At 38.0% G+C, this 72089-nt stretch overlaps 1 protein-coding gene across 2 annotated transcripts; it reads left to right on the top strand.

Annotated features, from left to right (window-relative positions):
• Positions 1-35371: 35371 nt before the first annotated feature.
• NIM1K (NIM1 serine/threonine protein kinase) lies at positions 35372-71469 on the top strand. Of its 2 annotated transcripts, XM_074207532.1 has the most exons (5): positions 35372-35423; positions 49186-49302; positions 49922-50245; positions 65620-65888; positions 69639-71467. In XM_074207532.1, the coding sequence occupies exons 3-5, from the start codon at positions 49957-49959 to the stop codon at positions 70386-70388; spliced, it is 1308 nt and encodes a 435-aa protein (XP_074063633.1). In that variant the 5' UTR covers positions 35372-35423; positions 49186-49302; positions 49922-49956; the 3' UTR covers positions 70389-71467. The 2 variants fall into 2 exon arrangements, with proteins under 2 accessions (XP_074063633.1, XP_074063634.1); XM_074207533.1 differs by lacking the exons at positions 35372-35423; positions 49186-49302; positions 49922-50245 and adding an exon at positions 57655-58043 and having other exon boundaries at positions 69639-71469.
• The last annotated feature ends 620 nt before the right edge of the window (positions 71470-72089 follow it).

Genomic DNA, 72089 nt, shown 5'->3' with positions numbered 1-72089 from the left:
ATGGTTCTCTCTGTGAATGGGAAAAGTATTCTGGCAGTGTCAAACTCAAATAGAAAACTGGTGCCAGATATTGACTCAGAAAACCACAAATTAATATTGTTTTATTATTTATTTTGTTAAGCATTTCCCAGTTACATTTTAATTTAGTTTGGACTTGGAACCCTCTGCCTACAAGCTTAATACCTCTGGTATATAATAAATTTTTTACATGATACAAACATTGACCACAAAAATGAGTTAGAAAAAGGATAACTTTTTTCTTGTCTAGAGTTTTGGTATCAATGAGATTATGTAGGATGAGTCAAGACTACAAACTCATCATATTGCTTATTTGGGTTTTCTAATGACTGAGTTTAAATTCCTTTCTGTCAGTCTCTTCTTATAAGCCAGAAAAAATTGTTGATGAACAACTGGAAGTATGCATGATTAGAAGAAATATGGTCTCCATCTACTGCCACTTGTCCCTAAGTCACTGACTAACCAGGAATCATAGACTACAAGTTACAACAGACTTCACAGACCTTCTTGTTCAACCTCCCTCACATCCTACCTCGAACCCCTCATCTTACAAATGAGGAAACTATGGACTTAAGGTCACATATTGAAAGACACAACTTCCACTGTCCCATGCTGACTCTTCCCTTCAAAGACCTCTTCTTAGTTCTCATGTTTTTTTCCCTTTAAAATTTTATTTATTAAGGTTTTGGGGTTAAGTGGCTTGTCCAAGGTCACATAGCTAGGCATTTAAGTGTCTGACCTGTTCAGAAATTGTGCTCTATCCACTGTACCACCCACCTGCCTCCTTAGTTCTCCTTTTTAACCTTTCTGCAACATAATTAACACTATCTTTGTTTTTTTTCTTGGACCACATGACACTGCATTTTTCCTCATTCTTTTCCTACCTCTGGTAGATCCTTCTTGCCTTCTTTGTATAGACCCTCTTCCTTCTGCCCCCTTAACGTATAATCCAAGGTTCTCTCCTTAGCCCTCTTCTTTCTTTGTAATTTTTTTCTCTTGGCAGTACCATTAATTCCCATGATTTCACCTATTACTTCCAAACAGTTTGCTGCCCAGGCTCTATACTTTGGTTTTAAATGCCAACTCATGTCACCCCCCCCTTCCCCCCAACCTATCCCACACACACCTGTTCTTCCTTAGAATTTTTCCTTTTTTGTTCATGAAACCACTATTCTCTGAGTCATTCCGACCCAAAGCCTTCTCTTTCATTGCTCCTGTATCTAGTTCTACTTTCAAAATATCTCTCATGCCCACTCATCCCCTCCTCCACAATCCTATCCAATTACTTTAATTTATGCCTTCGTTATCTGTCACCAGAAGATTGCAATTGGCTTCTAAACACCATTCCCCCATCCTTCATCTTTTCAACCCTCTTCTTTTCAACTATTGTACATAGAGCTTCTAGACTTATCTTCTTGAAGCACCCTTCTCCATTTTCATTGTATGATTCCATTGATGAAAGAAGCCCCCCCCCCCAATTAAGGCAGATCAATGCCCCTTCTGCCCCTTGGAGGATTACCAGAGAGCACTGAGAAGTTAAGTGACTTGGCCTTGGTTTACACAGCCAGAATGTGCTTAAATCTAGATTAGACCTTTAATATTCATCAGGTCTGTTATTTTTTAAATTATGACCAAAGCTTTGTGACCCCATTTAGGGTTTTCTTGGCAAAGATCCTGGAGCTGTTTGCTATTTCCTTCTTCACTTCATTTACAAATAAGGTTACTCAGGCAAACAGGGTTTAAGTGACTTGCCCAGGATCACATATCTGAAGTCAGATTTGAATTCAGAAGATGTCTTCCTGATTTCCAAGCTCAGCATTCTATCTGCTGTGTCACCTAGCTGCCTTTTTATTTCTTCACTGCCTAACAAATAAAATACAAATTCTATACTTTATTGGCTCCCTTCTAACCTTTCTTTCTTTTTCAGAATCAAGGGAATTAAGTGACTTGCCCAGGATTGCATAACTAGTAAGTATCTGAGGCAGTATTTGATCTCAGGTCCTTCTGATTCTAGGACCAGTGCTGTATTCACTAAACCACTTAGCTGTCTCTCTTTCTAGCCTAATTTCATATTACTCTCCTTCATATACTATATGTCAGTCAAAGGAGACTACTGAATAAACCTCTAGCATTTTTCCCACTCCCTCCCACCCCCCACCTCAAATCCACACTAATATGTCTGAAAATCCTATCATTTTTGGATTTCAAGGCTAAGGCAGAATACCATCTCCTGTGTGAAGCTGTCCTGGATCCCTCCCAGTCAGAAGCCATTTCTTTGAACTCTTCCAGCATCTATGTTTTACTTCAGACTTGCACACACCATGGGCTATTTTGCATTGCTATTATTTTATTCTCAGTCATACATTTAATGCTGAAAAGGTACCTGAGAAGTCATTCAGTCCATCCCTCTCACTTTTACAAAGAAGAGACCTAGGCTCTACACAGTTAGATGAGTGACCTGAAGTATTAGAACACAAATCCAGTGACTTTCAGAGCCAACACAGTTCCAATGCTACCAACATTGTCTTCTCTGGGATCATACTTTATCTTCCCTGCAGGAGTGTCAGCTTTTTAAGATTGAGGCTTAGGTTTTACTATCTCTGGATCTTTCCTAGATCCTGGCCCAGAACTTTGCTTAGAGGTAGTGTTCAACAAATGTTTGTTAAATGAATAAATTGATACTCGTCCAGTTTGCATAGAAACTGTAGATTATATAGAGCCAAAAGAGACCTTTGAGATCAACCATCTTATTTTACAGATGAGGAAACAGACACCCAAGTAATTAATTGACTTGCTCAGGTTGTACAGGCAGAGTCAGTGTCAGAGCCAGAATTCAAATTCAGATTCTAAATATTCCAAATCTTTAGTCAAATAGTGAGGATAAAATCTATTTCGATGAACATCTAATAATAGAGCAATTTATTCCAGATATCATCTAGGTCATTTGATCTTTCTGTATCTTGAAGTTTCCAAATTCCCAAAGCAGCTATAGGCAAATCTAAGTTCATCATCAAGGACATTTGGGGAATGTCTCTATATGGAGCTTTTCAGATATACACCTCTCAGAAATAAGTATAGCTTTCAAAGCATTGTTCTCTATCCTTCTGTGTATCTCTAACTACAAGGTTCTATACTTTAATAAGAATAAAATGCACTTTGAAGTTTTTCAAAATACTTTATTATCTCCTTAAGGGATAGTGGTAATAATGATAATAACCAACAATTATAACACAGAACTTTAAGGTTTAGCAAGGTTTTACATATATTATGTAATTATGTATGTTTTTAAGGTTTTACATACATTCTTATTTTATCTTCACTATAGTCTTGGGAGGCAAGCTGTTACATTATTATCCTGATTTTAAAAACAAGGAAACAGTTATTAAGAGGTTAATTGGTTTGTCCATGTTTGCAAAAGCCGGAATAGGTTCTGTTGATTCCAAATCTAGCACACTCTCTTTCTCTCTCTCTCTCTCTCTCTCTCTCTCTCTCTCTCTCTCTCTATATATATATATATATATATATATATATATATATATATATATATATATGTCTTTTCATCTATAAATAGTACTGCTTCTCAAATCTGGCTATGGGGGAGTAAGAGATGACTGAGATTCAGCATTGATGTGGCTGAAATATTCCAAAGGAGTGAAATTTTTAAAAAGAATAAATAATGAATAGAATTTTAAAAGTACAAACATCAAGAATTTCCAGGAATGAGATATCATTTTTCACTATACTCTGTCCTCATCAGATCTCAGCTTGAGTATTGTGTTCATTTTTGGGTACCACAGATGAAGGATATGGATAAGCTGGACAGTGCCCAGAGAAGAGAAGCAAGGATGATAATGGGTCTTGAATCTATGTAATGTGAGGATCTGCAGATGTTTAACCTGGGGAAGAGAAGACTCGGGGGTAACTGAATGTATTCAAGTATTGAAAATGCTATTCCTTGGAGGAGGGATTAGGTTTGTTCCATTTAGCCCCATATGACAAAACTAGAAGCAGTAGATGGAAATTGCAAAAAAAAAGGAGAAATTTAAACTTCATGTCAGGACAAAACTTCTATTAGAATCATCCAAAAATGGAAAGGGATGATAGATTCCCTCAACCATGGAGCTCTTCAAGTTGGGGGGGGCTGTATGACCACTTGTTGGGTAGGTCATAGAGTTGATTCCTTTAGGTTGAGCTAGATGGCTGTGCAAAAGCCCCCTTCCAAATTCCAAAGTTGGTGATTCTGAATGATTCAGGTCTCAGCTCTATCTTGACTCCCTATTGTCTACCACATCAAGTGCAATTCCTTTGAATATCTGATTTTCTTGTCCTTCATAACAAACCCCATACTTCCTATTGAATTTTACTTCTGATTCCTCAAACATAGAATTCTTATATTAAACGGGTCTTTTGTGTGTGTGTGTGTGTGTGTGTGTGTGTGTGTGTGTGTGTGTGTGTGTGTGTGTTTGGTGGATGGTATAAGCATCTCTCATATATACTATATAATAGATGCTTCTTGATAGAGAGAAAGCATTATTGGACTGTTTGAGCATGAACAGGAAAAGCTCAGGATTACCACAATGAATAGAGAAGATCCCTTAGCATCAATCCAAGTTCAGTAGAACAGTTCCAAAGATCCAACAAACTGAACCAGGCAAATATAAGGAAATTTCTTTGCTAAGGTTGGGATACTGAGGTGATGAAGGTGTGGTATGAGCATGTGTGCATATATACATGTGTGCTCACTGAGGGATTGGAGGAGGATGGCAGCTGATTAAGAGAAAGGATTCAAAGTCCTGGGGAGGACTTTGGAGTAAGTGCAATGAGACAAGGTGAGCATGACCCACCAAGCCTGGAGCTTTGGGTTTTCCTTAGCCCAGACGATATTCTTTTTTTTAGCTGTAGCCAAATAGAATTTGGCTCTGTTGCTTTTATCTCCTTCCCTGTTGCAGAGGTGAAGAGTCAGATGGGAGGTCTCCAGTCTGTGGGTCCTTCCCCAAGGGTTTAATTGCTTTGATCTCCCACTCATACTTCCTGGGAAGACTTATCTAGGTTGGCTATCTCACAGTGGATAATTGCAAACACTCCCATTTCCTTTTGGACTTTATAGATCATTGGATTTTAAAAGTTAAAAAAAAAAAACCTCTTTAGATCATCTAAACCTTTTCACTTTATAGATGAGGACTGAGATCCAGAGAGGTTAACATGACATGCCCAAAGCTACATAACTAGGTGGTAAATGACTAAGCAGCCAGAATTGGAATTCAGATCTAACTCCAAATTCAAGGCTGTTTCCAATAAATCACCTATCTCTCACATGGATTACAATATTTTAGATGTCATTTAAGTTATTTTAAAACAACTCCTAAGAAAAATGCAGAATTCACTAGGGTGGATTTTTAATAATGGACTCCATTCTGTTTGAGTTGGGTTATATACCCTGATAAAAAGGAAAGTATCTTTTCATGATGTTTAGCTGAATGTCATCTTTTGGATGAAAAAATTCCCAAGTAAGAAAAATACTTCATTTTGATCTAACTTAAGAATTTTTTGAGGAAACCAAATATCAAAATGGTATCTCTTACCATTGAACAACAAAAAGGTTAAGCAACACAAGAAGATATTTTTCTTTTTATTAGGGTATACAACGCAACCCAAACAGAATGGAATCCATTATTAGAAATGCACCCTAATGGATTATGCACTTCCCTCAGGAGGTTTTGTTATTTTTTAAAATAACTTAAACAACATCTAAAATGTTTGCATCATCAAGCAAACAATTGTAGAGCTTATTTTAATTTTCCATGTAATGCCCCTCTTCTAAACACCATATCTCATTTGTTGCAACTTTCACACTTATCCTCATTTTTTAAAATATACAAGTTATAGGATCTCTGATTTTTTCCATGGTATATATTGACCTTTTTTTTTTTTAGGTTTTTGCAAGGCAAATGGGGTTAAGTGGCTTGCCCAAGGCCACACAGCTAGGTAATTATTAAGTGTCTGAGACCGGATTTGAACCCAGGTACTCCTGACTCCAGGGCCGGTGCTCTATCCACTACTTCACCTAGCTGCCCTCTGGTATATATTGATCTAAGTGGAATGTGATGAAAGAGAAATCATATCCTTAAGGAAAAAAATAAAGTATAAGAGATAGCAAATTTACATAATAAGATAACAGTTAAAATTTTTTTAATTAGCATTTTATTTTCTAATTCATACAATAGTAGTATCCTCCTATCTCATCTGTAAATGAGCCAGAGAGAGAAAAATGGCAAACTACATTAGTATCTTTGCCAAGAAAACTCCAAATGGTATCATAGAAAGTCAGACAAGACCAAAAAATGACTTAACAACAGCAAAGTACATCCTTCCACTTTATAGATGAGGATATTGAAGTCAATAAAAAGTAAGTGATTTAGGGGCAGCTAGGTGGTGCAGTGGATAGAGCACCGGCCCTGGAGTCAGGAGTACCTGGGTTCAAATCCGGTCTCAGACACTTAATAATTACCTAGCTGTGTGGCCTTGGGCAAGCCACTTAACCCCAATTGGCCTGCAAAAACCTAAAAAAAAAAAATAAGTGATTTGTCCAAAGTCACACTGGTAGTTAGTAATGAAGGTAAGATTTGAAGGCAGAACTTCTGACACCATCCTAGTGTTCTTTTCATTAGAAACCAATGTTTCTCGAATAAATAAGAATGTGGCTGAGTTTAATGGCATTTAAAATCCCATGTGGTATTCTCCAGTGAAGTTGGAAACAGAAACAAAGGTCAAATTTATTCTGTAGTAGTACTCATTATAGTGGCAAAGACCTAAAGAAAGTGCTCAAGGATTGGGGAATGACTAAAAAAATCCTAAAATAGATTAATATAATGTGATATTATTGGGTAACAAAAAAGGAAGAATCTATTCAGAGAAATGTGAAAAAACACATATGAAGATGCAGATCAAAATAATCAGAACCAAGAGAACAACATATATATTAACTAACCTCGCTGAAAATTTAAAAAATCACCTTAAAGAAAGTTGGATTTTAAAGACTGGAAAAAGCAATGAAGGTTTCACAAAGGAGATACTGAAATATATCTGTTGATGGAGATCTTTTAGAATAGATAATTATATACAACAATCAGATAGTTTCTCTATAGTAAATTGCTAATGTTCAATTATTTTTCTTTGTCACAAGTGAGTCTTCAATCTGGAGGAGAATGTGAGAAATAATTGTGATATAATGACAAAAGGCATTATAAAATATTTTAAAACGCCCCCCCAAATCCCATGTAGATAAATTCATTTAACCAAAGTATCTTGAGAATTATCACAAATGGGCTGCAATGTAAGATTGATTTATTTAGGAAAGATAATATTATTGGTTTCAGACTTTGGGAAAAAAATACTCTGTTTATGCAGTTATCTTAAGAGAACCAGCTTCTGGTGATTTATGAAGTGAACTTTTGTAAACCATTGCTTATTTTCTAAACTTTTCCACATTTTCATTCGTCAGAAGTCTGGTCTTTCATGTTAATTAAATAATTCCATTGAAAGACACAGGGAATAAACACTTTTTAAAAAAATTGATATTTTGTTTTTGCAAATATTATAAAAGTTTTTCAACATTCATCCACATACATATACATGTTTTTAAGTTACATGATTTCCTTCCACCCTCCTTTCCCATCTCCCTCCCCTTGGCTGAGAATAGTAAGTGAATATTCATTTGTGTTTAACATGTTTATAGATCAGTCATTTTTGGAATGAGGAATTAGGATTAAGGAAAAAGAAAGAAAACCATGAGATAGGAAAGAAATACAAGAAAAAATTTTAAAACATGAATGTAGTGTTCATTCAGATTCTGTAGAGATTTTTTTTGTTCTGTTTTGTTTTTCTTCTCCTGGATGGGAATTGCATTGTCCATAGTGGGACTCCTAGGGTTGTCCTAGCTCTCTGAACTGCTGAGAGGAGCTATATCCATCATGCTTGATCAATGCACAATGTTGTTAATATGTACAGTGCTTCCTTCACTCAGCATCAGAGCCTGTAACTCGTTCCATCCTTCTCTAGAGTCCCAGCCATTCATGGTTTCTTATACAACAATAGTACTCCATAACATTCATATATCATAACTTGTTCAGCCATTCCCCAATTTATGGGCATCTCCTCAATGGGAATAAATTCTTACATAATATCTACTATATACTTAACAAATATCATCTCATTTGGGATGTAGTTGTTGATATTATCCCCCTTTTTATAGTTAAGGAAACTAAGGCAAATAAAGTTTAAATGACTTGCCTAGGGTCATATAGCTAGAAAGTATCTGAAGTTGGATTTGAATTCAGTTATTCTTGACTCTAGGTGTGGTACTCTATCCACTATGCCACCTAAGTGGCCTCACTATTCAGACTTTTTAATGATTTCTAACCTTAAAGATTTGAGCGCTCTTTTTTTTTTTAGAAATTAGTTTTTTAAGAAAATACGGAAATTCTTGTGAATTGTGCCAGGAAATCAGAATTGCTTTCATTGATTTGTGATCTTGTTGGGACTTCCTCCTCCTTTATGATCCCAACTCTGTCTATAGCTTGTCATCCCAAGCAGTTCTTGTGCCTGTTCTTTTTTTTTCTTTTTTTTTTTTAGGTTTTTGCAAGGCAAATGGGGTTAAGTGGCTTGCTCAAGGCCACACAGCTAAGTAATTATTAAGTGTCTGAGACTGGATTTGAACCCAGGTACTCCTGACTCCAGGGCCGGTGCTTTATCCACTTGCACCACCTAGCCGCCCCTCTTGTGCCTGTTCTGATATCCCTCAGATGATCCACCCAATGTGCTGGAGGTCCCTAGGTTTTATGCTTGTGATTGCATTTCTCAAAGACTATTGTATGATATTTATAGATGCATGAGAAATTCCTTAGCAAAGGGGAACCTTTGAGGTCATTCACCATATGAATTAAAATGCCTTTTTTTTTCTTTTTTTGGTTATCACAGAATTTTGGGACTGTCATGTAACTATAAAGGTGTGAATATTACTTGTAAATATGTTTTCTTCTCATATTCTCATTGATGATATCCATATCATTCCACAAAGATGTGAAATTATGGCTCAATATTTATTATTTTCTCAGTTGTATTTTTTTTTAGGTTTTTTTGCAAGGCAAATGGGGTTAGGTGGCTTGCCTAAGGCCACACAGCTAGGTAATTATTAGGTGTCTGAGACCGGATTTGAACCCAGTTACTCCTGACTCCAAGGTCGGTGCTTTATCCACTACGCCACCTAGCTGCCCCTCTCAGTTGTATTTTTGAAGTATTTCTTTTGTATGTGATTTTGCCCTCATTCTTTTGGAATGCCTAAGATAGCTTCTAAAGCTAATTCTCAATTATTTCAAGGTTGTGTTTTTTCTAGCTAGGATTTCCTTGATGTACACATGGTTTGGACCAGACATCCTTCCCAACTTGCCATTTCTACTTCTTCGTACAACATTTTGGAGACTACAAAGTTAGAAGCCAAATGTGGTGGTTGCTAGATCATTGATGATGAAAATAGTTCTTATGGAAACCTTGACAAATTTGTTCCATTTTTACATTTATTTCTAATTTCATCTCTGAATGTTTTAGGGATGAAGTGGCTCACTTGGATGTCACCCCACAGTCTCTGAAGACTTTTTTTTTTTGTTTCCACTGCTTTTTTGTGGCTTTATAAGTCAAGGCTTTATAAGAGTCATGATCTTCTACCATCCTCTATAGTGTTTTACAAATTAGTTTTCATTCTAAACAAGTGTTTCCTTGGCTACCATCTCTTAACACTTGGCAGAGAGATCAAATATTCTGTGGTTAAATTGGGTTTTGACCTTTTCTTTGTGTAACTGTTTCTGTTGGTGAAACTTTTGCAAGAAATAATGACAATAAAGGTCAATATCAATTTCCTTTTCCTTTTGCCACCTTTGGGCATTTAATGGCTCATTTGTATGCACTGGATTGAAGCTGCTGCAATTGCTCACATCTCCTTTTTATCTTTAGTTTAATTCCTTCCTGGCTGTCTTCAAGATCCAAATCAAGTACCAATTTCTTTAAGAAACCTTTTCTGATGCTTAAAATTTTTAATCTCTGTCCCTTCAACTCATCCACTCCCTCTATCATGGAGTATTTATTTTGGATGTAAAATGTATTTACTTATCTGTGAACATACTAGATAATCCTAGTTCCTCCCCAAGGGCAGGGACTCTTATGTTTGTAGTTTTATTTGCAATGCCTGACAAGGGGAGGCTTTAAACCAAATATGTGTTGATTTATTGCTAGTCCTGGGGTCTCAGTACACACCATGAGCTAAAGATGGTTGGTTCTTGTGTTTTGTTATCAAAGAAAACCAAAATGACATCACTATGTTTGAGACAAATTACAGTGTGTCTGACTGTGACTGAGCAACCCAATAAGAGCTTGGGGTAGGTACTCTAAACTTATGGATGTCACGTTTCCTTTGATCTGCTTCAATTCTGCCTGTCTCAGAGAAGGCAGTACCCTCATTGATGAGGGCATGCCATGCTGGGCGGATCTGTGCCAGTGTCTCTCATGCTGTACAATCAATTCTAAATTCTTCCATGAGACTCAGGATGTCTCAGTATCGCTTCTTCTGACCGACTTGTGAGCATTTGCCCTGTGTGAGTTCTCTTTAAAATAGTCTTTTTGGCAAGCTTAGGTCTGGCATTCTAACAACATGCCCAGCCCATCGTAGTTGCACTCTCTGTAGCAACGTTTGAAGGCTAGGTAGTTTAACTCGAGAAAGGACCTCAGTGTCTGGTATTGTCTACTGTCAAGGGATCTTCAAAATCTTCCTAACAATTTAAATGGAAGCAATTCAGCTTCCTGACACGGCACTGGCAGACTGTCCAGGTTTCACAGGCATGTAGCAATGAGTTCAGCACAACTGTTCTGTAGACCTTCAGTTTGGTAGGCAGTGGATGATGCTCTCAAGATTCCCAGTCACAAATGGAGTGACAAAAGGATGTGTCCTTGCTCCCATGCTTTTTTTTTTTCAAGTCTGATATTTTCAGAACTAAAGATACAAAGATAAACCATTCCTACCCTCAAGGAGCCCACATTCTATTTGGAAGATGCAGTGTGCACAAAGGTTAAGTAAATACAAAATAATTTGATAGAAGAGAAACTTAACACTTGAGGGACCAAGGAAAGGCTTCTTAGGCAACCATTTGTAGCTCTGAAAAAAAAAGAGCTCACACAGATTATTACAACCACTGTTAACTCTGGTTTTTGTAAAATAAAATAAAACCAAAGAGCTAACAGTAGTTTTAAAGCAAAAGGACTAGACATGGACCACCTCTAAGAGGAGACCTACTTTAGCCAAACCCAGCCTTGATGCATATAGCAGTCCAGTGATCTGGGGAGGGGACAGTTTGGGGTAACAGCAACAAAGAGACAAATTTAATTCATAGCTGGGGACCACCTGGTGCTGGGATTTTACTGCAGCAGACTTCATCCAGGGAATGAGCACCAAGGATTGTTGTCATTGCAAGCTCAGGACAAGGCTTGTTTGCTGTGGCCCTAGCTCTAATAGTAAAAAGAGAGGAGTAGAAAGAGAGGGGTGGTCTTAGCATGGGGATCCTGGGAGATGGGGTCTTCCTTGTAGGAAAAGAGGGAATCAGAAAGATGAGGACAAGGAGATGGTGCTTTCCAGCCAGGGCAGATGTGCAACAAGAGGATGGAAATGTTAAGCTTAGAACACGATTTGGCCAGAACACAGAGGCAGGTGAACAGATTGTGAAGACCCTTACCTGCCATACCAAAGACTTTCTGTTTTATCCTAAGGCAATAAGGAGCCCCTGAGGTTTTTGAAACCAGGTACTAGTAGCATGGGCAGATGGATTAAAGAAAGGAGAAACTGGAAAAAGATAGACCAATTTAGAGGTGATTGTAATAGTACTGGTAATGAGACCCTCAACTAGTGTGGTAGTCATATGACTAGAGATATGCTGATTAAAAAGATGTAGCAGGATCAATAGGATAAAGAGGTGGGATAGTCTGAATCTGGAGGCAGAATTTTGTTGTTCAGTCATATTTAGTTGCATTGACTTGTCATGATCCCACTTGGGGTTTTCTTGGCAAAGACTGGAGTGGTTTGCCATTTCCATCTCCTCAAGATGAGGAAACTGAGGCAAATATGATCAAGTGACTTACCCAGTGTCACATGGCTGGGAAGTATCTGAGGCTAGATTTAACTCAGAAAGATGAGTCCTTCTTACTCTAGGCAAGCCCTATATCCACTGTACCACCCAGCTGCCCTTGGAGTCAGAAAACCTTGTTTCAAATCCTATGCCTGACAATGACAACTTGTAATCTTGGATAAATCATTTAAACCTTTCTTTTCAAAAAGTTAGCATTGACTAGATGGTCCCTGAGATCCCTTCTAGCCTAGAATTGATGATTCTCTAATTGGAGAAATTTAATAGACTTGGCAATTATAATAATTGGTTTTGGGGAATGAAAGGAAAGGGAAAGAACTACTAAGGAAGAACTTCTAGTTATGAACCTGGGGAAATGAAAAGATAGTGGTTTTTTCCAACAGAAATAAGGAAGATTTGAGGAAGAGTGAATTTATTTCAGTTAATAATACAATAAAGTTTCAGGACAGTATAGTTATGAAAGTTTTGTGATTCATTTATAATACTTCCCAAGTTCAACTGAGTATTGATGACCCAAGAATGTTGTTTGCTTAACTTAATAAGTTCAATTTGTTAAATATTTATTAATTGCCTATGATATTCAGAGAATTCCATTAGGTACTAATCAAGATTCAAAGATAAATAGTTGTAATTTACCTTTCTACGCTCCTCAATCTGGGCCATGACATGGAATCTATACCTGCTTTATTTTACTCTGTGCTGGGTCATTCATTCCAGCCTGATTGAGGCCAAGCAGGTCTATGAGTTTTCCCCAGTATGGGGAGTGAGGTGGGAGTCATGGTCTTGACTACCCTTACCATTTGGCTGCCACTCAAAATTCTCTTTTAGGATCCTAGCAATATCCCTTGTGTAGGGGCACTCTCTACTAATATTTTCACTATAGCTCCTGGGCTTCCTATTTATACAAAACCACAAAAAAATTTTACCATTGCACCAATAATTTTTTAAATTGTTAAAAAATGCTGAATGATAAGGCAAAATAAATAAAATTCAAACCATTTATTCTATAAACAGCAAGAGCAGGAATAATCAAAACATATATCTAAAAGACATTCATTCATCAACATTTGAGTTTTCTGTTAAAGAGAATAGTTATGTATTAGAAACTTAGTGGGGGGGGGCTGAATAAAGAGGACTGGAGTTCAAATTTGACCTCTGACACTTAATAATTGCCTAGCTGTGTGACCTTGAGCAAGTCACTTACCCACATTGCCTTAAATAAAGAGAGAAAGAAGGAAACCCAGCAGGGAGGTGCAGGAGTGGGGAAACCCCTGTACCAGGGAAAACCTTGTATGAGGGTTTTCTAATCCTTCCTATTCTATTGAATCCTTTGGAGTTGGGGGGTTCTTAACTTTTTGTGTTATAGATCCTTTTGTAACTGTAATGAAGTCTAAGGATCTTTTCTTTTTATCTCTCAAACTTTTATTTTTTTATTTTTTAAAAAGATTTTTATTTATTTTGAGTTTTACAGTTTTTCTCCTAATCTTACTTCCCTCCACCCAACCTCCCACAGAAGGCAATTTGCCAGTCTTTACATTATTTCCATGGTATGCACTGATCCAAATTGAATGTGATGAGAGAGAAATCACATCCTTAAGGAAGAAACATAAAGTATAAGAGATAGCAAGATCAGACAATAAGATATTTTTTTTTTCTAATTTGAAGGTAATAGTCTTTGGTCTTTGTTCAAACTCCATGGTTCTTTCTCTGGATACAGACGGCATTCTCCATTGCAGACAGCCCCAAATTGTCCCTGATTGTTGCACTGATGGAATGAGCAAGTCCATCAAGGTTGATCATCACCTCCATGTTGCCGTTAGGGTGTACAGTGTTTTTCTGGTTCTGTTCATCTCACTCAGCATCATGTTCATGAAAATCCTTCCAGGCTTCCCTGAATTCCCGTCAATCCTGGCTTCTAATAGAACAATAGTGTTCCATGACATACATATACCACAGTTTGCTAAGCCATTCCCCACTTGAAGGACATTTACTTGATTTCCAATTCTTTCTAAGGATCTTTTTCTTTTTCTTTTTCTTTTAAATTAAAGACTATTATTTTGAATTTTACAAATTTTCCCCCTAATCTTACTTCTCTCCCCCCACCCCCACAGAAGTCAATTCGTCAGTTTTTACATTGTTTCCAGGGTATACATTGAAAGGATCTTTTTCTAAATGATATTTTTAAATGTATAAAATGAAATACATAAGATTATATTGAGATTTGTTGTTCACTTGTTTGTTTTGTCTGACTCTTTTTGATCCCATTTTGGGTGTTCTTGGCAAAGATACTGGAGTAGTTTGCCATTTCCTTTTTTTTAAATTTATTTTTATTAAAGATATTATTTGAGTTTTACAATTTTCTCCCCAATCTTACTTCTCTCCCCCCACCCACCTCACAGAAAGCAATCTGTCAGTCTTTACTTTGTTTCCATGTTGTACCTTGATCCAAATTGGGTGTGATGAAAGAGAAATCATATCCTTAAAGAAGAGACAAGAAGTCTAAGAGGTAACAAGATCAGACAATAAAATATCTGTTTTTTCCTAAATTAAAGGGAATAGTCCTTGAACTTTGTTCGAACTCCACATCTCTTTATCTGGATACAGTTGGCACTCTCCTTTGCAGACAGCCCCAAATTGTTCCCGATTGTTGCACTGATGGAATGAGTGAGTCCTTCAAGGTTGATCATCACCCCCATGTTGCTGTTAGGGTGTAACAGTGTTTTTTTGGTTCTGCTCATCTCACTCAGCATCAGTTCAGTTCAGGCAAATCCCTCCAGGCTTCCCTGAATTCCCATCCCTCCTGGTTTCTAATATAACAGTAGTGTTCCATGACATACATATACCACAGTTTGCTAAGCCATTCCCCAATTGAAGGACATTTACTTGATTTCTAATTCTTTGCCCCCACAAACAGGGCTGCTATAAATATTTTTGTACAAGTAATGTTTTTACCCTTTTTCATCATCTCTTCAGGATATAGACCCAGTAGTGGTATTGCTGGGTCAAAGGGTATGCACATTTTTGTTGCCCTTTGGGCATAGTTCTAAATAGCTCTCTAGAAGAGTTGGAAGAGTTCACTACTCCACCAACAGTGTAATAGTGTCCCAGATTTCCCACATCCCTTCCAACAATGATCATTATCCTTTCTGGTCATATTGGCCAATCTGAGAGGTGTGAGGTAGTACCTCAGAAGCTTTAATTTGTATTTCTCTAATAATTAATGATTTAGAGCATTTTTTCATATGGCTATGAATTGCTTTGATCTCCTCATCTGTAGATTGCATATCCTTTGACCATTTGTCAATTGGGGAATGCCTTTGTGTTTTAAAAATATGACTCAGTTCTCTGTATATTTTAGAAATGAGTCCTTTGTCAGAATGTTGTAAAGATTGTTTCCCAATTTACTATTTTTCTTTTGATCTTGGTTACAGTGGTTTTATCAGTGCAAAAGCTTTTTAATTTAATGTAATCGAAAATATCTAATTGGTTTTTGGTGATGATCTCGAACTCTTCCTTAGTCATAAACTGCTCCCCTTTCCATAGATCTGACAGGTAAACTAGTCCTTGATATTCTAAGTTGCTTATAGTATTGGGTTTTTTTTTATGTCTAAGTCCTGTAGCCATTTGGATCTTATCTTGGTAAAGGGTGTTAGGTGTTAGTCTAATCTAAGTTTCTTCCATACTAACTTCCAATTATCCCAGCAGTTTTTTATCAAAGAGGGAATTTTTATCCCAATGGCTGGACTCTTTGGGTTTATCAAACAGCAGATTACTATGATCATCTCCTGCTTTTACGCCTAGTCTATTCCACTGGTGTACCACTCTATTTCTTTTTTAAAATTTTTTTAATATTTAATATTTATTCTCATTTTGTACAAATAATGTTTTTTATACATTAATAAAATATTCTTGTTTAAGAGTAAACAAAATACCCCCTCCTCCCCCAAAATATAGACTCGTTTGAGCAATAAAGGGGAGAGAAAAAAATTAAAATAAAAATAATAGTAATAATTGTAGGTATGGCCAGGTAGCACAGTGGACGGAGTACCAGCCCTGGAGCCATGAGCTACTGAGCCCACATTCAGCCCCTTACACCCAACAACCACCTAGCCATGTGATATGCAAGCCACCCAAACCCCACTGCCCTGCAAAAACCAAAAAAAGAAAAAAGAAAAAAATGACAAAATAAAATAAAATAAAATAGTAATAATAGTAGGGGTGGATAGGTGGCGGACAGAGCATTGGCCCTTGAGCCAGGAGTACCAGGGTCCAAATCCCACCTCAGACACCCAATGGTCACCCTGCTATGTGGCCCCAGGCAGGCCACCCAGCCCCATTTGTCCTGTACCCCTGCCCCCAAATAATAATAATAAAAAATGTGCTTCAGTTTTTGTTCCAACACCAACAACTCTGTCACAGGTGGATCACATTATTTATGATAAGTCCATCACAAAAGTTACTTCCATATTTTTCCACCGTTGCCAATGCTGATCGCAACTCCCTCCTTTCCTATTTCTCCACTACCATGTACTATATTTTCTCTCTCATTTCCCTCTGACTCTGCTGTAGGGTAGTTGAGTGGCGCAGCAGACAGATCCCTGGCCCTGGGGCCAAGAAGCCCTGAGCCCCCATACCACTCCTTAGACCTAGCATCCACCTGGCCCTATGGTCCTGAACAGGCCTTCTAATCCCAGCCCCTTGCAAGAAGTAAAAAAAGAAAATGTGTTATATCTGACCCCTCTCCCCCCATGGTCCATCCTCTTCTCCATCACTCACATTCCCCCCTTCCCCCTGTCCCCCCTCTCTCCTTCTTACTCCTGGTGTCTATACCCCATTGAGTACATATGCTGTTTCCTCTCCTAACCACCTCTGATGACAGGGAAGATTCCCTCATTCCCCCTTGCCTTCCCCTCTTCCATATCATTGCAATAGCTCATTGTAATAAAGAAAAATATTATATGAAATATCTTGGCCTATTCCCCCTCTCCTTTTTCTTTCTCCCTTTACATTTCCCTTTTTTCTATTGACTCCATTTTTACACCATATTTTATCTTCAAATTCAGCTTTCTCCTGTGCTTCAACTATAAAAGCTCCCTCTACCTGCTCTATTAACTGAGAAGGTTCATGAGTATTATCAGTGTCATTTTTTTTATGCAGGAATACATGCAGTTCATCATCATTAAGTCCCTCATATTTTACCCTTCTCCAATCTCTATGCTTCACCTGAGTCCTGTATTTGAAGATCAAACCTTCTGTACAGCTCTGGCCATTCCAACAGGAACATTTGAAATTCTCCTTGTTCATTAAAAGTCCATCTTTTTCCCTGGAAGAGGACATTTAGTTTTGCTGGGTAGTTGATTCTTGGTTGCATTCTAAGCTCTTTTGCCTTCCAGTATATTATATTCCAAGCCCTATGAGCTTTTAATGTAGTTTCTGCTAAGTCCTGTGTGATCCTGACTGCAGCTCCACGATATTTGAACTGTGTCCTTCTGGCTGCTTGTAATATTTTCTCTTTGACTTGGGAGTTCTGGAATTTGGCTATAATATTCCCACGGGTTGGTTTTTTGGGATATCTTCCTCCGGGGGATCGGTGGATTCTCTCCATTTCTCTTTTGCCCTCTGCTTCTAGGATATCATGGCCATTTTCCTATAGTACTCCTTTGAAAATGATGTCAAGGCTCTTTTCCTGATCATGACTTTCAGGTATTCCAATAATTTTTAAATTATCTTTCTTAAATCTGTTTTCCATATCAGTTGTTTTTTCAATGAGATGTTTCACATTTTCTTCTAATTTTTCATTTTTTTGGTTTTGAAGTATTGAGTCCTGATTTCTCATAAATTCATCAATCTCCCTGAGTTCTATTCTTTGTTTGAAGGATTTGTTCTCCTCAGAGAGTTTTCTTATCTCTTTTTCCATCTGGCCAATTTTGCTTTTTTTTTTAAGTAATTATTTTTATTTTTTAGCTTCTTATTAAAATACTATTTGAGTTTTAGAATCCCCCCCCCCAATCTTACTTCCCTCCCCGCCAAGGAAAGCAATCTGTCAGTCTTTACTTTGTTTTAATGTTGTACCTTGATCCAAATTGGGTGTGATGAGAGAGAAGTCATATCCTTGAGAACAGACAAGAAGTCTAAGGGTAACAAGATCAGACAATAAGATGTGTTTTTTTTCTAAATTAAAGGGACTAGTCCTTCAACTTTGTTCAAACTCCACAACTCCTTATCTGGATACAGATGGCACTCTCCTTTGCAGACAGCTCAAAATTGTTCCCAATTGTTGCACTGATGGAATGAGCAAGTCCTTCAAGGTTGATCATCACTCCCATGTTGCTGTTAGGGTATACAGTGTTTTTCTGGTTCTGCTCATCTCACTCAGCATCAGTTCATGCAAATCCTTCCAGGCTTCCCTGAAATCCCATCCCTCCTGGTTTCTAATAGAACAATAGTGTTCCAGGACATACATATACCACAGTTTGCTCAGCCATTCCCCAATTGAAGGACATTTACTTGATTTCCAATTCTTTGCCACCACAAACAGGGCTGCTTAAATATTTTTGTACAAGTAATGTTTTTACCCTTTTTCATCATCTCTTCAGGATATAGACCCAGTAGTGGTATTGTTGGGTCAAAGGGTATGCACATTTCTGTTGCCCTTTGGGCGTAGTTCCAAATAGCTCTCCAGAAGGGTTGGATGAGTTCACAGCTCCACCAACAGTGTAATAGTGTCCCAGATTTACCACAACCCTTCCAACAATGATCATTATCCTTCCTGGTCATATTGGCCAATCTGAGAGGTGTGAGGTGGTACCTCAGAGAAGCTTTAATTTGCTTTTCTCTAATAATTAATGATTTAGAGCATTTTTTCATATGGCTATGAATTGCTTTGATCTCCTCATCTGTAAATTGCATATCCTTTGACCATTTGTCAATTGGGGAAGGGCTTTTTGTTTTAAAAATATGACTTAATTCTCTGTATATTTTAGAAATGAGTCCTTTGTCAGAATCGTTGTAAAGATTGTTTCCCAATTTACTACATTTCTTTTGATCTTGGTTACAGTGATTTTATCTGTGCAAAAGCTTTCTAATTTAATATAATTGAAATCATCTAATTGGTTTTTGGTGATGTTCTCCATCTCTTCCTTAGTCATAAACTGTTTCACTTTCCATAGATCTGACAGGTAAACTAGTCCTTGATTTTCTAATTTGCTTATAGTATTGTTTTTTTTATGTCTAAGTTCTGTAACCATTTGGATCTTATCTTGGTAAAGGTTGTGAGGTGTTGGTCTAATCTAAGTTTCTTCCATACTAACTTCCAATTATCCCAGCAGTTTTTATCAAAGAGGGAATTTTTATCCCAATGGCTGGACTCTGTGTTTATCAAACAGCAGATTACTATAATCATCTTCTGCTTTTACACCTAGTCTATTCCACTGGTCCACCACTCTATTTCTTAACCAATACCAAACAGTTTTGATGACTGATGATTTATAATATAATTTTAGATCAGGTAGGGCTAAGCCACCTTCTTTTGCACTTTTTTCATTAAGCTCCTGGCAATTCTTGACTTTTTATTTTTCCATATGAATTTACTTACAATTTTTTTCTAGCTCATTAAAGTAATTTTTTGGAATTTTGATTGGTAGGGCACTAAACAGAGTTTAGTTTTGGTAGCATTGTCATTTTTTTTATATTAGCTCTACCTATCCATGAGCAGTTGATATTTGCCCAGATTTAATTTGTGTGAGAAGTGTTTTATAATTATTTTATAATTATTTTCAAAAAGACTCTGAGTCTGCCTTGGCAAATAGACTCCCAAGTATTTTATATTTTCTGAGGTTACTTTGAATGGGATTTCTCTTTCTAGCTCTTCCTTCTGTATCTTGCTAGACATATATAGAAAAGTTGGACATTTATGAGGGTTTATTTTATAACCTGCAACTTTGCTAAAATTGTTAATTGTTTCCCAGTAGTTTTTTGGATGATTTCTTGGGATTCTCTAGGTAGATCATCCTGTCATCTGAAAAGAGTGAGAGTTTTGTTTCTTCCTTCCCAATTCTAATTCCTTCAATTTCTTTTTCTTCTCTAATTCCTGAAGCTAACATTTCTAATACAATATTGAATAGTAGTGGTGATAATGAGCACCCTTGTTTCACCCCTGATCTTATTGGGAATGCCTCTAGCCTCTTCACATTGACTTGTGGTTTCAGATAGATACTGCTAATTATTCTAAAGAACAGTCCATTTATTCCTACACTCTCTAGTGTTTTTTGTAGAAATGGATGCTGTATTTTGTCAAAAGCTTTTTCAGCATCTATTGATATGATCATATAATTTCTGATAGGTTTGTTGTTGATATAATTGAGTAAACTAACAGTTTTCCTAATATTGAACCAACCCTGCATTCCTGGAATAAATCCTACTTGATCATAATGTATTATCCTAGTGTTAACTTGTTGTAATCATTTTGCTACGATTTTATTTAAGATTTTTGCATCTATATTCATCAGGGAAATAGGTTTATAATTTTCTTTCTCTGTTTTAACTCTTCCTGGTTTAGGTAACAGCACCATATTTGTTTCATAGAAAAAGTTAGGTAGAATTCTATCTTTCCCTGTTTTTCCAAAGAGTTTATATAGAATTGGAACCAATTTTTCCTTAAATGTTTGGTAGAATTTGCTTGTGAATCCATCAGGCCCTGGAGATTTTTTCCTTAGGGAGTTCAGTGATGGCTTGTTGAATTTCTTTTTTCTGAGATAGGGTTGTTTAGGTATTTAATCTCTTCTTCATTTAACCTGGGCAACTTATATTTTTGTAAATAGTCATCCATTTCACTTAGATTATCAAATTTGTTGGCATAGTGTTGGGCAAAATAATTTCGAATTATTACTTTAATTTCCTCCTCATTGGTGGTGAGTACACCTTTTTCATTTATGATGCTAGTTTGGTTTTCTTCTTTCTTTTTTTTTATCAAATTGACCAGAGGTTTATCAATTTTATTCATTTTTTTCATAATACCAACTTTTGGTTTTAATTATTAATTCAATAGTTTTTGGCTTTTTGATTTTATTAATTTCTCCTTTAATTTTTAGAATTTCTAATTTGGTATTTAATTGGGGATTGTTGATTTGTTCTTTCTCTATTTTTTAGTTGCATGTTTAGTTCATTTATTTCTCTTTCTCCAATTTATTCATGTAAAAATTTAAAGCTATAATATATCCCCTGAGAGTCTCTTTGAATGAATCCCATAGGTTTTTGGTATGTTGTTTCATTATTATCATTATCTAGGATAAAATGGTTAATTCTTTCTATAATTTGTTTTTTGGTCCATTCATTCTTTAAAATGAGGTTATTTAGGCGGCTAGGTGGCATAGTGGATAAAGCACCGGCCCTGGAGTCAGGAGTACCTGGGTTCAAATGCGGTCTCAGACACTTAATAATTACCTAGCTGTGTGGCCTTGGGCAAGCCACTTAACCCCATTTGCCTTGCAAAAAAAATGAGGTTATTTAGTTTCCAATTTGTTCTTGGTCTATATATCTCTTTGGCCCAATATTGCATATGACTTTTATTGCATTGTGATCTGAGAAAGATGTATTCACTATTTCTGCCTTTCTGCAGTTGATCTTTAGGTTTTTATGCCCTAGTACATGGTCAATTTTTGTATAAGTGCCATGTAATGCAGAGAAAAAGGTATATTCCTTTCTATCCCCATTCTTTTTCCTCCATAAGTCTACCATATCTTATTTTTCTATCAATCTATTTACCTCCTTAAGTTCTTTCTTGTTTATTTTATGATTCAATTTATCTAGATCTGAGAGTGGGAGGTTGAGGTCTCCCACTAGTAGAGTTTTGCTGCCTATGTCTTCCTGTAGTTCTTTCAGCTTCTCCTCTAAGAATTTGGATGCTGTCCCACTGGGTGCATATATATTCAGTATTGAATTGTCTATGGTACCTTTTAGGAGGATAAAGTTTCCTTCTTTATCTCTTTTAATGCTATCTATTTTTGCTGCTGCATTGTCTGAGATAAGGATTGCTACCCCTGTTTTTTTTTACTTCAGCTTAAGCAAGATATATTTTGCTCCAAACTTTTACCTTTACTCTATATGTATCTCTCCTTCAAATGAATTTCTTGCAGGGAGCATATTGTAGGATTCTGGTTTTTAATCCACTCTGCTATTTGCTTACGTTTTAAGGGAGAGTTCATCCCATTCACATTCAAAGTTATGATTACTAATTCTTTATTGTCCTCTGTGCTATCTTCCCTCTGTTTGTATTTTCCCCCTTCCCCCCCTTATCCATATTCTCCAGTATTTTGTTTCTGAATACCACCCCTTCAGTGTGTTTGCCCTCCTATATCACCCCTCCCCTTTCTTTCCCCTTTCCCTTTTCCCTTCCCTTCCTTTTGTTAGTTCCTCTTTTTTCCCCCACACCCCTTCCCTTTCTCCAGCCCCCTCCCCTTTTCCTCTTGTAATACTTGAAAGGTTAGATGTTTTATAAGTTAACTGAGTATGTGTAGGTTGACTTTAAGCCAAGTCTGATGAGAAGATTCATGTGTTTCTCATCTCCTCCCTTCTTCCCCTCTATTACCATAGGTATTTTGTACCTCTTAGTGTAATGAGATTTACTCCATTCAGTCCCCTCCCTCCTCGCCTCTCTTTCCTGTCCCCCTTTTTAAGGAGGTAGCGTTTTTTAGATCATTCTATCTGAGTCATAGAAAATTCTGAGTGTCTGTCATTTCTATTTCAGTATATTCTATCGAATAGAGTTAAAATTCTTGAGAGTTATTTTCTCCCAAGTGGGGTTAAAGCGAGTTACATCCCATTAGATAGCAGTCTCATGGATAGATCATGGATGTCCATCACTTCTGGCTAGGTATATTCTCTCTGTTAGAGTTACAGTTCTCAAGATTTATCAGAATCTTTTTCTCTATGCCAGGATATAGCCAGTTTCAACTTACTGGATAGCCGTTTTTTTCCTTTTGCTGCCCCGCCTTTTTTTCCTTTTTAGTTTTTCATGTGTCTCTTGAACCTCCTGTTTGATGTCCAAATTTTCTATTTAGCTCTGGTCTTTTCATCAGGAATTTTTGGAATTCTTCCATTTCATTAAATGTCCATCTTTTTCCCTGGAAGAGAAGGCTCAGCTTTGTGGGATAGTAGATTCTTGGCTGCATTCCAAACTCCCTTGTTCTTTGAAATATCTTGTTCCAGGCCCTTGATCCCTTTATGTTGATACAGCCAGGTCCTGCATGATCCTTACTGTAGCTCCTTGATATTTAAATTGTTTCTTTCTAGCTGCTTGTAGGATTTTCTCTTTTATCTGACAGTTCTGGAATTTGGCCACAACATTCCTTGGTGTTTTCATTTTAGGATCTTTTTCTGGAGGGGATTGATGCATTCTTTCAATAACTACTTTGCCCTCCGGTTCCATGATATCAGGGCAGTTTTCCATCACTAGATCCTGTAATATTAAGTTCAGGCTTTTTTTTTTCTCTTTAATGTTTTTAGGAAGTCCTATAATTCTCTGGTTGCCCCTCCTTGATCTTATTCTCAAGGTCAGTGGTTTTGTTGATGAGGTATTTTACATTTTCTTCTATTTTTTTTCTATTTTTTGCTTTTGTTTAACTGGCTTTTGCTGTCTCATGGAGTCATTAGTTTCTGCAGACTCCATTCTTTTTTTTTTTTTAGGGAGGAATTTTCTTCATTAACCTTTTGCAACTCCTTTTCCAATTGGTCAATTCTACTTTTGAAAGAGCTTTCCATTTGACCAGTTGAAGTTTTGAGAGAATTATTTTCTTTTTGCATTTGCCCAATTGAGGATCTGAGAGAATTATTCTCATTTTGTATTTGTCCAATTGATGATGTAAGAGATTTATTCTTATTTTGTATTTGTCCAATTGATGTTGTGAGAGATTTATTCTCACTTTGTAATTGTCCAATTGATGATCTGAGAGATTTATTCTCATTTTGTATTTGTCCAATTGAGGATCTGAGAGATTTATTCTCCTTTTGTATTTGTCCAATTGTATTTTCTAAGGATTTGTTTTCTTGTTGCAAGGTATTAATTGTCTCTCCCAAATTTTCCAGTTGATTTTTAATCTCCTTCCTTATTTCTTCAAGGAAGTCTTTCTGTACTGAAGAGCAGGTCGTATTCTCCTCAGTGGTTCTAGGTCTTTCTGAGTTAGGCTTTTTTCCTTCCAAGAATTTTTCTATGGATCCACCTTTCTGCTGACCCTTCTTCATTTTGCTAAGACCTTGAGTTGGGGAGGGGCTGGTTCACAGGGGCTTGGGATTCGCTAAAGGCTTTACTTACTGAATGCAATTTCTCTGGCTGGCCAGTAGGAGGTGCTGGTTGCTTCCTCTGGAGTGTCTGTGTCCTTGATTGAGGCCTTTTCCCTTAGCTTGAAGGGAGAAGTTGGAGCTATTGAATCCTTTTGCCTTCAATCAATGGTGGGCTTTACCCTGGCCTGAGGTTATTTGTCAGCTGGGCTGGTTCTTATGCTCACACACCTGGGCCTGAGGCAGAAGTAGTTTGCATTTGTTTGTTCAGGAAGAGGTCTGACCTGTAATGGGACTCTGAGTTCCTCAGACCAGAGGAGCCCAGGGATGGTGTCTGCAGCTCTCCTGCACTGGAACTCTCCCCCCAACCCTGTCTGCAAGCTCCAGGGGACAGCACTGACACCAGTGCCTCTGCTCCCTAGTTGACTCAAGCCCCTGCCATCTAGCCCCATCACTGATCCAGCAGGTCTGGCTCTTGCGCCCTCAGACTCCCAGCTTCAATTCAGCTGCTAATCTGGCTGATCCGGGCTGATCCTCCCTCTGAGCCCAGACTCACCCACTGGAATTCATCCAGTGCTGCTGAGGGAGACAAATCCTGAGGTAGATGTTCTTTCTCCTGGCTTTTCTTTCTGGGTTTTGTGGGTCGGTTTTATGTTAAGAGGTTTATTTCATATGATAGATGGGGAAAGATCAGGAGACTTTAGAACTGTGCCTGTCTTCTCTCTGCCATCTTGACCATTTCCTTTTCCAACTCATTTTTCAGAGGATACTGAGGCAAACAGGCTTAAGTGACTTAAAGGTCACACAGCTAGTAAGATTTGAATTAAGGAAGATGAGTCTGTTTTACTCCAGGCCTGGCACTCCATCCTTATGCCACCTCTATGCCCTTATACTGAAATACTGTTGTCAAAATAGCTTTTTTAAAAAACACATATACAGACTCCAGTTTATGAACACCTGCTTTAGGGCCATTCAAGTCCAACACGGGTATAATACCCTGGATTTTAAGAAATAAGTGGAACAATTGACCTTTTGAAGATTCTTGAACTTTTCGAAGAAGAAAAAAAAGGCAACTCAAGAAATTCCTACTTTTAAAGGGGTTTGTTTGTTTTTCTTCCTAAGTCAAGTCTGGAGAAAAGCCCTGATTATTTTGAATTATCCTAGATATTTGGAGCAGAACCACTCTAACTTGCAGCTTGTTCCTGCCAAAGACAAGTATGTTTATTTCTAAGCATGGGTGATTACATAGACACAAATCTAAGTGGCAGAACAGGGTATACCCAGATGGAAAAGTTGGTCCTCTTTTCCAATTAAATCTAGGAAACCATGGTCAATTATGGATTGATTATATCTGTAAAGAGCTTTCAGCACCATATATAACAGACTGGGACACATAAGGAAAGCAGAGAGATTTACTATCTTTTAAAATATAATATCATCTGATTAATAATATACATGCATGTCATACAAATTCAAGTACAAATATTTATTTAGTGCCATTAGCTATTGTGCTAATTGCTGGTGACAGAAAGACAAAAAAAGGAAAATGAAAAAAGAAAACAACGGAAACCCAAAGTATCTAAAACTAACCCCCCCCCCAAAACTCTCCCAAAACAAAAAAAACCCAAACCCCAAAGATCTAGAGACATTTGGGGGCAAAAAATGCCTGTCTTTAATTTGGAAGTCTACAAGTTAAAAAAAAAAATGAAGAGGTGAAAAAGACTTCAGAGGCCATTTCAACCAATCCCTTCATTTATCAAGGAAACAGAGGCCTAGGGAAGTTAAGTTTTCCATAGCAAGTGTCTGAGGAGACATTGCTTCACATTTAGTATACCAATTAATGGATATTTAGTAAGGACTTACTCCTTTCCATCGACTAGGTGGCGCCATGGTCCTGGAGCCAGGAAGATTCATTTTCTTGAGTTCAAAATGTGGCCTCAGACTTTCACTAGCTGTGTGACCCTGGGCAAGTCACTTAATAACTCTACCTCAGTTTCCTCATCTGTAAAATGTGGGAGAAGGAACTGGCAGACCACTCCAATAAATCTGCTAAGAAAATCCCAAATGGGGTGGTGAAGAGTCAAGACACAATTGAATGGGAGGCAACTTTCTGTGATCCTTTTGGAGCCCATGAGATTGCAGAACTCAGCTCATTTTGAAAGTCTCTTTGCTGAGCAGTATAAAACAACTCTGCCAGAATCTTTTTTTGTTTTGTTTTGTTTTTACAAGGCAATGGGGTTAAGTGACTCCAGGGTTGGTGCTCTGTCCACTTTGCCACTTAGCTGCCCTTAAAAATATATTAGAGGTAAAATATAAATTTGAGGGGAACTTGTGAACTAAGTTTGGCATAGATGTTGAAAGAAAATGAATCCATAAGCATTGATTAAGCTACTATGTTCTAGGCATTGTACTGGTGCCTGGAAATACAAATACAAAACGGTTTCTGCTCTTTATGAGTTTACATTCCATTGATGAGCCTTGACCAAGGACCCACACTGAGAGGTGGGGGTATGGAGGAGGCAGGTTACAAATAAAAATCTTTTCATTGAAAGAGATCAATGTACATAGTGGATCCACATAGTGAGAGATGGGCAGTATTTGAGGACCAAATCTGAATAAAATTGCCTTGAATTTAAATGAATAGATTTCTAAAGGATTAGGCTTCCAAACTTCTGATCAAAAATATCACAAAGTCAGTGATCTGAAACTAATAAATCGAGCTCAGACCTGCTATGAGCTGAGGTTGGTTTATTCAATAACAAGAGGATTAGGGGGAGGTTTTTTCCTCTGATGCCTTTAACCTTGTGATTGCTCAAAGCACAGATCTCACCTGCTAAGTTTTCAACAGTTTTCCATCCCTAAGTGACCTGAGCAGTTCCCTGGCTCAGCATCTTGCTTGGCTTCCTTGCTTTACCTGTTTTTAAATTAATTCAGTCTAGGATTTCTGCTGCTATGGGTTCAGTAGCTGTTAAGATTAGTTACTTATGGGGCGGCTAGGTGGCGCAGTGGATAGAGCACCAGCCCTGGAGTCAGGAGTACCTGAGTTCAAATCTGGCCTCAGACACTTAATAATGATAATACTGCATTTCATAATAAACCAGATTTCAAATCACAGTTCTGTTATCTGTTTGAATTGTGTCATCAAGTTATTTAACTCTTCTGTGTTCTAATACTTTTATCTGTGAAATTAAGGGATTATATTAAATTAGTGATCTTCAAAATTTTTTGATCACATACTCAGTAAATTTTTTTAGCAAAAAATTGTGTATGTTTACTAACATATATTTTATATGTGCATATATTAATATATATGTAGATATGTAGTTTAATATATTTTATATATGTATATTTACTGAGAATGGACTAACGGTTATGTATTGCACTAGGTGATGCAGTTGATACAGTATCAACCCTGAAGTTAGGAGGACTTGAGTTCAAACATGACCTCAGATAAAATGATCCTTTACTAACTGTGTGACCTTGGGCAAGTTACTTAATCCTGATTGCCTGGTATCCCAGGGCCATCTCCAATCATCCTGATCCAAATCTGACCAGAGGAGAAAATGAGGTTGGTGACTTATCACAGCACCCCCTCACTCAGATCCAATTCACTTGCTTGTCATGGTATCACCTCCCTAATGTTGATCTTCAAAACAAAGGACAAACAATGACATCTGAGTTAGGCATTGTGTTAGGTGCTAAGATTACAAATACAGGGAATGAAATAATTCCTTCTCTCATCGAGCTTATATTTTAACAGTGAAAACAAATATATTTCTAAGTATATTCAGAATAAATATACTGAGAAGTTAAAATCAAGGTAGTTTGAGAGGGAGGGCAATAGTTGTTGAAGGGTCAGAAAACACTTCATGTAGAAGCAGGTGGTATATTCAGTCTGAGAATTTGGAGCCACTGGAGTTTATTGAGTAAGGATGTGATATGGTCAGACCAGTAAGAACCCTGTGGAGGATGATTCAGAGAGATGAAATTTGAGACAGGTAGACCAATGAAGTAGTTTTTACAAGTGGTAATGAGGGAATGAACAAAGGTATGAGGAGAAAGTGGGACTGATGCAAAAAGATATTGTGGATAGAAAAATGAAAATCTAGCAATTGATTGGCGATGTATAGGTGATGGAAAGTGAGGAAATAGGGTATAATCACCCAAGTTATAAACTTAGGTGACTGGAAAGATGATAGGATAATAGAAAAGTTTGGAAGAAGGATGGGTTTGGGGGAGATTTGTATTATGAGATTTATAATGTGTGTATTACAAAACATCTACAACTCATCATGACTCAAAATGAAAAGGGGAAGTTTGCAGCTCTTAAAACAGAGGCACCTGTTGTGGCTACAAGTTAATCTGAGAAGTGAAAGATAGCAATGCTTGAGGGTGGGCTGGGAATGTTCTTAATGGCACATTCACTGATGCTGCTATAAGTAGGTGGTAGAGGATGTGTTACACCTACTCTGGAGAACCTCAGTAGATTCTGATGGTTTAGGAGCTTTTACAGTGGAGAGAAGGGAAGGAGGAGTAGGAGATAATGGTAAATATGGTTAGGTTGGTGATAGGTCCAGCTAAATTCAGGGGAATGGAATGTGACCCATCTTTCCACCTTCTGTTTGGTTGATCCCATCTCCCTCGCTTGGGGATAAGGCTACAGCTCCCTTGGGATGAGGCCGTAGCTTGCATTAAAGAGGATTAGATGATCTCCAAGATCTCTTCTAGCTCTGAACATAGGATTCTTTCATTATATCCAGAAACCCAGATATGAACAAAGGGCTAGTCAAGGGGTGGAATAGTCACGATTCTTTCAGAACAGCTGGTAGGGTCCTGTGTTTTAGATGCTAGTACCTTTCACAGGTTGGACATTTATTCTCAAAACCTTTGATCAATTCTGAATTGTAAAGGACTATTTAAGAGTTGGAGGAAGCAGAATTAGGAATGACTCCAATCACCAAGTTTTAAAAAATGTTTTCATTATCAACTCAATCATCAGTAAACATAAACTTTTAAAAAGAACAAAAAAGGAAATTGTATATGAACCCTTACACTTCCATTATGTACAGTATTCTATCTAAAACTTATACTAAATTTAACAAAATTGCCTTTTTTATGTCCCCTTCTGAACTTTTTGATTTTTTTAAAAATATATTTAATAAGAGAGGAGATTCCCACACACATCTCAGATAATATACAGAATACTCGTATGTAACTACAAAGTGTTACTATGATTGTAAAGATGTATCAATTCCCTTAATTTGGGATCATTTGAGATTATACCCTTTTGAATCAAGAAGGGGAAAGTGTGATTAGCATAGAAAAAAATTAGCCACACATCTCTGGGAGCATTAAATAGCTAAGCCATGAGGAACTTGAGGCATTCAGGACAGAAGAAACACACGCACAAGAGGAGAGTAGGCGATTTCTCTCTCTCTTTTCCCCTAGCCCATCAGTCACAGCATCTAGCTGCAACTTGTCCAGAAAGAGATATCCCCACACAGTTCCAGAGAGCTCAAGGCATAACTGAGAAAGTAGTCATATACTCCTGATAGAATGGGAAACAGTTACCTGAGGAAGGTGATCAGGACTGTGGAGAGGAACAACCCTGGGGGAACCCAGTGTGAGGACCCTACCAGACCAGGAGTTGTGTCTTATCTTCACTATATATGTATCTTATCCATGCCCCTTCTTGTTATTGTATTTTTAAGTTGAACTACTCTTCCTATGATGTTATGCTTATTTGTGGGAACGTGTACTTTAAGTTTATGAGAAGAACATTTTATAACTTCTATTCATTGGTTCAATGCCTTTGCTAAAGAGCTAATTTTGTCTACTGGTTGATTGCTGATGGAAAGTCCACTAATGTATAGGAGTAGCCACTATTGGGTTGCCCTAGCACCCAAGTTAGTAGGATCCAATCTTATAAGTGTGAAGATAAAACAAGATGTAGCTCAGAGAGAGTGCTATGATTTCTAAAATATTTTATTGATTCTCTTCCCTTTCTTTGTCTTTCTTGCATCTTTCTTACTACCCACTATCTCAACCCATGACAGAAAATCCATTTTGTAACAAATAATTATCAAGTAAAACAACCCAGAGTATTGTCATTATGTGGAAATATATTTCATTCTGCATCTCTAGTTCACCTCTTCTTTCTGCCAAGAGATGTGAGGCATGCTTCATTACCAGTCTAATAAAATTATTTGTTGTTCTTGTTGTAGCGTTCAGTTGTTTTTTAATCACGTCCAACTCCATTGGGGATTTTCTTGGCAAGGATACTGGAGTTGTTTGCCATTTCCTTCTCTAATTCCTTTCACAGACAAGGAAACTGAGGCAAACAGGGATAAATAATTTGTTGAGGGTCATACTAGGAAGAGTCTGAGGTCAAATTTGAACTGTAAGTTAGACCTTCTTGAGTCCAGGCTGAAGCACTCTAACCACTGTCCCTAGCTACCCTGCATAATAAAGTCATACCTAATTTTAATTAACATTGACCTCTAAATACTCTTATATTCTAAGGTGACAGAAATCCTAAAAGCAGAATTTTAGTCATTGTCAGTGTTAGTTTGGGCTTCATCATGGACATGTAGACCTAAAGAAAGGTGGGGGTATACAGGGAAAGACTGTGGGTGTGTTTATTTGTATGTGCTTTTAAAGGAATAAAGAAAAGGTCATGAAAATAGAACTGTGATTATTTCTCATACCTGAAATAAAGTGCCCAGTGTCTGTAGAGGAATGGTTGCAAACATATTACTGGCTAAAAATAAAAAACAGGAGAAAATGCAGCCTTTATGGCCTTTGAGTGTGATTACTGTAACTAGGATAACCACCCCAAGGTGAAACCATAATCTGGTTGTTTGTATTGTCTGTGGGATAGTGTGAAGGCTGTGAATATTCTACACATTTCCAATTCAAACAGCCAGGCTTCTTTGGAATGTTCCCTCTCATTTATGATATATTCCACTGGAAACCGAACCTTAGGAAGTTGTGGAAAAAATGGGGCAGCTCTTACCAAGCCCATAGGACTGCAGAAATTTTCCAGTCAGAGGTATTTCTAGTGAGGGGGAGTTGTAAAAGGTCTGTGGTTGATGCAGGAAAAAATACATTTGCCAGTTCTTACAGAATTCTAGAATATGAGTTGGAATAAACCATAGAGCTCTGTTTCCAAGCTCCTCCATTTCCAAATGGCAGTGACTGAGGTGGCATCCTAGAAGAAACACTGGGTCTAGAGTCCAAAGACCCACATGACCTCGGGCATGTCATTTTTGTCTTTTAAGGTTTCAATTTACTCACCTTTAAAATTAGAAGGTTAGACTTAGTGATCTCCCAAATTCCTTCAAAGTTTGAATCCAAGGTCAAAGGGCTAGATATTGGCAGAGCTAAGATTCAAATGCTAAGATTCAAACTTAGATGTTTTGTTTTTAAATGTTTCTCTCTCTCTCTCTCTCTCTCTCTCTCTCTCTCTCTCTCTCATTTTTTTTTTGGAGACAATTATTGTTAAGTGACTTGCCTAGGGTCACATAGCAAGCAAGTGTCTAAAGACTGAGATTTGAACTCAAGTCCTCCTCCCTCCAGGTCTATCCAATGCCACACCTAACTCCCCCTATTTCTTTCACCATACTATCCTTCTCTCATTCCTCTGGTTCCTCAAACAACAGACTGATTTCAATTTATAGTATTGTTATTTTTGTTTGTTTAAAACCAAAGAAGGATTATTTGTAGGCCAGAAGTAGAATGGATATTAAAAATTATCTAACCTAATCTTTTCATTTTACAAATGAGAAAACTGAGACCGGATGATTTTGGGTAAATTCAATTTTATTTTATTTTTTGCAAATAGCATAACTGAAGAAGGATTATTTTTAAATATATTACAATGAAACCAATGCAGATTGACAATTACTCCTCAGTTTATAATCTCAGAGTTGCCTGGAGCATTGAAAGATGAAATGACTTGCCCATGGTCAAACAGATTATATGCACCAGAGCCTGACCTTGAATCTAGATCTTCCTGTCTCTGTGGTCAACTCAATCCTCATTTTGACATTTTGCTAAGGGCACTCCCTATACCAATGAAATCACAGACCTATTTCTCTCCCCCCACTTCCTGCTCCCCCTCCTACTCCCAAGCTACCACATTGGTTGCTTTTCAGGAAACCCAAGTGGTTTTCTTTTCTTTTCTTTTTTTTTTGCAAGGCAGTGGGGTTAATTGACTTGTTCAAGGTCACACAACTAGATAATTTTAAGTGCCTGAGGCTGGATTTGAACTCAGGTCCTCCTGATTCCAGGTGCTCCTAGCTGCCCTCCAAATGGTATTTATAGTTTTATTCGTATCATTCAAAAGGTCAGGTATAGGTATTGCAAAAAATATGGTGATGCCATTCTGGTCAGCCATTTGACCGCTCCATTCTTTGTACTTGACTTAGTGCTCCATGGGTTGAGATTTTTTTTTAATTTTTAAAATTCAGTGGAGGGCTCCAAATAAATCTTTGTATAGGTTTTTAAAACTCATGGGCACCATAACCTGTGCCTAAATCTGTAACAATACTTCCTATAACCTAGACACATCCTAAGTACAGAATTCATGCATTCTCACAACCAAAGTCTTCAAGAGCAGTCTGGAACTTGTTGGGGATGTTGACGACCAGGGATAATTGTGGATAGAGGGTTTTACTTAAATTTGAATCCTGCCTCACTTACCAGCTGTGTGACATTTGTAAAATGGAGATAATGGTACTACCTACCTTAAAGGATTATTGTGAAGACCATGTGAGATAATATATATAAAGTACTTTGTAAGCCTTTAAACACCATATAAATGTTAGTTATTCTTATTTAGGAAGGGATTTCATCTTACAGAGAGGCAAAAGTAGACATCTCTAGCACCTCCTTCCCTACTCTTCTCTAAGGAAGACTTGAAATCCTATTAGGAGGGGAAGAAGGAGGTTGGAGCCTATTCTGCTTTCCTCAGAAAGAGGGAAGTACCATACCAGAGTTGTATCTATCTGTTTCCTTGAATATTATGAGTCTAGGAAATATAATTTTAAGATTCAGGCTAAAATTTTGATTGCTGTTCTTTAATGGGGAAAGGTAGCTCCAAGCTTTATAACCAAGATGAGATCTTCCCCACCAAATGTCAGTTCCACAATGAACACATATGTTAAACAATAAAGAGACCCATTTATCCAAGTTAATAATAAAATAAAAACCAGAGAAAGTCCACATGTGAGAATACATATCAGACAATACAAACTGAAGGAGCTGAGAGTGAGGTAACTCAGTTCAACCAAGAGAGAATCCCAAATTTTACCTAAGGGGAAATTCCCCAAAGTTTTTACTGTTGCAAACTGAGAATGAAGACATGATTGAAGGGGCAGCTAGGTGGCACAGTGGATAGAACACTGGCCTTTGAGTCAGGAGTTCAAATCTGGCCTCAGACACTTAATAAAATAATTACCTTAGCTATGTGACCTTGGGCAAGCCACTTTAACCCCATTGCCTTACAAAAAAAAAAAGACATGATTGAAGTTCTTTATGTCAGCTCCTTCCCAGAGTCTTTCCAACTCTTTATGGCTCTGAAGAAATAGTAAAATCTCCATATATCTTTGCTCTTGATGCTAGGAACTAAAAGAACCCAAAGAGACTGAAGGGACTTGAGCTCTCTTCTTTCCTCTCTCTTCAATTCCACCCTGCCTCTTATGCAGGTTTCCACCAATGCAGAGAGTCCCATGTCAAAGGACTTTAGGGTTCAATATATATAATTATTATTCTTATAGTTTTGAAGAGGATACTCTGATTCATATATAGATTGGACTAGATGATCTCTCAAATTCCTTCCATCTCAAGTATTCTGTGATCCTGATTCATTGACATTACCAAATCTAACCCCATAGGATCATAGTCATAGAATCAGATCTGAAGGAACCTTAAAAGTCTTGTAGTCTAACCTCCTCATTTTGCAGAGAAGGAAACTGAGGCTCACAGAGGTTAAGTGATGATCGGCTGAGCCAGAAATAGGAACGGAGCCTCTTGACCATCAGGCTAATTTTCCCTCTTCTCTACTGCTCCGCTTCTCATACTCCACAGTCCTATTTTCAGCACTTGGGCAATGAAAAGCCTTTTTATTCCATTTTTATGTACGCATTCCTTGTACATTTCCCTAACATGGCTCTTAGTCAATAAATAGTATCTACTATGAAAAGCTTGTAGAAATGTGTGCATTGTGGGGGCCTCGGGTTAATTTTTTCCATTTAAAATATCCATAAAATTGAAAATAAAAGTAGTACCAGGAAGAAAAACCACACTTGGATATATCAAAAAGAAAGTTTTTCATCTGTCATTTATGATTCTCTAGCATTTCTTCTCCTTTAAATGATCTCTCATCTCTTCAACTGAGACTCTCTCCCTCTCTTTCCTTGGAGAGAAGAGAGGTCCTCATTATCAACATTCCCTTGCCTTTCTTTGGGGAAAACATCAATTAGTCGGCATAAGAGAACAGTGCATTATTCTCAGACAACTGCCTCTCCCCCCACTCCCCTTTGCTGGCCTCTGAGGCGGCTAGACCCCTGGCTCCCTGACATTTCTTTCTCCCTTCTACAGCACCCCTCTCTCATTCTGCCACCCCCATGAAGTGTAATTACTCCTTGGTTCCTAAATCAATTCCTGCTCTGGGGAAAAGAAAGCCTTCTCTAATTACAGCCAGTTATGCTATTTCATCTGGGGTTTCTCATCATCCCTCAAGGAGGTCCTGTTCCTATCCCTTTCTGCCATATTCCGTGGTTAGCCATAGCATAGCAGGAGGAAGCCACAGAGGGTGTGTGGAGCCCTTTACTTTTGGAGGGTAAATTATTCTGCCTTTTTCTGAACTAAGCAAGTTTTCTTTTTCCTTGAAATGTCAGACCCTGGGAGCTTGTGTGTCAATTTGCCAGAAGAATTCTCCCTTCTCTGGTAAGATGCCTTTCATTTTAACTTGACATTTGTTTCTTGAGAAAAAGGTTAAATACTAATAATGTACTTTGTGATTTGGTCTCAAGTTTGTCAGAAAAAGTTTTACCTATTATAAATTTGTTTATTTATTTTGAATATATATACCAAGTCATTTTTAGCTTGGAGAGAGATGTCTGAATTGGCATAATCTCCCATGCTTTCTAACATGATTCTTTGCCCTAAGATGATTTCAGATAACATTTATAGGAATCTTGAATAAGAAAAAAATAAAACCATATTAAAATAAATGTAATTTTTGAGCCAACATTTCAGATGAGATACTATTCAGTTTTTTTCATGAACTGCTTCCTCGTAAGAATTCTTTCCTGTGATCAATGTCTTAACCTTGAATTTCAAAGAAAGAAGACATTGTCCCCAGGTGGATCCATACCAATCACTCTGGATGATTGTGAGGAGGGCACAAGTATAAAGTTTCATTATTACTCTTACTTCATTTTAAAGGAAGACCTTAGCTTTTATTCTTAGCACATTCCCATGAGAAAAGTTGGAAAAAGTTTTAGACAGTAGTCAGTCAATCAATGAGCGTTTCCAGTAAGAGCCAAACTGTGTGCCAGGGCAGCTAGGTGGCACAATGGATAGAGTGCTGAGCCTAGAGCCAAAACAACTCATCTTCCTGAGTTCAAATCAGACCTCAGACACTTCCTAGCTGTGTGACTCTGGGCAAGTCACTTAACCCTGCTTGCATCTGTTTCTTCATCTGTGAAATGATTAGAGAAGGGAATGGTAAACCACTCCAGTACTTTTGCCAAGAAAACCCTGAATAGGGTCAAGAAGAGTTGGGCACAAGTGAAGAGCAACAATAACAACAATGTGCTAGGCACTGGAGATTCAAAGAAAGGAGGCACAAGATAGTCCTTACCCTCAAGGAATTCACAGAATAGAGGCTGGAGAAATATGATTTGTTAATATCACTAAAGTCAAAAAAGGAAGGATTTTTCATATGCTTACCCCAAGGAAAAGAGCTTTAGGGCTCATCTTCACACAGGAGATAGTTGAAGCTGCTATAGTAAACTAACTATAGAGGGAATGAACTTCTAAATAGATAATGCAATAAGGGAGGACAGGAAGAAGAAAATGAGAGTTGGGTTCTAAGAGAATGGAAAAAAGGATTAAGAAAGGACTTCCCTGTGTTCTGTTGCAAGTAGAAAAGGCCAAAAGCAGAGAGAGGGAAGAAAAGAGAGAGTTCATATTTGAGTGACTCTCAGAGACTTGGGAAACCATTGCCTGTAAGGGATAATGGAAGACGAAGGGAGGCAGATTTTATACATCTTTACTGGATTAGAGTAGACCTAGAGTCCAGTAATGTTGGAGTAGAAGAGATAAATTTGTAATTAAGTAAGATAGGAGATGGGGTGGGGAAGACAAATAGAAGTAGAAATCAATTGGCAGATTGTGAGACTGAACTCAGAAGGCTTTTGTGACACAAATATCTTCCTTTGGACTATTTTTGAGACTTCCTTGTATGAAGTTTCAAGCCTTAGCTCTGGAAAGATAGAACAGGAAAAATACACATTTTTGTTTTTGCTGTAAAAATTCCTTTCCTAAAGAATGAAAAGTAAACGGACTAAACAGAAGAAACAACTCTGGTTAAGTTTACTAGGAAATTTCCATTAAACCTTGGAGGTCTAATCTTCTAAGTTCTCTGACTGTTTAGACTCCTCTAAACTAAAATCTCATTCTTCACAACTGGATTCCTAATTTCATGCACATCTGTTTCCTTTGATTATTTAATAAGAGCTACTCCTGTGTTTGAGGAACAAGCTTTGCTCAGAAAATTCCCAATGGGGGGGGGTGACTGGAAAGGTGGTCCACGTTTTTGAGCCTAGTGGAAAGTTAATTCAGAGAGCTGGAAAGAGATTTCTTTACTTTCAAAATAGCATTGATAAGAGTGAATTCCTGCCAGGGATTTCAAAGCACTGGCACATCAATGGGTTCGGGGAACAAAAGCTAGAAAAAGGTGATGTTTCTAATGTAAATGGGAGAACAGTTCAAAACACCAATTAAAGACTGTTCCCACTTGGTTTTATCATGTAAAACAGCAACATCATGAAAGATTCTTTTTATGGTGTTTTTATATGAATTTGAAAGATACAGTGGACAGCTTGCCCAGATTCCTTTTATGGTCATTCATGAAAGCTAAGATGCCTGTTACTATGTTTCCTTGGTCCCCTTTTCTTTGTGGTGGTAACTGGAATACAGATTTGTCACCCCCATGGAACTGCATGTTTCTGCAATTGTTTTAGATCTGTACATATATTCATTCTTAGAGACTAAAGAGCGCATTTACCATCACCATGTGATCTCCAAATCCCATGAGCAGACTGACCAACTTTAGTTTAGTGGGAAGAAGGCTAGATTTGACATCAGGAGCCTGGTGTCTAGTTTCCCTACTTAGCTCCTTACTAATTGCGCAACTCTAGGTGAGACAGGACTACAGGGGCATAGATTTAAATTTAGAAGGGCCACTGAAATCCATTCTATTCAACCTCTTCTTATTTGACCAATGAGGAACTAAATTACTTTAAAGTAATTTCTGGGATTTAACTTAAGGCCCTCTCACTCCAAATCTGCTGAGATCCTTCCACTGTACTAGGGATGGGGTAGTGGCAAGAGTTGCTGGCTTTGGAATCTGATAAGTTGAATCTTTGTTCTGTTCCTTGTGAGACAGGACAAGCCTCAATTTCCTTATCTATAAAGTAAGAAGAATGGACACCAAAGACATGAAAATATGGCCCACAGGCTACATTTAGCCTATAACACTCCCGAGTGTCCCCAAACCAGGTAATTAGAAAACATTTAACAAAATAAAAATACAATAAAGCATAGATGATATTAATATGTGGATTTCTAAGTCAATATATGGCTCACATAGCTCAGGATCCTTATGTATCATTTATTGGCTTTTATATGTATTTGAGTTTGACACCATTGTACTTTATGATATTCAAGTTTACTTCCTACTCAAACATTCCATGAGAAAGATCTAATAAAAAGGACTTTAGGTACTCAATAAAAAAAACTCACCTAATTGTTAATGGGAAGTGAAGATTAATCCAATATACCTTGATGATAGTATAACTTGAGACTCAAGCCTAGATATGTGCATAGTATTTGCCTTATTGATAGAATGATCTCCACCCTTGTCTCCTCATTTTTAAGAGATAATAATGAATGACTTGATAATTCCAGCAGTCATTTCTTCGACCAATGAAGAGAGTTCTGGGTTATACTAGTTTAAGGATGGTAGTCCTTACTAGATCATATTTATACTTTCTTTCTGGTCTCAGAAAAAGGACTGTTATTCCATACTTTATTTTTCCATATACAATATATTATCAGTGCTAAAGTGAAGCAGCTAGGTGGATAGTGGCTAGAGCACTGGTCTTGGAATCAGGAGGATGAGGTTCGAATCTAGCCTCAGGTACTTGACACTTACTAGATATGTGACCTTGGGCAAGGCTCTTAACCCCGATTGCCTCACATCCAGGGCCATTTCCAGGCGTCCTGATTCATATCTAGCCACTGGACCCAGATAATTCCAGGGGAGAAAGTGAGGCTGGTGACTTAGCACAGCACCCTCTCACTCAAATCCAATTCACATGCATTTCCTGGCATCACCTCCCTGATATCATGGTCTTCTTCAAGAATAAAGGACAAGGGGCAGCTAGGTGGTGCAGTGGATAAAGCACCGGCCCTGGAGTCAGGAGTACCTGAGTTCAAATCCGGTCTCAGACACTTAATAATTACCTAGCTGTGTGGCCTTGGGCAAGTCACTTAACCCCATTGCCTTGCAAAAACGTAAAAATAAAAGAATAAAGGACAAACATCATCATCATCATCATCAATGCTAAAGATGATTTTAGCCCATCATCATCTTTGGGCTAAAAAAATTATATTCAAGTAAAGAAATAAAATATGTGTTGTTACTTTCTCTTTTTCTAGGAGGACTTCCTTCAATTCAATTTGATTTAATAAAACTGTATTAGGATCTATTAAGTGCGAGGCATAGTTATTTGTGTTTCTATCTCTTTTTCCCACTGTGCCCTTTAGATTTTAATTGAAATGAACAGATCTTTTTGAAAAAACGGTAAATATATATATATCTGCATATACACATAACATTTATACATACATATTCACATTTATATACACACACATGTACATGCACATAGGTAGATGCATATATATATATATATACATAATATGTATATGTGCAACCAATCAGGTCATATCTCTAAGAAACACATATCAAAATAGTACAATTATATTTGGATAATATTAAAAAATCCAAAAAGTTAGGAAGTCCAAAATTGAGAAATTTATTTTATGAAGTATAAGGTTACTCAGGGGATTGAAGAATTTATATCCTCGGCAAGAGTAATCTATCATAGAAAGATGATTTTGGCATTAATCTCTTTCACTCACAATAAATGATATGCTCATTTAGCTATGTGATTAATGGTTTTAGTTTGGATTCGCACCTACTATAAGATACTCCAGAAGGGAAAAACAAGAAGTAGGTTTTTTTTATTATTATTATTACAACAAAGGTAAAATCAAAGAAAGCTTGCAACAACAGTAACTAATGATTCCTAATAGTATTATAAGTGTAACCAATACAATTAAGATAATTAGATAAGAAATATTATCAAAGATAATCAAAAGAGATAGAAAATTTTTACCTATCAGACAATCAAACAAGGGGTGGGGGGGACTCCAACTCAGTGAAAGCAAATCTCAAGCTGGGGAATCCTGAAGTTCAAATAGCCCCTTTCACAGTCCTGATCAGAAGGGTCCCAGGCATGCATCCTCTCCTTGGGTGAGATTCCAAAGGGGTCCGAGCAAGCCTTACACAAGCCTTATACAGTTACAGGATATTGAACAAAGAAGGCATGGTGCCAAGCATCTACGTGATTCTGGACTCAGAAGATCCATCTTGAAACTGGCCAAGTTTTAGGAGGGATATTTCTTCTCCAGATAATTGAGGAAAGTGGGTATGCTTATAGGACTGGTCAGGTTCCCAGTAAATGCTCCCCTCCTTATCAGGGACTGGCTAGGTTCTAGATTATATGAGTGTTTTACTACAAGGTCATCATACCCCTGACTTGTTTTACTATTTTTGTTCAGGTTATACTAGGGACGTGGAAGAGCTTTATTGATTAATCATTCAACAGCTACTTAAATTTTATAAGGCATTTTGCATGTACTATCTCCCATGAGCCTTAGAATAACCCTGTGAAGTACTCCACTTTTGATTTTCATCTTACAGAATAAGAAACTGAGCCTCAGAGAAGTTAAGTGACCCTTGTTAAGAAGATGGCTAATGAAGTAAGATTTGAACCCAGGGCTTCATGATCCAATTCTATTCTCTTAAACTTCCACCCTTAAAATTTCTTACAGTTTTAAACTTCATCAAGATGTTTATTTTGGTCAATAACTACAAATAGAAACTATATGTGGTCCAGAATTAACAGAAGGATTTTGGACTAAATAGTGTTTGAAGGATTTCAGAGTTCTTTCAGTGATAGAGGCAGGAACCATTACAATGGAAAAAGTACTGGAGGTGGAATCAAAGCATCAGAGTTCAAATTCTGGCTGTCATTTGCTACTTGTAGAAAAGCACAGAAGAAAAAATCATGGAGGGATTGCATTATGTGTCACTGGGACAGTATCCATATGAATAGTTTAAAAATGATGAAAATTTGGTTAAAAGTATTAATGACAACTGAAATATAAACTTTTAGATGTGTGTGAAAATGAATTTTCCATTCATGATATACTTAATAATCATAATTTTCAGTTTTAAGGTTTTATTAACAAAAACAGCCAAAAAATCCCAAACCCTTTATTAACAATTGCAACAAAACCCCTGTGTCAGGACTTCCTTTTGATCCAGAGGATCTAAGGATAATTTGATGACTTCTACCTTTTGGCTCTATCCAGATCATCTGGAAGTTTCAGCATTTGACATCCCTTAACAGTAATCTCTCTTCCCCTTTACAAGCACACTGATTGACAAGGCTCTGAACAGGATGGTTTTATTTGTGAGTTAATAAAAACAAATAGGACTCACATCTAGGTCAATAAGAAGCAATGCTATTTAATAATGAACACTGTTCCCTACAAAAACCTGCAGAGTGACTGAGTGGGGTTTTTAGGCTTTGGGCTCCTTCCACAGCCACTGTGTGTGGCTCCCGTGTCTGCACAACCACTGTCGTTTTATTTTTCTGTTGTTTTCTGGAGATCTTGTTGGTCACTGATCGCAAACAGGTTACTGCTGCTGGTTGCTATCCTCCATAGCTTTCCTTCTGAAGTTTTCCTCAGTTCCTTGCCAGGTGGTGCTCCTTCCATCATACTTTTCTCTAATTACTCCAAACTCTTGCCTAATGAGTACTTTTTTGTTTGTTTATGTTGTGTTGTTTCTCCTCCATGCCCACTCTAGTCCTCTGCTGGTTCCGTCATTTCTCCTCAGCCTCCAGCAGATGGCACAGTTTGCCTTTCTTAGGTACCCTCTAAGACTGGCCCTTAGGGGAAAAGCTCCAAGTGCATTTATAGCTCCAAAATATATATATCTTTATTAATCCTAACTCTTCTTTGGCCCAAAGCTTGGCAACTTTAGATCCTGCATAGATTTTTGGGTCTCTCTAGGGGCTAGAGAGCTGTTCTCTCCTTGCATCATTGAGCCGACCTCTGCCTTCAACCTCATAAGGCTTACAGAGACAATTTGCACCTTCTTGCCCAGAATCTGAGTTCTGTTTTTTGGTTTTTACTCATTAGCCTTTCTCCCTAGGTTCAGGGATTTGGGGGATATCTCATTGATCTCTAGCCTTCATTTTCCCCTAGGCCATTTACACTAGGTTATTCAATTTGTCAGGAATAATTAGAAGGGGTGGGATGGGGAGGAAACTCCTTACCTCCATCTTTTTCCTAAACTTATTCTACATTACTCTCTTTTGTTGTTGTTGTTGTTGTTGTTGTTTGTGTTTTTTTAATTAATTAATTTTTCCAACTTATGTGTGAAGATAATTTTCAACAAGCATTTTTTTGCTCTTTCATACTCTTTGATCCAACCAAAGAGTACTTGCAGGTTTTCACACGTGATGTTGAGTCTTTCATTCCACCTCAGTGCCTTTGGACAGGCTTTCTCCCAAGGTTGCAGGGTACATACTCCTAATCTTTTCCTCTTGTGTTCCCTTGTTTGTTTAAAAGCTCAGCTTAAAGGGGCAGCTAGGTGGCGCAGTGGATAGAGTACTGGCCCTGGAATCAGGAGGACCTGAGCTCAAATTTGACCTCAGACACTTAATAATTACCTAGCTGTGTGGCCTTGGGCAAGTCACTTTAACCCCATTTGCCTTGTAAAACCTAAAAAAAATTTTAAAAAAGCTCAGCTTAAGTGCCATCTCCTATGAGAGTGTTTCCTGCTCCCCTAGCTGCTTGTTATTGTTGTTCAGTCCTGTCTGACTCTTTATGGCCTCACTGGGGTTTTCTTGGCAGAGATATTGGAGAGGATGACCATTTCCTTGTCCAGTAGATTATGACAAGTAACCTTGTCCAGGATCACTCAACTAGCAGGTGCTGAATCCAGATTTAAACCCAGATCATCCAGACTCCAGGCCCAGGGCTCTGTCTACTGAGATACCCAGCTGCCTTTCTGGCTGTTTATATCTTCCTGCAAACTTGAAAAGAAGTAAATATTTTCTTGGCATCTTACCAAATTAGAGATAGTGTTGATTTTTTTTAAAAAATGAGATGGGTAGACATACTTAATACTCTATTCTACCCATGCGCTCTCTCTCAGAAGTTCATATTAAATGTAATATTTCAGTAAAGAAATTGACCTCATTTTTGTCCCCTTTTGTATTTCCTTTCACTTTTTTTTTGTTTTTTAAAAAATGTTACATCGATACTCTTTTCTTCTTTCTGCATTCATCAACAAGCATATGCTACACACCTAAAAGGTTCCAGGTGACAGAGCTACAAAGAGCCAAAAGTGTTTTGAAGTAATCTAAGGAGAAGGGGTTATGAAGGAGTTGACTTACCTCTTAAAAGAGAGTAGTTGATTCAGCTCTGAGGGTGTAAATACTTACCTTTTTCCCCCCCAGCTTTTTCCAGGGTTATTTATTGCATTTTCCTTTTACAAATCAGTTCAATTCAACCTAGTACAATGGTACAAACACAGACTGAACAGGTCTCAAATTTTTCTTCTCTGGTTTTTTTAACCAGCTAGGAATTGCAGAGGGGGAAAAGACACTTCACATATAAATGGAAGCTAAACTTGTTGAGAAGAAAGCCATAGTACCCTCACAGTTTTGAAACACACACACACACACACACACAATCACACTCATTCTCACACACACACACACACACAGAAACAGAGACACAGAGACTTAATCTCAATATATTGTTGTTGTATTTAATATTTCACTGATATGTAGTGACCTGGTAGTATGTTCTTATTAAAAAGTTGAATCTTTGCTTTCATGGGATGTTTGAGGAACAATTTTCTGAATGTAATACAGCCTTTCTTCCTTCTCCTATCAGTTTTGGGCCCTCCTCATTGCCCATCAGTATAATGTGTTTCAGATAGAGAAGACACTGATTGTTTATCCAAATGCATATTGAAATCTGAAAAATAGATATTTTTCATCCACTTGGTTTTTTTCTATGTAGATGGTCAGGTCAAATACCTCTGAGTGAATTCAAAGCTCTTCTAGGAGGCTCTGCAGTAGTTCTGGGACATAATTTAATTGACCCAGTATCATCTGTAAATAGGAACTTCTGAGAAAACTTTGCCATTTCCAGGAAATATCTCTTCAATTCTCTTTTTTTTTTAAATCAGATCTTTTTTTTTTATCACAATGGTGAATACTGTTTTTGAGCATACATCTCTCTGTTTTATGCCTCACTTGATCAGATGGCTACTGAACAGCATTTCATTGATAGCCAGAATGTCAAGATCTATATGTTTCAGTTCCTCCAACAATATATCTACTCATTGGTCATTGGACAAGGATCAAATTAAAGTTTCATGGTTGTCCAAAAACTTCATCTTAGCACCATCTGCCTTCTTTCTAGCTCCTCTGCCATAGTCACTAAAGGAGGAAAAAAGGGGGATAAAATAGAACTGAAAGTTGTTTTTTAAATTATCGTTTCTTGGATTGCCATGGCCAAAAAATGCATCACCAGGTGGTCTTTCTATTTCTCTTTAGTTAGCCAGAAAACAGACTTGGTCTGTTATTGGACCCATATTCAAAGGTATGGTAGAATTTTCCAGAGCTTAAGCTCTACTAGAATATCCGTCTAGAACCCAGTGTCCCCTCTGTACTATAAAGAGGCTTGAGAGTAGAACTTGAGGAGAACAGACTATTATATCAGCAAGAGCTTATTCTGAAATGATTTTCCATTTTGGCATTTCTAGCCCCAAAGAGCTGAGATCTATCCAATTCCACAAATGTTTATCTAGTAACTACCATGCGTTTGCTACTCATGGAGACAAACCAACCACAAGATCATAGGGTGAGAGCTGGAAGGAACTGATTTTATAATTCAATTTCTCCCTCCTTCCCCCTATTAACCTTATTCATTGATAAGGCAAGAAAAACAAAACCCATTATAAATATATAGTCATGCAAAACAAATTTCTACATAAGTTAAGTCTCTTCTTTCTCCTCCTCCCCCAAAAGAAGAAAAGAAAATATTGTTCAAAGGATATGAATAGGCAGTTTTCAGAAGAAGAAATTAAAACTATAAAGTTATATAAAATGCTCTAAATCACTAATAAATTAGAGAAATTAAAGTTAAAAGATCTTTGAGGTTCCACATCATACCTATCAGATTGACTACCATGACAGAAAAGGAAAATGTCAAGTGTTGAAGGGAATGTGGAAAAATAGGGATGCTAATGCACTCTTGGTGATTTTGTGAATTGGTCCAGCCATGCTGGAAAACAATTTGAAATTATCTCGAAGGGTTATAAAACTGTGCATCCACCCTTAACATTATTGAGTTATATCTCAAGGAGACCCAAGAAAAAGGAAAAGAACCCGTCAGCACAAAAAAGATTTATAGCAGTTTTTTTTTTTAGTGTCAAGGAATTGGAAATTGTGGGGATGTCCATCAACTGGTAATGACTCAAAATGTTATTGTGATTTTTTTCTATTATGCTTTTTTTTTTTTAGGTTTTTGCAAGGCAAATGGGGTTAAGTGGCTTGCCCGAGGCCACACAGTTAGGTAATTATTAAGTGTCTGAGATCAGATTTGAACCTAGGTACTCCCGACTCCAGGGATGGTGCTTTATCCACTGTGCCACCTAGCTGCCCCTCTATTATGCTTTAAGAAATAATGGAAGGGCATAGTTTCAGAAAAACCTGGGAAAACTTATATGAGCTGATACAAAGTGAAGTGAGCAGAACAAGAACACTGTACATCATAACAGCAATATTTAATGAGTCAACTGTGAAAGATTTAGTTACTCTGTTAAATACAATGATCCATGACAAATGCAAAATAATCATGATGAAAAATCCCAGTCCACTTCCAGAAAGAGAACTGTTGAACTCTGAGGAGACACTGAAAAGCACATTTCTTTTGCTTCATTTTTTCTTGCCTTTTCCTCCCATAACATGACTAATATGGAAGTACATGTTACATGACTTTATACGTATAATGTGTATCATCTCTGACTAGAGGGAGGGAAGAATTATGAAATGAAAATAAAAATTAAAAAAAAAGTTTCTTCAAACTGTACTGAGTTTATCAGCTTTCCATCTGGAGGTAGATAGTAGCATGCTTCATTGCAAATCTTTTTAAACTGGTTGGTCTTTATATTAATCAGAATCACTAAATCTTTCAAGTTGATTATCTTCACAAGATTGCGGCATTATGTATTTTTTTCCTGGTTTTGTTCACTTCACTTTGCAATAATTCATACAAGGCTTTTTAGGTTTTTTCCTGTTTTATTTTGTTTGTTTTGCAAGGTAATGGGTTTAAGTGACTTGCCCAAGGTCCCACAGCTAGGTAATTATTGTTATTTTTTCAATTTTATTTAAGGAAATGGGTTTGAGTGACTTGCCCAAGGTCACACAGGCAATTATTAAGTGTCTGAGGTCAGATTTGAACTCAGGATCTCCTGACTCCAGAACCAGTGTTCTATTCTTTGTGCCATCTAGCTGCCCCCCCCCCCCCAGGTTTTTCTGAAATCATCTTGGTCATCATTTCTTTTCTTAAGTTCTTGTATTTTATTTTTTTCCAATTAGATGAAAAGATAGTTTTCAACATTCATCTTTTTGTAAGCTTTTGAGTTCTACTTTTTTGATTACCCTCCCTTCCCTTCTCCTTCCTTATGGCAGAGAACAATCTGATATAGGTTGTACATGTATAATCATGTTTAAACATATTTCCATATTAATCATAGTATGAAAGAAGAATTAGAATTAAGGGGGGAAACCAAGAGAAAGAGAGAAAAAATATAAAAGAAAATTTAAAAAGTGAACAGAATATGCTTTGGTCTGCATTTTGAGACCATAGTTTTTCTCTGGATGTGGACAGCATTTTCCAACACAAATCTTTTAGAATTGTCCTTGGTCACTGAACTAAGAGGAGCTGAGTCTAACTTAGTTGATCCATCTCAGTGTTGCAGTTAATGTGTAAAATGTTCTCCTGGTTCTGTTCACTTCACTCGGCATCAGTTTATGCAAGTCTTTCCTGAAGTCCACCTGTTCATGATTTTTTACAGAACAATAGTGTCCATGACATTCATATACCATAATTCATGTACCAGTCATTCCCCAATTGATATGCATCCCCCTCATTTTCCAGTTCTTTGCCACAACAAAAAGAATTGTTATATTTTTATACATGTGAGTCTCTTCCCCTTTTTATGACTAGTCATCATTTCTTATAGCACAGTAGTATTCCTTCTCAATCATATACCACAATTTGTTCAGTCACCTGAATAAATGGACATCACTTCATTTTCCAATTCTTTCACCACCACAAAAGATTTTAGTAGAGAAATGATGTAAGTTCTCTTTCTCATTTACTTCTTATTTTTCATTTTAGCTGAGTTGTTTTTACTTGCACACTAACATTTTTTATTTCATGTAATCAAAACTGTACATTTTACTTCCTGTGAACCTCTCTATTTCTTGTTTGGGCATTAATTCTTCCCTTCACTGTAGTTCTAACAAGTATTTCCTTCCATGTTCATTTAATTTGATTATGATATTTTTCCTTTACACCTAAATCAAATGCCAATTTAAAGCTTGTCATAGTATGCGATGTAAAATTTTGATCTATACCTAGTTTCTGCCATATGAACTTGATTTATTTTAAAATGGAGTGTTTGCAGTGAGTTTAGTTAGTAATTTATTTGAGTTGGAGAGAAAGCCTCATATAATGAAAAAATTATTGGATCTGGAGTTTAAAGATATAGATTATCTAGCCTCCACACTATATTACCTAAATAACTTTAGACAAGTCACTTACCCTCTCTGTGCCTCTCTCTCTTTGTTCACCTGTAGAATAAGGGGCTTTGACTTGATGATTTCTCAGATCCCTTCCAAGTCTTGTGGTCTGTTGAACTAAGAAGTCATAGTTGACAAAGAATTGAATTTCAAATACTTGTTGGACACCTACTCCTATAACCTGTTGTATTGGACATTACTAAGTCATTACCATAGCATTGGAGCTTGTAGGTGCCCAGGGGCATGGCTGGACCTGGAAGCAGAAAGACTCATCTTTTTGAATTCAAACTGGCCTCAGAAACTTACTAGTTGTGTGACCCTGGGTAAGTCACTTAACCCTGTTTATCTCAGATTCCTCATCTGTAGAATGAAGGGTAAAAAGAAAAGGTAGAAAACTTCAATTGGGGTTACAAAGAGTCAGATACTGATGAACAACAAAAATAGCAATGATCCTATCTAATTGAAATGATTGGAGTGTGTTGCTAATGAAGCCAGGGTGTCCATCTAATAGTTCCCTTTTCTGACTGGGAGACTTTGCCCTTATTTCTGATTAAGCAGGAACATGTGACCGAATATGCATTGCTATGGATAGCACTGTGGATTTATCTCTGTGGGTGAAAGACAGCAACATCTCTCATAATATTTAGGATCATTTTTATGGCATTTTTTAAAACAGAAAACTGGGTTTGCTAGAAGAAGTATTGTATATAACACAGTAAATGGGGGACATTTTCAGAGAGGTATCTTGTAGAATTGCAGAAATTTCATAATTTGATCAAACATAAGATGAAACATTTGTTTTGCCTTTGTTGGAGCTCAAGCTAACACTTCCAAGAAACAGTCTTTTCATCTGTGCTTTCCTTAAGGATTTATTGTGTTTTTGTTTGTTTGTTTGTTTATTTGTTTGTTTTAGTTTTTGCAAGGCAATGGGGTTAAGTGGCTTGCCCAAGGCCACACAGCTAGGTAATTATTAAGTGTCTGAGGCCAGATTTGGCTCCAGGGCTGGTGCTCTATCTACTGCACCATCTAGCGGCTACAAAATTGGCCTCTTGAATTCTTATCCAGTCAATATGAGGGTCTCCTGAATTGGGACTGTTTAGCCCATTTTCCTTCTTACCTTGAGTCTATCCCCTTCTTCCTTCCTTAAATACATATAATAAAGATTAAATATGTAATGTAATGTAATTCGATAATGATATAAACAAGCTAATGACCTCCTTCATTTCTGCTCTTAGGATGAATGGGCATCTGCCAAATCTTTGAGAAGTCTCCATGTTTAGAAGAAGGTTCATCTAACTAAAGTCATGTTTAAAAAGACATTGTAGTGCTTGAATCCTTTTCTGATCTCCCATGTGAGTAAAGCAAGACTTATTTGCAAGTTTCCTCTTTCCCTGGAGCCCAGATTACAGATTCTAGGATGTATGGGCAGTTATTCAATTGTCAACAAATAGAAATGGAGAGAAACAAAGAAGTATTCAAGGGACCAGGACTTTTGGGGGCAGAAGGAGCCATTTTATATGTCCGAATGAAAATGAAAATGAATCAAAAGAAATAACAGTTTGGAATCTTTGATCTGTAGTGTGATAAGAAGATGCTATGGTTTTCTCAGTGGGATCTGACAGTGGCCAGAGTCTGAACAGAGCTGTCCCTACATGGGTAGCTAGCTGGTTGTGGTCCTAGACCCCACAGTCAATGAAAACCTATTATAGCCAGAGGAAAATGTTTGGAACTTTCTACAAGAAATGAGCCGCTTTCTGTTTCTAACATTCCCTAGACCAAATTAGCTTTGGCAATTTTCAGAGTCAAAATGAGAAATTAAAGTTGCCCATGATGTGCCCATCCTCTGGACTGAGCAAGTAGCTCCCCGTCCAAAGTCATTTTCTGTGTAGAACATTGTTTGAGCTGCTGACCCACAACTGGCCTCCCCTTGCCCAGGTCACTGAACTCTTAAACACTGGCTAACCCCTCTAGGATACCACAATGGAGACGTGAACCTCCCATGGACGATGACCACAGTGTGTGTGAATGGAGGCCTGGGGAACCCCCGCTACGCCAGATGGAATCGCCGGGAGAGTGTCGAGGACTGTGGTCAGACTGAACACCACCAGGGAGATGTGGAAGTGCAGCAGCCCAGACTGACACCATTTGAGAAACTCATGCGGGACATGTCAAAGGATGAGAAGGTGGTGAGAGAAATCACACTTGGGAAAAGGATTGGCTTCTACCGGGTCCGAGGGGAAATTGGAAGTGGGAACTTCTCCCAGGTGAAACTTGGAATTCACTCCCTAACCAAAGGTAGAGTTTGACTTCTCAGGGTGAAACAGTAACATAATAATTATGGGTTTTCTTAAATGATGTCTCAAAGTAATATACCAAAAAAGCCTTGGACAATTAGACAATCAATCTATAAATGATAATATATTTGAGAATTTACTTTGGACCTTGGACTTGGTCCCTCTCCATACTACAGTTTAAGTTTCTAAAGTTGATTTTGCTTGTGATAATATCCATTCATTCATTCAATCCATCAAACACTATTTATTTGGTATCTACTATTACAAAGCTTTTGGTTAGGTATTGTGGGAATACTGAAGCAATCAAGGAAAGGCCCAGTTTATGTTCTTAAGGAACTCATGATATGGTGAGGGAGCAAAACAGATTTTTTTAAACTCTGTGAAATCATGTTATTCAGAGAGCACTGACTGAGTCAAAAGAGCTTTATTGATCCATTGAGCTTAAGTAAGATACAGATTTCATTTAGATCAGTAAAGTGGAATTCAAGGCTCTTCCCATTTCTGTCACAACATGGGGTAGGGAAAGCCCTTTGTAAATAGTGAAATGCCCTGGAAATGAGAACCTTGCCAAAGGAAAGTCCAAAGTACTATGGCCACATGGAAGAGGAAAGTGTCACAATCTGAAAAACTTTCATGGCAAATACAATTTGAATGGTGTCTTAGTGGAATCTGGAAAGGTAGAGATGGAGAGAAAGGGCATTTTAGGTGGATGGAAATACAGGGGCAAGGGGACAGCTTCAGGAAAGCATAGGGGCATCAGTAAAAGTGAATGAAGACAAGGTCTGTGAAATGAGGTAGGACTGTATTTTGATGCCCCATCACAGAAAGCCTTGAATTAATCCCCCAACAAACACCTACTAAGCACCTTAATCTATCTATAGTGGCCTGGAATACTAAGACAAAAATAATCTTCCCTGTTCTCAGGAAATTTTCACAGAGAAAACAACACATCCATAGATAGCATTATACTAAATAGGTCTGAGGCAATGGGGAAGGGGGCACTTATAGCTGGGGGATCAGGAAAGGCCTCATGCAGAAGATGGTTCTTCAGCTCAGTTTTTAAGGAGACCAGGGATACTAAGAGATGAAGCTGAAAAAGTAAGATTTCCATTCAATCCAACTGAATTTATTCTATAATTCTTATGATCTAGACTCTCTCTTACCTTATTGAGGTGATAGTTTTACTTAAAACTCCTGTTCCCCTCCAGGGAAGGGAGGACCAAGGACCAAGGATTCCTTGCTAAGGGACACCCAAAACTCTAATTGATTGGAAACACCACAGGATAAAGAGCATAGAAGGAAGGACAGAAACATTGATTTCCTCTATTAGAACTTTTTTTTTTAGGTTTTTGCAAGGCAAATGGGGTTAAATGGCTCACCCAAGGCCACACGGCTAGGTAATTATTAAGTGTCTGAGGCTGGATTTGAACCCAGGTACTCCTAACTCCAAGGCCGGTGCTTTATCCACTATGGATGCGTGTGTCTGTGTGTGTGTGTTCATGCACATGCCCTTGTACTAAATTACTAAGAAATTACTGGAATATTAGGTGAAAGTAGCCAGTTTAATTTATCCCAAAGGACATCACAGAAATTATCAGTCTTGATCAGAGCTTTGAAGGTCCTAACCACTATAAAAACAGGTACCATGTGTATAGCGCTTACTGTGGACTAGACACTCTGCTGAGCATTTCACAATTATTATCTCAATCACCCTGGAAGATAGAGGAAGCTGAAACAAATAGAAGTTAAGTGACTTACCCAGGGTCACCTGGCATGTGCCTTTGGTCACATTTGAACTCTGGTCTTCTTGACTCCAGACCTGGTGCTGTCTACTGAGCCACCTCTAGCCCTTGCCACTGACAAAACAAAATACAGACAGTGCAGATATTTCGAGTCATCCAGAGTGAAAGCTATAACCCAGATATATAGAATGATATGAGTAAATAGCTGGACATGGAGAAGTCAACTGATGGCAGTTCTGTAATTAGAAGTTTGAATTTTGATTTATGGGATGAAGGGGATCTTTTTGTGATTTAAAGGAAGATATAGCTCATCAATTTCCTATTAATTCATCCTCCATCCTATCATGTAATTGATTTCAGGAAGCCCTTGAGGCAACGTATAGGGAAAGAATATGAATTCATATCTAACCTGAGGTTTAACTACCTGTGTGACCTTAGGCAAATAACTTCTCTCCCTGGGCTGAAGATTCCTCTTTTGTACAATGGTGAAGACGCTCTCTAAAGTCCCTTCCAGCTCTAGATTCTATGATAAGTAGACCATGATCACCCAAATCTATCCTGAAGTGACCCCTTGAGACCCCTGACCAAATTTCAAACTTGCTTCCTAGATCCTGGTCGGCTATGCCCACAGTGGGGATACAGTCTTCCTCCCTTCCTGGGAACTTTGACCCCAGGAATTGTTAGTTGTCCCAGTTAGCTTCAGCTCAAGGATTATTTGTTAAATTCTATTTGATTTAGCCCCTGGAATAGGGTCTGAAAGAACCTCACATTTGGGATAACAATAACAACAATAACAAAATAGCTAACACTTTTATAGTACTTTCTAATTTGATCCTCATTACAACTTTGGGAGGTAGATGTTATTATCTCCATTTTACAGATGTGGAAACTGAGGCAAACAGATTAAGTGATTTGCCCAGGGTCACACAACTAGGAAGGATCTGAGACTGAATTTGGATTCAAGTCTTCCATTATAGACTCAGTACTGTTCCCAATAGTCTCCTAATTAGCTTCCCTGTCCTTTTTCTTTTCCCTTTCCAATCCATCCTCCACTCAACTGAGCAACTGATAATTCTAAAGCACAGTTCTGGATGTGTCATCCCTTCTCAGAAGCTCCTATAGAGCCTTTTATTGTCTCTAAGAAACTCTTCATTTGACATTAAAAATTCTTCACAATCTGGTTCCAGTCTACCTTTCTAGGTCTGATGTACATTATTCTTGAATTGTTAACTAATTTGTGAAATTATGAAGTGGGACAGTCATGTTGGATTCTTTGGATACCTGATGGGAAAGACATCAGAAAGTGAGATTATAATCCTACTTTAATAAATCATATGGGGTTCAGGGATGAACAGGCCCAGAAAGGACAGATGGTGTGAGGACAGGGATGGTGAAGAGAGGCAGGCAGTGTGCAGAAGAGGATGGAAACAGGGAGAGACACAGATTATCACTCCTGTGACTTGGACTCCAGGTGAAAACATGGGGTAGCCATACAGATGGAAAAGTATAGGGTAAGAGGCAGAAATTTAAGGCCACATTTTATAGGGTTTTATGGGAGAACAGACTAAATCCTATCTGTGCCACCTTGAGGTTAGCTCATTAACAGTTCCAGATCATCTCCAAGTTGTCAGTAAAACTTTAAAGTTAATATAATCTTGGTCATTTCAAAGTTATCAACACTTTGGTTTTCTGCTGGTCTTCCTATAGATGCCTGGAGATTATCCAGATAAACATATCATTGGACCAAGTGAAGCCTAGATGGCTTTCTCTGATTCAACACATTTTACCAGCATGTGATTTTTGGTTGAAATGTGATACAATTTGTAAATTATACTCCTTCGGTTCTATGTGACTGCTAGGGTCCCCATAGCCATCTTGCTTTCTGCTATTGCTGACTTTATACTGGCTACTTATAAACCTATCCTACTACCTGAAAGAAGGAAGGGTGGTCAGAGGCCCAGAGCAAGCTGTAACACAATGCTCCGCACATGCCGAATTCTGCTCCATTTATGACATTCTGCTTCCTGATCTCGCGGGGGCTGCTTTCCAAGACTGGAATGCATTCACTTCCACCTCTTAGAATCCCAAGCTTCCTTCAGGCTTCAACTCATATTCCATTTCCTCCCTGTGGCCTGCTCGATCCCCCAGTTGTTAATGCCTCCCTGAAGTTCCTTCGGATTCACATATTTATATTTACATTCCAGTATCTTTTTATTTACTTTTCTATGTACATTGTCTCATCAGAAGAATCTAAGTTCTTTGAAGAAGGGATGATTTCATGTTGGGTGCTTGTGTGTCTACTACTGGCCCCCACTAAACTGGATGAATTAATGAATTTCCATTACAACTTCTATGAGGCAAAGAAGACAAATCATGATCCTTTCTTTATAAGAATCAATCAATCAATTAATTAATCATTAAGCCAGCTGGCCAATTCTTTGGACAAGTCAGCGGGGTGCTAAGCCTGTAGGCCTTGGTCTTTGGCAGCCCATTCCCCTGTCCACAGCCCTTTACAACACTCAAATAGCCTTACTATACCTCCACCCAAGAATTGAGAGCCAGCTTGTACAAACATTCCCAGTTGTCAAATTTTTCATTTATACCTTAGAAATCTGCAAAAACTACAAAACAAGACATTATTTACTGGTATAGTGATTGTCTAGACTTAAGAAAGGGATGGAAAACTGTTAATGCATTATAATTTTAAAGTGTGTTTATGAATTTTTCCCCTGAGAGCATTGTTAGACATTTACCATAGCTCTTCAGCTTCCATTCCACTTCTTCCTTTTGTATGAGGAAATTCCTTTGTATATATTTGTCCTATTTGCAGCTTTTAAATTTATTTTTAATTTCCTTTTAATTTAATTTGAGGGATCATACTAATTCATAGCAGCTCCCTTCCTTTTCTTCCTTCATATCTGTCTAGATCTTCATTTCCCCTTCTTTATCTGTATCTTCATCTCTATCTCCTTTCTTTTTTTTTGACCTGTCCCTTCCTTCTTCTTCACTTTTTTTTCTCTTCTGATAGAGGCATGTAGCAAGACATAGAGGAGAGTGATTTTAGTCTAGATGTGGGGGATCTATTGCCTTGATTAAAAAAAATTTCCCTTCACTGAATGAAACCTTTTATAACTTTTGTAATTAAATAAGGGAGTTTCCCTTCCTAAAAACATTTCCCCAGTTTCTCACATTTTTTCCAGAATGGCTTTTTTTGTTGTTGAGATGGTCTGTTGTGTCTGACACTTCATGACCCCTCAGACCATACTATCCATGAGATTTTCTTGGCAAAGATACTGGAATAATTTGTAATTTCCTTCTTCAGGAGATTAAGGCAACCAGAGATTAAATGACTTGCCCAGGTTCACACAGTATTTGCAGATGGATTTGAACTCAGGTCCTCCTGACTCCAGATCCTGCACTCTTTCCACTAAACTACCTAGCTGCCTCCTATGGTTAACTGTAGGTTTGCCTTATTTGATCAGTTTAAGAAAAGAGTTGGAAAGGGTTGAGTAGAGAGAAAAGAAAATCCAGGAAGAAGAGGAAGAGAGATGGTAGGGAATCATGCAGGGAGGAAAAGACTTCTTTTTCAAGTTCTTTGGGCTTTATTCCATTCCTAACTGTCCTCATTCCCACCCTAATCTTACTCCTCACTCCTGGCCTTCTCTTCTCTCCAATCTTTCTCTTTCTCCTTCCCTTTCCTCTCCTCTTTTTCTCTTCTCCTTTCTCTTTTTTCCTTTTCTTCTCCTTCCTTTCTCCTTTGTTTTCCCTTCACTGCATCCTCCCCTCCTTCCCCACCTCCCTTCTCTTTTCCTTTCTCTTTTCCTCTGGATTCCTTTGGCTCCTATCACTGCTTCTCTCTCTCTCCCTTTTCTATGATAGTATATAAGCAACTTGAGGGAAGAGAATATTTTTTTTTGTATTTTTATTTTTATTTTGGGGGAGGGATTTGCTTGAAATTTTATTTTTCCAATTACATACAATGATAGTTTTTCATTATTAATTGATTTGCAAATTTATGAATTTCACTTTTTTCTACCACTCTCCCTTCCCCCCACCCTCCCCATGGTGGCAAACAGTCTGGTAAAAGTTGTACATGTACATTCATATTTACATATTACTCATTTTGTGAAAGAACTATGGGGAAAGGAAAAAGCCATGAGAAAGGAAGGAAAAATATAAGAAAAGTTTTTTAAAAGTGAGCATAGTATGCATTCAGATTCTGTGGTTCTGGATGTGAATGGCATTGTCCATAGCAAATCTCTCAGGATTGTCCTTGAACTCTGAACTGAAATGCATCCATCAAAGCTGATCACCTCACAATGTTCTCTTGGTTCTGCTCCCTTTACTTAGCATCAGTTTATGTAATTAGTTCCATGCTTCTCTTAAAACCAGCCACTCATGATTTCTTTCTTTCTTTTTTTTAGGATTTTTTGCAAGGCAAATGGGGTTAAGTGGCTTGCCCAAGGCCACACAGCTAGGTAATTATTAAGTGTCTGAGACCGGATTTGAACCCAGGTACTCCTGACTCCAAGGCCAGTGCTCTATTCATTGTGCCACCTAGCCATGATTTCTTATAGAACAATAGTACTCCATAGCATTCATATAACATAACTTGTTCAACCATTCCTCAATTGATGGATTTTTGTATCTTTGTACCTAGCATAAAATCTAGTAGGTCTTATTAAATACTTATTGATTGGTCAATTGGTCTTTGGCAGCCCATTCCCCTGTCCACAGCCCTACCAATTTCCTAATGGAGGATTGCTTCATTGATGAGGTGGCAGGTTAGGGCACCTCTGGTTCACCACATCACTTCCTTCTCTCTCCCCTCTGCTCATAGAAGTAGACTCCAACTTCCTGAGCCTCTGAGACCAAATTCAGGTTAGGATCCAATATGCAGTGTCCCCAGGAGCTGAGCAGACCATGGTGGGAATACTTTTCAGCTTCCTGAGGAGAAACAATAGAAATTACTTCTTGTTTCTCCAGAATTTTACTCAGCAAGTCAGAGAACACTAAAGTTGGTCAATTTATAATTACTGGCCTTTTGCAGCATCTGTTTATTTTAGTTTGTTGTCCAGGAAGACTGTTAGAAATGACACATTTTTCTCTACATATTTCCATGTGAATAAATGCCAACTTGTTTATTTAAGCAGTCTTTTGATCAATCTGACTTATTATTCACTGTGACCCATGAGAAACAGAGGTGATTGAAATTTGAGTTTAAATTCTGTAAATACCTCCTATCCTTGACTTCCCTTCCTGGCTGTCTTCTCTTTTAGCCATTCTCTCTTTGATAAACCAAAACTATTCTCTCCTGCTATTTCTAGGCTGGAAGATTCACTTTTTTTCCTTCCTTCAAACAATGAGGTCCCCTAACATATTCATTCTGTCCGAACAGATGATAATGGGACATATCTCAGCTAATCTGTATTTTAAAACAGAATTCAAAGTTGGGACAACTAGGTGGTGCAGTGGATAGAGCATCAGTCCTAGAATCAGGAGGACCTGAGTTCAAATCTAGCCTCAGATACTTAGGACAAGTCACTTAACTCCATTGCCTTTCCTTGTTTTTTTTTTTTGTTTAGTTTTTTGTAAGGCAAACAGGGTTAAGTGGCTTGCGCAAGGCCACACAGCTAGGTAATTATTAAGTGTCTGAGACCGGACCGGATTTGAACCCAGGTACTCCTGACTCCAGGGCCGGTGCTTTATCCACTACACCACCTAGCCACCCTGAACTCCATTGCCTTTCAAAACAAAACAAAACAAAAAAACAAAGGAAGGAACCTTAGAGAGCTACTAGGTTTGTATCTCAAAGAGATCATATAAAAAGGAAAAGATCCACAATGTATAAAAATTTTCATAGAGGCTCTTTTTGTGGTGACAAAGAGTTGAAGTTGAGATCATCAATTGGGGAATGGCTGAACAAGTTGTGGAATACGAATGTGATGGAGCAAGAACTAACTTTCTGTGGAGACAGTTTCTATAGCAATGCAATGGGAAGATTCCAGCACCAACAAGATGGACAACAACCATTTGGGGTACTCCCACAACATCAGGGTATGACTTTGGGAAGAAGATATTTTCTAGATCTAATAAGTCTGCTTTTGTGAGGAGATATTAAAGTCAGGGGAAGATTCAGGATTTAAGAATAGGGCTAAAAGCTGAGGTAGAATGGGGCAGATTGATACAGGGAATGGCTATTCATATGTTTAAGTTTTTCTTAAATTGATAATAAGTGAAGGACTGCCTATAATCACCCAGATGGATAGCCATGTCTAAACCTTGAAAATCATTAACCTTTGCCTAATTGTCCATGTAGATAACCATTGTTCCATAGATTCCCTGTTGTCCTTGAAAGAGCCAGAAATCACTTTCCTTCCCTGCTTTCCTTTCTCCAGCCCACTCTCTTGAATTTCTTTATTAGAAGCTGTTTTTAAGCAACAGCCCACATCAACCCACATCCTAGAATGACTCCAGAAGTTCAGGGCAGCCCATTGCCTGGGAAATGGCTAAATAAACAGTTGTTCATGGATGGACTGGAATATTACTGAACTTGAACAATTCAGAGAGAAAATTCCCATAAATTGAATCAGAGTGAAATTCATGGAACCAAGGCAATAATATACATGACTATGATGTAAATAAAAGAAAAAAAATGTTAAAAAGCAACAGAAAACTGTGCCACTATTGTGACTAAGTTTATTCCCATGGATGAGGTGAGAAATTGCATTTTTTTTCCTTGCCTGTGCTATCAGATTTGGTTGAATGTGTTGGCTAGTTTTGCTCAATTGATTTTTCTTTCTTTTTTTTTCTTCTCCTTCATTATTACAAGGGATAGCTTTCTGGGTTTGGGGATGGAAATGATGTTAAAAAATAAACTTGATGCCAAAAGACATATCTATCTATCTATCTATCTATCTATCTATCTATCTATCTATCTATCTACCTGGAGATTATGTTAAAAATAAACAATGCCAAAAAGACATATCTATCTATCTATCTATCTAATCTATCTATCTATCTACCTACCCACCTACCTACCCATCTACCTTCTACCTAGCAAACATTGGCATCTATTAGACTATGTGATTGGAAGGAGAAGGGACAGATAGGATGTGAGAGTGACAAAGGCAATGTATGGTGCAGAGAGCTGATAATCACAGACTCATCCTCTCTAAGCTAAATATTCACATTCAGCCAAAGTGGTGGCCCCAAGGCAAAATTAATAAGAAGAATTAATGTCAAGAGATTAGAGTGTCTCTCTGAGTGGAAACAATTTGTTGCTTGGAGGGAAAGCTGAGCCAACACAGTTGGCAACAATGAAGGAGAAAAGGAGTGGGCAGCATTCAGAAATCTGGTGTCCAGGACTGCATTTGCTCATCTAGGTCAGAACACTTGCAAATATCAAGATTGGTTTGATGAAAATGATTGGGAAATACAAAAGCTGCTAAATGAAAAACAAAAACCCCATAGGGTTTATCAGCAGAATAATTCAGATGTTTCTAAGAAGGCAGCACTTTAATTCCATCAAAAGTAAAGTACAGGGTGGCTAGGTGGCGAAGTGGATAAGGCACCAGCCCTGGAGTCAGGAGTACCTGGGTTCAAATCCAGTCTCAGACACTTAATAATTACCTAGCTGTGTGGCCTTGGGCAAGCCACTTAACCCCATTTGCCTTGCAAAAAACTAAAAAAAAAAAAAAGTAAACTATAAATTAAGCTTAGCAAGATAAAGAACTCCTGGTTCTTCAGTAAGAAGGCAGATGAAATTCAGTTTTATGCAGATAGTAACAATCCAAAGTCCTTTTATGATGCTCTGAAGATATGGGTCAGAGACATATGGTGCATCTCAACTGTTCAATGCTGATGCAGCTGATCAGTGAAAGGGACATGATCCTGGAGAGAAAGGCTGAACACTTCCTTAGTGTTCTAAACAAACCATCATCAATCAATGCAGAAGCCATTGACCGTTTACCTCAAGTTGTAGTCAATGTGCCCCTAGCTGAAGTTTCAACTGAAGGAGAGGTTTTGAATACTATTAGGCTCCTTTCAAGTAAAAAAGCATCTGGTGCTGATTGTATTCCAGCTGACATCTATATAGGAGGAGGTCCATTGCTCATCCAAAACCTGACTGAAATTTTCCAGGTTATATGGCATGAAGAGGTTATCCCTCAAGAATTCAAGGTTGCCTCCATCGTCCATCTCTATAAAGATAAAGGGAACAGGTTGTCCTGTGACAATCACAGGTGTATTTCTCTGGTAAGATTCTTGCCAGAGCCTTTCTCAATGGACTGATCCTTAAAGATGGTCACCTCCCTGAGAGCCAGTGTGGCTTCAGAAAGGGGTCAAGGAATAGTCAATATGGTGTACTGCCCGACAATTCCAGGAAAAATGCCAGAACAGAACAGAGATCTGTATACAACATTTGTAGATCTGTCCAAGGCTTGTGACACTCACTTGCAAGGGTTTATGGAAACTTATGTTTGGTTGCCCAGAGAAGTTCATCAGTATTGTACATCAGCTTCATGATGACATGCTTGCCCATGTACTGGATAGTGGACAATGCTCTCGAGATTTCCCTGTCACCAATGGAATGAAACAAGGCTGTCTTTGTTCCCATATTTTTTAGCATGGAGTTTTTAGCCATGTTATTAAACACCTTCACTGAGGATGAACTTGACCTCAAAGTCAGCTACTGCACTGATGGCATATTCTTCAACTTGGCTACAAGCCAAGACCAAAGTGGAGGGAGTGTTGGTGCATGGTCTTTTTCCAGATGATTATGCACTCAATGCAGCCTCTGAAGCTGAGGTGCAACGAAGTACGAATTGATTCTCTGCTGCTTGTGCTAATTCTGGTCTAACAATGAACACCAAGAAAACACAGGTCTCCATCAACCAGCACCACACCATTCATATGTGGAACCATAGATTACAGCAAATGGAGAAGTTTTGATTACTGTGGACAACATCACTTACCTTGGCAGTGTCCTATCCAAGGAGGTAGACATTGACAATGAGGTTGATGCACAAATTGCCAGATCTAGCTCAGAATTTGGGAGGCTCTGAAAGGAAGTGTGGAGAGAAGAGTTATTAGACTGACTACCAAACTGAAGGTCGACAAAGCTGTTGTGCTGACCTTATTGCTCTATGCTTGTGAAAACTGGACAATCTACCAGCACCATGTCAGGAAACTGAATCACTTCCATTATTAGGAAGATTCTGAAGATCACCTGGCAGGAGAAGATACCAGACACTGAGGGCCTTTCTGGAGCTAAACTGCCAAGTATTCCAACATTACTACAGAAAATGCAATTACAATGGGCTGGACACATTGTTAGAATGCCAGACATATGCTTGCTAAAAAAGCTATTTTATGAAGAACTCACACAGGATAAGCATTTACAAGGGGGTTAGAAGAAGCTTATTGAAGAACTTTAGAATGAACTGTGCAGCATGGGAGATACTGGCACAGGACTGCCCAGCATGGTGTGCCCTCATCAGTGAGGGGGCTGTGTTCTATGAGGAAGGCAGAATTGAAGTTACTCAAAGGAAACGTGACATATATAAGTTTAGAGTACCCACCCCAGGTGTTTATATGAACTATCTACCTATTTACCTTTTTAAAGTTTCTGCCTACTCCTGTGTGTGTGCCCTAGAGCCAGCCCAGACCCAGAATTCCAGAGAAGTGGGAAGTACAGCTGATTGGGGAACAGATCAGTCTCAGGGTCAACTCAGAGCCACCTGAGGGACCATCTGGGATTTTTAAGTGACTCATCTCCTATGGCATCTTCTATATTAAGAACTTTTCCTGAACTCAAAGAAGATCCTCAAAGCTAACTTTAGCCTTTGCATTTTCCTCTCAATCCTCACCAAATAGCCAGGGTGGCCCTGGATCTATTCTGGTGTCTGGAATGTACTTTGGGAGATTTGTTCAATATGGAAGCCAGGAAAAGACTAAAAAAGTGATTATATCATCAAAAATACACCCCTCAATACCACACCATATAAAGTGGTGTTTGGCATTACCTTGTGAAAAATGATTCATGTTGGACAAATTTGGTCTGTAGGCAGTCAGCTTGGTTGTGGCTTTTAATTGGCTAGGATCACAGGTCAGTCCTCACAGGAGTCAGTCAGCTTAACCCTAGTTCATGGCCTTGGGGGTTAGGGTCCCTTAAGAGAACTGAGCCATGGATTGTAAAAAGATAGTCATAAATCCATACCTACTATTGAGAAAACAACTTCAAAAGGTGATGCTCTTCCTATCTGGGTAGAATTGGGGAGGGGGGACAGAAAGGGAGGGGGGAGGGAAAGACACACACACACACACACACACATACACAAAGGGAGAGAGAGAAAGACCAAGGAGAGAGAGGAAGAGAGAGGAAGACCAAGAAAGATGGAGAAAGAAAAGGCAGAGAGCAAGACAGACAGAATTTATAAAGTTTGTTTCAGCCTCTTCTTAAGCGGTAATTAGAAATTTAGATGAGTAGCAGCTTTCCAGAACATCTAATGGCAGCTTAGAACTTTGTGGCTTCCTTTCCTTATCTTTTTATTTCTTTTCAAAAGATACACACAAAGCAGCCATGCTTTCTCTACGAACTAGAAAGTCCTCAGATGTCCTACCTCCTGGAGTTCAAACTGGAATTATGCTAGAGGATAGCTTCCTTACCCCACCCTCTTCTTTCCTACTTCCAATTTAACTAACTTCCTCTTTAGCTTTAGGCAGATTAAAAATTTCTAAATTATTATCTAGGGATGATTTTATTTTTCCTTCCCTCATGCAAAACAAGGAACCTCTCTAAGTAAAAGAAGACGACTTTGAAAAAAACTTTAGGACTTGGAAAGAATGTAAAAATTCCTTGAGGTTTTTAATCAGCTCTTGATTCTTCAGTGTGTGATTATCAGATTGGGAATTATCCACACTCCTGACTTCTCTCTTTTACCTTTTGTACCCTGCTGCCATTTCATTAGTCATTGGTATCTGAGTTAGCTGAACCTCAAACGTTTAATTACTGTGTTATTTGCTAGGGATAGCTAGGAAGCACAGTAGTTTGAGCACTTGACCTGAAATCAGAAAGCTATGAGTTCAAATTCAGTGACCCTGGACAAGTCACAACCCCTCTATGCCTCAGTTTCCTCAATTGTAAAAAGGGAATGCAATAGCAAGTCCTTCACAGTGAATTTATTTTCTTTTTAGTTTTTGCTAGGCAATGGGGTTAAGTGGCTTGCCTAAGCCCACAGCTAGGTAATTATTAAGTGTCTGAGGCCACATTTGAACTCAGGTACTCCTGACTCTAGGGCAGGTGCTCTATCCACTGCACCACCTAGTTGCCCCAACTTCACAGTGAATTTCAATTGAGATAGGTCTTTAATAAGTGCTTATTCCCTTCCTTAGGGGTCTTCAGGACCTGTTTTTAATGAAATAGATAGGTTGCATAAATAATTAACAGCATAATTTGTATATGAACAGTCATGCCAAAGTCCTTAAAATATGTCTTCTAAGTAGGCTAAGTGTGCCTCCATGATATTTTTACCACAATTTGCCTGCCAAATTATTTCTTTTTGTTTCAAATCCTTGTCACAATATATGTTTATCATATAATATTATGTATCATTATTATTATTAATAATATTGTTAACATTATACAATCTTCAAATAGAAAACTTCTGAAACTTTTCATATAACCCAATTACAGAAAATTCATTTACAGTTTATTATTATGATCCTTTACTACTTAGAAACGTATTAGTTGGGACAATGGATTAGGTGGTGCAGTGAATAGAGCACTGGCCCTGGAGTCAGGAGGAACTGAGTTCAAATGTGACCTCAGATACTTAATAATTACCTAGTCATGTGACCTTGGGCAAGTCACCTAACTCCTTTGCCTTGCAAAAACAAAAAAATATATATATTAGTAAAATATTTATTATGAAAAATATAGGATAACCTATGATTTGGGGAACTTCCAAGAATTGAGGTTTCTTATTCTTGAATCCCAGAGATTAATATCTGTCAGGAATTTGGAAGCACTAGGAGCAATAAACTAATCACTGATAAAAAAAAGTTTCATCTTCACATTCCATCAGAGGAATGGAGTAGATATTGTAGCAGACTTTTGAACCTTCAGCTCATTTTTTTTTTTTGTTTTGATTTTAGGTTTTTGCAAGGCGGGGTTAAGTGGCTTGCCCAAAGCCACACAAGCTAGGTAATTATTAAGTGTCTGAGACTGGATTTGAACCCAGATACTCCTGACTCCAGGGCCAGTGCTTTATCCATTATGCCACCTAGCCACCCCTATTTTTTTTTTTAAGAGCAAAGACATAAGTCTTATCTGGTACAAGTAAGACTGTTTTTACCTTAGTTTTAAAAAGTTTGAAGGGATCACTATGGAGCCATTCAGCTCAGAGAACAGCAATTAAGGAGATAGTAAAGAAGTCAAATAGGTCTTAGGAAAAGCTGGATTTATACTCTTAGGTATTGCTTCTCAAGCTGGCTTTCTCCAAAACTCTTCCCTCTCTTTTACAAGAAGATACTTGAAGACTAACCCTATTTCCAGAGATTTATAGAATCTATGCTTTGCAAATGCCTAGGGATCTTATAACTTATCAACCATTACATTTGATTTGCATTAAAATATGTATAGGAACTCTGAGATCATTTTGTTTAATCTAAGCTACCAATAGGAGTTTAATAAAATAATTTATAAAAGTGGTCGTTTTTAGGAAAAAATAGTATTGAGAAACTGTCTACTTTGATCAGGAAAGGGGAGATATTTAGAATCCCAACTTGAACTAAATTACTAGTTATTCATAAATAAGATCCCAGCCAATGTGGAACCATATTGTGAATATTGTTGAAAAAGAATGACTTAATTAAATGAGCTTGCATTTATATAACATTTTTAGGTTTGCAAACTACTTTACCATTCTTACCTCATTTAATCCTCACCTCAACCCTGGAAAGTCAGAGTTCTTATTATCCTCATTTTACAGATTAGGAAACCAAAACTGAGAGATATTAAGTAATTTGTTCAAGGGGACTCAGCTAAGTGTCTGAGGTAAGATTTGAACTCAGATCTTCTGACTTCAGGCCTAGCACTCTCCCCACTGTGCCACCTAGTAGTGGAAAGAACCCTGGATCTGGTCAGTTAGGACCTAGGATCAAATTCTGGCTTCGCAATTTACTACCAGTATAACTTTGACAGCTCAATGGCACAGAAGATAGAGCACCAGGCCTGGAGTTAGGAAGACCTAAATTCAAATCCAACCTCAAACATTTACTAGTTGTGTGACCCTGGGCAAGTCACTTAACCCTGTTTACCCCAGTTTCCTCATTTGTAAAATGAACTCTAGGAGGAAATGGCAAACCACTCCAGTAATGCTGCCCAAAAAACACCCAATGGGGTCACAAAGTCAGATACAACTGAACTACAACAACATTCTGCTGATTTTGGACATATCATCTAGGACTCAGTTTCCTTCATCTGCAAATGAGAAGAAGTTCAAATGATCTTAAGGTCTTCATTAACTCTAAAATTTTTGTTCCTAAGCCTCTCGGAGACAGAATTTTACAGTGAGATTGGGCAGGAATTACTGCAGCTCCCACTAATCTATTGTCCCTTTCCCACTTTCAGAAAAGGTGGCTATTAAGATCCTGGACAAGACCAAGTTAGACCAGAAAACCCAAAGGCTACTGTCTCGTGAGATCTCCAGTATGGAAAAATTACACCATCCCAACATCATCCGCCTTTATGAAGTTGTAGAGACACTGTCTAAGCTCCACCTGGTGATGGAATATGCCGGAGGAGGAGAGCTCTTTGTGAAGATCAGCACTGAGGGGAAGCTCTCAGAAACTGAAAGCAAGCTCATTTTTTCCCAGATTGTGTCGGCGGTGAAGCACATGGTGAGATCTGTGTTATCAAGTATCCATAGTATTAGTCTGCCTAGAGCTGCCCACCAAAGGGAAGTCACTGCTTATATAGTCTGTCATTCCCGGGTCTAGAACCCGAAGGGACAGCTGAGTCCTATTAAGGAGACTACATAACAACCCAAGGTTATACAGATTGTAACTATCAGAGTCTGGTATCGAAGCTAAGTCCTAGCATTATATTCAATGGGGAGAGGCTAGAGGCATTCCCACTAAGATCAGGGGTGAAACAAGGATGCCCACTATCACCACTACTGTTCAATATCGTATTAGAAATATTAGCTTCAGCAATTAGAGAAAAAAAGGAACTGAAGGAATTAGAATTGGGAAGGAAGAGACAAAACTTTTACTCTTTGCAGATAACATGATGGTATACCTAGAGAATCCCAAGAAATCATCCAAAAAACTACTGGAAACAATTAGCAATTTTAGCAAAGTTGTGGGATATAAAACAAACCCTCATAAATCTTCAACTTTTCTATATATGACTAGCAAGATACAGCAGGAAGAGCTAGAAAGAGAAATCCCATTCAAAGCTGAGTCCTCTGACTTTTGGGTGGCTAAGTGGATAGAACACATGAAGTCAAGAAGACACATCTAAGTTCAAATCTGATGCTTAGTAGCTGTAAGATTCTGGGCAAGACACTTATCCCTGTTTGCCTTGATTTTCTCATCTAAAAAATGATCTGGAGGAGGAAATGACAAACCACTCCAGTATCTTTACCAAGAAAACCCTAAATTGGGGCGGCTAGGTGGCGCAGTGGATAGAGCACCGGCCTTGGAGTCAGGAGTACCTGGGTTTAAATCTGACCTCAGACACTTAATAATTACCTAGCTGTGTGGCCTTGGGCAAGCCACTTAACCCCATTGCCTTGACAAATCTAAAAAAAAAAACCCAAATGGATTCCCGGAGGGTTGAACAAGACTGAAAAGTGACTGAACAATAACCTAATTTTAAAACTAGTGCTCTTTCCTTTGGTCTATACTGCAATGTAATGTCATTTTTTCAGTCATGTCCGACTCTTGACTTTTTGGGGTTTTCTTGGCAAACATACTGGAATGATTTGCCATTTCCTTCTCCAGATCATTTTACAGCTGAGGAAATGGAGGCATATTGCTAAATGACTTGTCCAAGTGTCTGAGGCCAGATTTAAACTCAGGGAGATGAGCTTCTTGTCTCCAGACATGACTCTTTATTCCCTGGGTCACCTAGTTACCCCAGGAAATGTACTTGGGGTATTTGCTTTCCTAGTAACTCACAATCTAGTCTTTCTGGGGAGATCAATGATAGAATTTAGGGTTATGGGCTCAGAGTTTCAAGAATCCCCCAGAGAGAATAAAATCTGGCCCTGCATTGCCTCCCCATGTCTGTCCCTTATACCTTATGCTCAACTCATTGGTTGATCTCATTCTCCCTTTTATGCTTACCCTTATTTTCAATCAACCAAAATCAGATCCTTCCTCCAGGATCTCTGTCACAAGATCTCCCATCTTCTCCATGAAACTCAACCAAAGTCTTCCTTCCAACAACATTTTATTCTTTGATTGTACAGTTCTACATGCTCTTGTTCTGGTCTCTAGTTTGTACATGTGTGTGAATTCTATTTCCAAAACCAAAATATAAATTTCAGGCCCTTTTTTTGCTCTTTTTTGAGTGGGGCAAAGTAACCATTTAATACTTTCTGCCTTTCCTTATTCTTTCATGGCTCTCTTGTCCCAAACAGGTTCACCATTTTCTTACTAAACTACATTTACTGATCTAACCAGTCAGCAAAAAGTAAAGGATGGTATGACATAGCAGAAAGAATAATGGATTTGAAGTCAAGAGAATCTAGACCTGACTCTTACTCCTTCCCACTCCTTGTTAGCTATGTGGCTTTGGTCAAGTCCCTTTCTCCACTGTAAAATAGGGGAAAGGGCAGGTGGACTAGGGGATTTTTAAATTTGTTTCTGGCCTAAAGTCTACGTAATGGCTGCCTGGTGTTTCCCTCAGATCAACCAGGTTGGAAAGATAAAGTTATGGTCAGGGTCAGGAACCTCTTTAACCTAGAATACCATTAAAGCAGTTACTTAGTAGGCCTTTGTTTTGGGAATGGAAATTTGGCATGGGTTGGATAAAAAGGAAAACTAAAGACTATCTGTGTGTGTGTGTATGTGTGTGTGTGTATAGAGAGGGAGAGAGTGAGAGAGCTTTTATTTAGTAGTGCTAGTTGCCCATCCTTGCTAGGGAATGGGGGCAGCCCACCATAGGTGCCCTAGATCATCACTCGTACACCCATAGAAAGAAAGGAGGAAAAACTGGGCAGAAGTAGTAGGCACAAGAATGATAGAGGTCAGGGGACAATTGGAGAATGGCCCAACATAATAAAAAAATACATAATATGTAGTTTTCTATGTCAGTATGCAACCTGCAGGATCCTTGTATACATATAGTTTAGTGGCCCCTGTTTCTTTGTAAGTCTGACCTCTCTCTCTCTCTCTCTCTCTCTCTCTCTCTCTCCTCTCTCTCTCTCCCTCTCTCTCTCCCTCTCCCCCTCTCCCTCCCTCCCTTCCTCCCTCTCCCTCTTTTGTTTTTTTGCAAGGCAAGGGGTTAAGTGACTTGCCCAAGGTCACACAGCTAGGCAATTATTAAGTGTCTGAGGTCACATCTGAACGCAGGGCAGGTGTTCTATTCACTGTTCCACCTAACTGCCGCAGTCTGACACCTGATCTAAGAGATGGATATGAAGTCAGAGCTGGAAGGAATCTGAGAGATCATTTAGAAAAGAGATTCATTTTTTTTTTTTTTTTGGTAATTCAGCTTTGACAGTTTGCAAAGCCTATGGCTCCATGCATATTATGATTTTTTAAATGCATAAAATAAAAGACAAAGATTACACTGGAGGGGCAGCTAGGTGGCGCAGTGGATAAAGCACCTGCCCTGGAGTCAGGAGTACCTGGGTTCAAATCCAGCCTCAGATACTTAATGATTACCTAGCTATGTGGCCTTGGGCAAGCCACTTAACCCCATTTGCCTTGAAAAAAACCTAAAAAAAAAGATTACACTGGAAATCAGTTATGTTTAAATTCAATTACAAAATAGTTTTTGAAATGTTAACAGATCTCAGGTTAAGAACCTAACATCCTCAGTATGCTCTCTGAGACATCATTACCTCTCAATCTAGAGAAGGCTGCATATTTCAACAAGTCCTGTGGAACTGTAGTTTGTCATGTGTTCATCAGTCTGTTTTAAAGTGTTTAAACAGATGTATTTTCCCCTTTCAAATCAATTCCTCTTCTCTGTGTGTCAAAATAGTTCTCTCTCCTTAAGTATTCAAGGAAAGACTTTATTACAGTCTAGTTCAAGCACAGAGGGATGTTATAATAGGGATTCCTTTCCTGTATGGGCTGGATCAAATAACTTCTGAGGTTCCACCCAAATCTTAAATACTTTCATTCTAATTTTGTGTAACAAAAAATAAACTTTCCTTGAAAAGCACAGTACCCAGCACACACTAGAAGTTTAATAAATGTTTATTGATGATTATTCTAAAAAGCTCATTTTGCTTAAAGTTTAAAGTAGTCAAGTTCTCTGATGTTTAAATGAATCACTATAATTTTACAGATGATTATCCAGGTTTCTATTATTGAATTACTGAATATTTAATATATAATTTTAAACTTTTTTTTAGGCTAAAAATTCTTTCCCATTTTTTAAAATTGACTTTATCCTTTCTTGCTTCACAGCATGAAAATCAAATTATTCATAGAGATCTGAAGGCAGAAAATGTATTTTATACAAGCAATACCTGTGTGAAGGTTGGTGACTTTGGATTCAGTACTATAAGCAAAAAAGGTGAAACCCTGAACACTTTCTGTGGGTCTCCTCCATATGCTGCCCCGGAGCTCTTTCGGGATGAAAATTATGTGGGCATTTATGTGGACATCTGGGCCTTGGGGGTCCTCTTATATTTTATGGTGACTGGCACCATGCCATTTCGAGCAGAGACAGTGGCCAAACTAAAAAAGTGTATCCTCGATGGGACATACAACATACCTCCTCATGTCTCTAACCCGTGTCAGAGGCTGATCCGTGGGGTTCTACAGCCAATACCCACAGAAAGGTATGGCATTGACTACATCATGAATAATGAATGGATGCAAGGGGTGCTACACCCCACTCCCTTGGAACCCTTCCAACTAGATCCCAAGTATTTATCAGAAAAAAGCATCCTTAAGGAAGAAGAGAATGAGGTCAAAAACACCCTAGAAAATCTGGGTATTACTGATGAACATATTAGAAATAACCAAGGGAGAGATTCCCGCAGTTCAATCACTGGGGTCTACCGTATCATTCTGCACAGAGTCCAAAGAAAAAGGGCTTTAGAGAGTGTCCCAATAGTGACTCTGCCAGACACCAAGGAAGGAGACACAAAGAAAGTATCCCGTGTCTACCGGGGCATACGACATACATCCAAATTTTGTTCAATTTTATAAATTGCCTTAGACTACCAATGAATTTAAGCATTGTTTTTGGATTTGTTTTTAAATTTTTTCCACAAGCAACTTGGGTTTGACAATTTTCTAATTTTAAATAAACTCAAATGGTAATTTTGTAATTTTTAAACTGACAAGGCAATAAACCCCACTCAAATCTCCTGACTTGTTTTGTTTGGTAGCATCTTAAGAATGTGGTATATATGTCATGTATTTATTATTCAATTTACCTAAATAAACCAGAATTACACACACACACACACACACACACACACACACACACACACACACAGACAACACCCTAAGAAAAAGTTATTGCTAAAATAGGCAATATAGGTCAAAAATTTTACAGACTGCCATGTTATTCACATAAGACAGTTTGCCAAGTCCTGGTTGATACTTCCACCAACAGCAGATAATCAATTTCCATCACTGTGCTGTTAGTTTTCATCCCTGACATGTTATAATTGGCTGTGACATTCCAATCTAAGCTTTTTGCGTTCTGCCTGGTCTGTGTATGGCTCTCAGTATTTCTTTGCTTACTATGTTATGTGGTTTAACGTGGAAGTGAATTACCCAATTCATTTTTCCTCTACATTGCTTTCAGTATCTGAGATGGCCTATTTAGAAAATTCCAGCTGTGTAAATAAAGATTTCTTGGCTGGGGCAAAAGCATATAATTTAAATGACACTGTGTATCTCTAACTTTAAACGGTTCCTTTGTTTAAATTCCAGGCAGTCCTGAGTAGGGGGCTATCTGCTCTTCAAATTAATTTCTTTCTCAATACTCAAACCTTCACCCAAGGGCTGGACTTCTCCTACACTTGAACTCAGATGCAGGATTTGGGTGAAATGTGCCAATTTATAGTTCCTAGTTTGAGACTTCACAGTTAGTGGTTTTGTATGTTTAAAGAACTTTTCCAAACTAAATTTTACAATTTCATTCCATAACTCCAACAGGGCCTAAACAAGGGCAGAGATGCTTACCTCCCTTTCTAGCCTTAAGAAGCTGATCTGGGTCAGAAAAAGTGAACATGTTGAACAAATCACATTTGTAGCAGGGGTATTCCTAGGGGTGGAGAATCCAAGAGAATATTGTCCTATCAGATTTGGAGATTTTTCATGGTATAAAAATCACAACAGAATACAAGCTACCATAAAGACTCTAATTCAATTGAACTAAATCTAACATAATAGTGAGTCAAATGCATATCTTCCATTTTCCTTCTCCCATTTTGACTCTTAAGAGATTTAGTCCCTTAGAAACAGTATAACAGTTAGATGACTGGCCTTTCAGGAATGAGCCCAAAAATTAAAAACTGTTTGGTGTGAAAAGTTCAGCATGGTATGATTATTGGAGGCAGTCAAGCTTAATACTGCCCTAAAATCTTTATTTTTCCTAATGGATTTACTTTTCAGCTTAGGAAAAAAGAAGCAAAAGCCCCCTCCCCCAAGGATTTTTAAAGAGGTAATCACTTGTTCTATAAACTTGTATTTCAAGAAAGCAAATTAAAATAGGTATCTATTTTTAAAAAAGAAATTATTATTCCTGCTCACCCTTCTAAATTACAAATTACTCTCTCCAAAGATTACGATAATTCCTTAATCACTCAGTGGGATGAGTCTTTGACACTAACCACCTCCATCCATGGCTATTCTCTTCTGGGTACACTAGTAAATGGTTCTCTTGCTTGTATGAAT

Source organism: Macrotis lagotis, chromosome X, assembly GCF_037893015.1.
Source record: "Macrotis lagotis isolate mMagLag1 chromosome X, bilby.v1.9.chrom.fasta, whole genome shotgun sequence".
In the NCBI taxonomy this organism is placed as follows: Eukaryota; Metazoa; Chordata; class Mammalia; order Peramelemorphia; family Peramelidae; genus Macrotis; species Macrotis lagotis.
Note: the sequence above shows the minus strand (reverse complement) of the source record. Positions and strands in the feature narration are given on the sequence as shown.

Excerpts from the sequence above, each read along its gene's own strand:
- NIM1K (XM_074207532.1), top strand. The coding sequence starts at position 49,957 with ATGACCACAGTGTGTGTGAATGGAGGCCTGGGGAACCCCCGCTACGCC. Across the intron at positions 50,246-65,619 it reads AATTCACTCCCTAACCAAAG|AAAAGGTGGCTATTAAGATC; the intron begins GTAGAGTTTGAC and ends TCCCACTTTCAG. Across the intron at positions 65,889-69,638 it reads TGTCGGCGGTGAAGCACATG|CATGAAAATCAAATTATTCA; the intron begins GTGAGATCTGTG and ends CTTGCTTCACAG.